At 35.9% G+C, this 69,398-nt stretch overlaps 6 protein-coding genes, 1 long non-coding RNA gene and 1 pseudogene across 15 annotated transcripts; 4 read left to right on the forward strand and 4 right to left on the reverse strand.

Moving 5' to 3' along the window:
* Positions 1–912: 912 nt before the first annotated feature.
* Positions 913–6,993, reverse strand: LOC145219096 (uncharacterized). Its single transcript, XM_080086473.1, has 14 exons — positions 6,852–6,993; positions 6,655–6,732; positions 6,336–6,473; positions 5,422–5,538; positions 5,258–5,358; positions 5,008–5,100; positions 4,644–4,798; positions 4,366–4,409; positions 3,312–3,455; positions 2,527–2,640; positions 2,368–2,471; positions 2,122–2,316; positions 1,838–2,058; positions 913–1,769 (listed from the first exon to the last, which is right to left on the reverse strand). The coding sequence occupies exons 1-14, from the start codon at positions 6,912–6,914 to the stop codon at positions 1,642–1,644; spliced, it is 1,695 nt and encodes a 564-aa protein (XP_079942599.1). The 5' UTR covers positions 6,915–6,993; the 3' UTR covers positions 913–1,641.
* A 2,837-nt stretch (positions 6,994–9,830) lies between these two features.
* Positions 9,831–18,700, forward strand: LOC145219442 (receptor-interacting serine/threonine-protein kinase 3-like; annotated as a pseudogene). The gene is made up of 7 exons (XR_013857914.1): positions 9,831–9,848; positions 14,819–14,866; positions 15,185–15,357; positions 15,432–15,579; positions 15,994–16,702; positions 17,365–17,463; positions 18,543–18,700. The product of XR_013857914.1 is annotated as a receptor-interacting serine/threonine-protein kinase 3-like (transcript).
* A 727-nt stretch (positions 18,701–19,427) lies between these two features.
* LOC145220023 (galactosylceramide sulfotransferase-like) lies at positions 19,428–22,621 on the forward strand. Of its 2 annotated transcripts, none has more exons than XM_080087310.1 (7): positions 19,428–19,663; positions 19,731–19,916; positions 20,608–20,753; positions 20,877–21,071; positions 21,176–21,323; positions 21,550–21,672; positions 21,924–22,621. In XM_080087310.1, exons 1-7 carry the CDS (start codon positions 19,469–19,471, stop codon positions 22,170–22,172), a joined length of 1,242 nt encoding a protein of 413 aa, XP_079943436.1. In that variant the 5' UTR covers positions 19,428–19,468; the 3' UTR covers positions 22,173–22,621. The 2 variants fall into 2 exon arrangements, with proteins under 2 accessions (XP_079943436.1, XP_079943435.1); XM_080087309.1 differs by having other exon boundaries at positions 19,429–19,663; positions 20,602–20,753; positions 21,924–22,620.
* A 24-nt stretch (positions 22,622–22,645) lies between these two features.
* LOC145220025 (uncharacterized) lies at positions 22,646–24,808 on the reverse strand. 4 transcript variants are annotated; one of them, XR_013857955.1, is made up of 5 exons: positions 24,662–24,808; positions 24,509–24,586; positions 24,211–24,326; positions 23,285–23,394; positions 22,646–23,021 (listed from the first exon to the last, which is right to left on the reverse strand). It is a non-coding gene; the product is annotated as an uncharacterized LOC145220025 (long non-coding RNA). The 4 variants fall into 4 exon arrangements; XR_013857954.1 differs by lacking the exon at positions 23,285–23,394; XR_013857956.1 differs by lacking the exons at positions 22,646–23,021; positions 23,285–23,394 and adding an exon at positions 23,444–23,760.
* Positions 24,809–25,662: 854 nt separating this feature from the next.
* LOC145218881 (uncharacterized) lies at positions 25,663–34,708 on the forward strand. 3 transcript variants are annotated; one of them, XM_080086277.1, is made up of 12 exons: positions 25,663–25,720; positions 26,301–26,691; positions 27,016–27,188; positions 27,263–28,107; positions 28,768–28,866; positions 29,844–29,893; positions 30,039–30,185; positions 30,627–30,740; positions 30,799–30,902; positions 31,619–31,813; positions 33,708–33,928; positions 33,995–34,708. In XM_080086277.1, exons 2-12 carry the CDS (start codon positions 26,626–26,628, stop codon positions 34,102–34,104), a joined length of 2,124 nt encoding a protein of 707 aa, XP_079942403.1. In that variant the 5' UTR covers positions 25,663–25,720; positions 26,301–26,625; the 3' UTR covers positions 34,105–34,708. The 3 variants fall into 3 exon arrangements, with proteins under 3 accessions (XP_079942403.1, XP_079942406.1, XP_079942405.1); XM_080086280.1 differs by having other exon boundaries at positions 30,039–30,176; XM_080086279.1 differs by lacking the exon at positions 25,663–25,720 and having other exon boundaries at positions 26,286–26,691.
* A 1,084-nt stretch (positions 34,709–35,792) lies between these two features.
* LOC145218328 (uncharacterized) lies at positions 35,793–49,952 on the forward strand. 2 transcript variants are annotated; one of them, XM_080085735.1, is made up of 21 exons: positions 35,793–36,111; positions 36,256–36,351; positions 38,159–38,296; positions 39,253–39,369; positions 39,431–39,540; positions 40,331–40,423; positions 40,576–40,681; positions 40,832–40,918; positions 41,851–41,988; positions 42,297–42,413; positions 42,478–42,587; positions 43,388–43,480; positions 44,320–44,516; positions 44,690–44,775; positions 44,956–45,123; positions 45,709–45,819; positions 45,882–45,979; positions 47,708–47,896; positions 48,208–48,434; positions 48,761–48,850; positions 49,523–49,952. In XM_080085735.1, exons 1-21 carry the CDS (start codon positions 36,031–36,033, stop codon positions 49,558–49,560), a joined length of 2,490 nt encoding a protein of 829 aa, XP_079941861.1. In that variant the 5' UTR covers positions 35,793–36,030; the 3' UTR covers positions 49,561–49,952. The 2 variants fall into 2 exon arrangements, with proteins under 2 accessions (XP_079941861.1, XP_079941862.1); XM_080085736.1 differs by lacking the exon at positions 42,297–42,413.
* A 3,107-nt stretch (positions 49,953–53,059) lies between these two features.
* Positions 53,060–57,211, reverse strand: LOC145218329 (microfibril-associated glycoprotein 4-like). Its single transcript, XM_080085737.1, has 7 exons — positions 56,963–57,211; positions 56,632–56,757; positions 55,925–56,070; positions 55,498–55,594; positions 54,704–54,800; positions 54,242–54,306; positions 53,060–53,483 (listed from the first exon to the last, which is right to left on the reverse strand). Exons 1-7 carry the CDS (start codon positions 57,144–57,146, stop codon positions 53,239–53,241), a joined length of 960 nt encoding a protein of 319 aa, XP_079941863.1. The 5' UTR covers positions 57,147–57,211; the 3' UTR covers positions 53,060–53,238.
* A 2,208-nt stretch (positions 57,212–59,419) lies between these two features.
* LOC145219443 (CUB and zona pellucida-like domain-containing protein 1) lies at positions 59,420–65,709 on the reverse strand. Its single transcript, XM_080086807.1, has 12 exons — positions 65,649–65,709; positions 64,775–64,938; positions 63,832–63,946; positions 63,166–63,347; positions 62,547–62,749; positions 62,144–62,315; positions 61,444–61,604; positions 61,136–61,375; positions 60,520–60,700; positions 60,320–60,451; positions 60,148–60,253; positions 59,420–59,466 (listed from the first exon to the last, which is right to left on the reverse strand). Exons 1-12 carry the CDS (start codon positions 65,707–65,709, stop codon positions 59,420–59,422), a joined length of 1,764 nt encoding a protein of 587 aa, XP_079942933.1.
* Between the last annotated feature and the right edge of the window lie 3,689 nt (positions 65,710–69,398).

The raw sequence follows: 69,398 nt of genomic DNA on the forward strand, positions 1-69,398 counted from the left end.
TAATAAGAGATGTCATGATTTTAGCATAAAACTGACAACAATATTTTTAACTAACGAAAATAAAAAGAAAATTTTCTTCACATGTTTGTCAAATTAGCAAGTTTTGTAAGATGCTAAAATATCGTCGCTATGAGCGTCTAAAAGTTTGACACAAGAAATTTGCAGTCCTTCTTTGTTACATACGGAGACAAACAACAGCACCAGGTTAGATCTTTTACACTAACAAACAACCTACAGAACTATTTTTACTCACCACAAACAAACATATATTTGGCACACCGATGGGCTCACCTTTTTCAGCAAAACCTAAAAATATCACAATGGAACACATCAAATTCCGGTTTGCTGATTGTTTAGTGTCGCTATGTTTTTCTTCACAAAGCGAAATAAACTTAACTGCCTGCACTACACGTCACACAACCCACACCGAACACACTGTTACCGAAACATTTTCAAATGCAGCCAAAACACATATGAGAGATGATGCCACAAATAAACGCAAAATTTGGAACGTATCACTATATAACTGCTTTTTCGCGTGAAAGTAACTGCTAGTAACTTGCACTGCAAAATTCATAATGTATCGATATTGCATTTACATTACCCAGATAGTTAAATTTGTCTATTACTTAGGTGTTATACAACTGGACAGATTTTTCTATCCCACCAAGGTTTTACTCATCCCTGAAGATGGAAATATTAGTGATGGTAACTTATTTCCATCGTAAACGTTTCCACGTTCAGTGATGGATAAGGCTATTCATAACGTTACATGCATAGGCGCCCACTTTCTGAAACCGGTGGGGAGTCAAAACTTTACAATTAGTAAGTGGCTATAACTTTGTTCATGAGAAACTTCTTGCTCAATTTCTTTAAAAAAGAACAGGAAAAATAACCGAATACCTCCAATAATTTAGGTTTTTAAAAAATTAAATATTTTTATTTGTGGTGCAATCAAGTACAATGTAACAACTTACTTTACAATTACACAGCTAAAAATATATTTTTGAAACGTATAAAAAACACAATAAAGAGCCGAAAAGGAAGGCAAAATTTCCTTTTGTTAAAGTATTATTTTTCCAGTAAATAACTGCTGCATAAACAACGAACTACATACATCTGACAAGAGCAAGATACAAATGACTTTTGCTAAAACGTAACTTGCATAAAAGAAGTGTAAATGCAGAAAGTTTAAACTAGCTAAACGTCAGTGCAAATTTTAACAAAAATGATAAAAGGCAAGGTAAAACAACACTACAACAGGTTTTTTTTTTCTTAACATATATATTTGGAAATTATGTGTACTCGTAAGACATCCTTTCTCTTCTTTTCAACCAAATTGTTTCCAAAAGTACACATTGGTCCCAAACATGTAAAATTGAAAATTGTTAAGATATTTCAGATTAAGACCGACACATTTCTAAAGAGCAGGGTTGAATTTGTCAAATTTGACTTAAACTTTCTTAGCATGATGCAGAAAAGAATATCAACAAACAAGTTTAAAAATAGACCCGATAAAAAAAGTAAAATCGCGAACAGAGATGGAATTTCCTAGAAGAGTAAGGCATGCCAATGGCAGCCTGACGGATAGTGATAAATGGAATTACTAAAAATTGAATAACAGAAATCGACTTCAAAGTTTTATGTGTTTCGTCCATCCTGATGAGTATGACTAGCATTAATTGTTGAACTTTGAAATTCACAGTTGTGAATATCAATTGCAACATCAGACTGTTGACGAGGTATTTGTAGTACAGATGTAAGAGGCTCTGCATATATAAGAAGCATTAAGATCAAATAAACACATTTTTATCATTAATAAAGCCTTTTTAAATACCTAGACATGTTTTGGTAATTATAACATCCTTGTCAACTAATGTTTTTCCGGATTTTGAACAAAGATGTATGTGCACCTTGTCACCAAGCCAGCCTTCTTCATTTTTTTTTCTTAAGTTAAAACTTGATGCATCTCTCTCACACTGGGCATTTTGAATTATGGATTGGTAATCATCAATATTGCTACCAGTTATTTCTAAATTCAACTCTTGGTCGTCACATCTGCAACAAAACATGTAGATTTATTTTAGCACACAAGCTTTTTTAACCTGAAAATAAACTTACTTCAAGAAAAAATTGGTTTCAAAAGCTTTGTTCATTTTATCCAGAACCTTTGCTGATTTCTTGTTGTGGCAAATCACAACAGTACAGGCCATTTCCAATGGTACATCTGTCGAATTTAGACTCACACCAAACAATAATACCTTTTCCCTCACTACTTTAAACTTTTTTTTGATTTCCCGCAGTATGCCATCGAACCTTTAGGTAAAACAAGTAAATAGAAAAAAAACATCTTTTTAATATACATACCATGAAAACTGATTGGTAGAAAATTTGAAACTCTGAGTTTCCTGATGTAGCCAATCCATTTGTATAATTTTAAAATCAGAGAATTTATCTTCTGCCCTCCGTATCTAGTATATTATGACGTTTATATTTCATCACATTACGAAAAACTGCACAACTTACTACAACTGAGATTTCATCCTTCTCAGCACGAAATAAAGATGGAAGAATAATTTCAATTTCTTTGTCAAATTTCAGACCATGTGGCTTGCATTGTAACAAAGGTGTCACCCGGAACTAGCAAAGAGCATTATTGAACATAACAGTATTTACCGTATTTTACGGACCATAAAGCGCACCCGATTATAAGGCGCACTGTCAATAAATTGCTTTGATTAGTTTTTTGTTCACACATAAGGCGCACCGGGCTATAAAACGCAACAATTTTAAGGAGTATGGGTTATAAAAGTTTACTTGTTACGTAATAAATGTAAGCAAGTCACAATAGTACAATAAGCAAAAGAAAAAATGAGTCTAGTAAATATCACAGTTGCTAGTCGCTTTTACCGTACTTTATTGTGTAAGATGGTGGTTCATTTATAGAATAATAGTATCGGTATTGGAGTGTAGGCAATAAAGCACTACTTGATCCATACATTAGGCGCACCGGCTTATAAGGCGCACGATCAATTTATGAGGGATAAAAGGATTTAAATTGCGCTTTAAGGTCCGTAAAATACGGTATATTAAAGTCAAGTGGTGTTTGTATGTTGTTGTGTAGTTGTTGGTATGTTTTTCTATCAACAATAAATTTTACTTTTTTTCACCTAAGTAATGATTCAAATGAGTAGACAATTATAATTGGTATGTCGTATGTTGCAACAAATGACTCAATACTAAATTAATTAAATATTCTTATAGCACAAGGACATATCTTAAGGGTAGAAAACAGCTTATTCTGCACTTACAACATCATCAACTTCTTTACAATCTGAAGTAATTTCAATTTCAACATCTTTTTTCAAAGCGTTAGGTGGAATAATAATTATGCAACCTCCAACCTCAAATGTCCCACCAGCTTCACCAACTGTTGTAATTGCATGCAGATCATCCTGTAATAATTGCATGCTTTTAAAAACTCTAGACTGGATCTGTTAAACAAAACTGTTTTTAGTGGTAAGTTTTGCCGTTTATTTTTTTAACCTAATCTTGTATTACTAGAAAGAGGGCTTTGTTATTTGTTGCCAATTCATATATACCACATCTGTCATTTTAGTCCCTATCTTTACACAGCATTTTATAACACACTTTAAAACAATCAAAATCAGAAACATACAGTGATAAATCTGGAAAATACATTTGATTCAACCTAAGAAGCAAAAACTTGTTGTCCATACTTTTTTCAAAAAAAAGTCATGCTTTGCAATACACAATAAAAAGTAAAAAGGTTTGAATAACACAATTTAAATTCCATAGTGTTTTTTTTAAATATAAAGCTATACGCATTATCAATCTCCTACATTCCCCCAAAAAAGTTTTTTTGTGGTCAAATATTTATGCCCAAAATGGGTTTTAAAGCCATTACTGCAATGGGGTAAAAATTAAGGCATTTACGCGATTCTTAATTAATAAGTGTTTGAAATTGTTAAATTTAACTATAAATAATAAAATGCTTAAAAATACCAGTCAAAGTACCAACCAACAATGTTCTGAACAACATTATCTTTAAGGAAAATAAGCAATAAAAAGTAAAATTTTTTTTAGGAACAGTTATATTTACTTTGTGTAGGCACACAAAAAATATATGGCTGGAAACTTTTTAAAAATTTAAATAGGGGTGAAATTCATATGTAGTGTTGAAATGCATGTCTGCATGTTGTCATTAAGCCCTTAAACACAAGGTAAAAATTTCAATGTGAAAAATAAATAGTTTTGATGCAAATTTCAAACTCTTTTCGTGTTAAAAACACTAGCTAACTGTTGAAAATCATTTGCTTGAATCAAACTTTTTGTATTACTTACAAAAAATTTAGTTGATTCTTTGCCAGCGAGAGATTGGGATTCACCTGTTATGACACAAATAATAAACAACAAACAGTACAAAATTGCACTGATTTTGCCTTAAACTTTGTACTAAAATGGAAAAAAATCCTACAAATCAGTCAATTTAAAGTTAAGCAAATGTAAAAGTAATAACATGCCAAGCTGTTGAATTAAAATGTATAAGGTAGTGTTTATCACAAATAATACACATGAAACAAAGAGTACCAAACATTTTGTATGTTTGCACAGACATTTACCCTTAGTCTTTGGTGGTAGTAAATATTTTGCGACCACAGTTTCGACAGATCCTGAAGTGATGTTTGGTAAAGAAACTTGATTTATACTTATTTGTTGTTCATTCATATCCATGAAATACCGAACTGGATTTTTTTGCGCAGGTAAGACTAGAAGTCTAAATGTTAACATATTGTGAATTATTTGAAATGAATGTTTTGTCAAACCTTTACAAAATAAATAAACAAATTTTGGATTAAAAAAGAATTGATCTATTAGAAACAAAAATGTATAAGTTTAGTAGATATAGCTGCCTAAAAGGCTTTGAGCCTTTACCACAGTTGGCATCAAAAACTGGTGGTTTTACTCAATGACATTTTCACTTACATGTCTAGTAACTCTTCAAGTGTTTTGTTTTTGTCTCTTTTCCCCACCTTCTTGAGTGGATTTTTTGTATTTCCAGTCAGTACAGCATTGTAACTACACACACAAATACAATAGGCAAATTATAACAACTAATATGAATGTTGATTTGTTTTTTGTTTTAATCAAGTTAAAGTTTCAGGTGGTTTACCTAAAGATGCTAGTAAACTTGTATTGCATTAAAGAACCTATATTAAACTTTTATCATCCTGACCCTGAAAATTGTGTGATTGAAAATTTTATTGAGTCTGTTTCTTTTTTCATCCACTTTTTTGCAATGATACTGCAGTTTTTTTTCACATCAGTTTCTTTGATCTGCAATAGACACAACAACAAAATTTTGCAAGATTATTTTTGTTATTTGCCATAATTACTTACCGCAACTTCCCAAAAATATGTGGTTTTGTTTTTTGTAAGCACTGGCAAAGTGATTTCAACTTCTTTGTTTAACTGCAATCCCAGAGGGTAACAAACTAGAAAAGGTGTAACATAACCCTGCAAAAAACATCATTATTACACCCAAACTGGGTATGCAAGAGAAAAATCTGACATGAAAGAAACTATATTTTTTTAGCTTGAATAGTCATAAAAACATAAACAAGATAGGTAACATAATAAACAAGGATGAGTAAAACACTTCGATTATGTATTTTAAACTTAATAGCTCATTGCTCCCTATGTAACTTGTTTTGACATTGTCTGCTCAATGTGAATAAAAATGATCAACAAATAAGGTTAGCCTAGCACACAAACTGTTGAATTGCTAATCAGAGTTGGCCATTCATTTTGGAGCAATAAGAATTAGTCCAAAACAATATCCTGGTGTCTTGTTTTAGGTTGTAATGTTGTTAGGAATATAGCTCCATTAATTGAGATATAAAGGTTAAATGGAGTTAAATGAAAACAATATGCTTATTTAATTCTCAATTATAATAACTTTATGAATAGAACATTTTGCCAGAACACATTTCTTTCTGCTCACTATAGTTACATGCATACTCATTTAATGTTAACTTCTACACATTGGCAAGTGGGCAAGTTTAAAACGGTAATAAAAACTATACATCAGAGGTGTAAGGCTGGTCAATTTTATCACTGTTTTGTGCCAGTTTTCCTCCTGTTTTTGTTTTTTCTAGACAATTGTGTTGGGTGGTGTGCTATTGCTCTAATGAAGACACACAAGCGATAGGTATCACCAGATGAGTTGTTTACAATAGCCAGTTTGGAAAGAAGAAAGTTTATGAAACATGCCTGGCACTACTTAAAAAAAAACTTTAAAAAAAAATACTTACTGTTGTGCTAGTTGTTTTTACGTAAAAGCACTGAAGTTTAATTTCCACATCTTCATTTAAAGCAGTAGGAGGCACAGCAACTTTACAATCTCCAACTTCAATTGTTCCTCCTTCTTTGCCAAGTATTTTCCGAGCACCCTTCAAAAACTCCGATTAATTGGCAAGTTCACCATTACAACTATACATGGAAGTCAAATTCAGAAGCAAGTCTTATCAAAGTTTTGTTAAATGAAATAAAAATTAATTTTACTTTGTCACTTCAAGAGGTTGCATTCATGCATTATTGTACAAATGTATGTTCCACAAATCTTAAACTCACCAAAGCCTCATCAAAGGAAAAATCTGGCTTCTTTACTTTTGGGGCTTCGGGTTCAGTTACAGAAACATCACTGTTCTCCTAAGCAACAAATAATCTTAGCAATCATCTTAGGTTTGTTTTAAATAATTTAACATTCTGTCAATGGTTGGAGATTTAAAACAAATAAAAACATGTTTGATAACTTTATTGTATTCAACCTTCTCCGATTTGGTTTCATCCTCTGATTCTTTGGTAATGTCTTCTGGATCTTTACCAACCATCCTTTTTTCTAATTATCTTCTAAATTTGGTTTAATATTTATGTTAAGACAGTCCCTGTAGCAGTTTGGTTAAAGACAATACATCTGTGTGTTAAAAAACACAAAAACACACACATTTGTTTGAAAGATTAATTTAGGGTGTTAGTTTATTGTCCTAAACTCTATTTCAACACCTATTTATAGTATCTCTAAATTCAAGTAGTTTTGCAACATGTCAGTGAAGCTAGCACAGATTAAACCGTGTCAACAGGATAAACCAAGGCTTCGCAATTTAAACAACCTACATTAGTAGCTAACTAGTTTCCAGGGAATTAGGGTGCACTGCAAGTGCAAAAAGCGCATTGATTGTATTAAGATTGTATTAACATGGTTTATGAAATATTGTGTCACATGATGTGTTGCCTCTAGTCCACTAAACTCTACATTGTACTAGATTCTTAAGCAAGGGTGGTGCGCTGAGACAATGCATAGCCTTCAAGTGGTACGCAACCACAGAAAGGTTGGAAATCATAACCCTGACTCAAATAGTCAAAATCATTATATAATTTGTTGGACACCATACCAAAACCTTATAGTACACCATACCCAAAGCATAAACTAGAAACTGTTTTTGTTTATTTTAGACAATAAATATTATTCAAAGTGGCTCAATCAAGACATGTATATAACTACAAGTAGCTACAAAATGTGCATTTAAGGTGTGTCAATTTACATTAATTGAAAGTGTATACAACACTCTGTATAGTAACACTCCTACACTAACAAAGAAAACTGCTATCATAGTGTGTGTTCATACTAAAGCTTGTAAATGATAACAAAATTATGTCTGATTGTCTTAGTTGGATTTGACTGCAGGAAAAAATCACATCACATCTGAAACATGGCTTGTTTTGCACAGAACTGACAGGTAATAGTGAAATAATAACCAATCGACTGAGCAATACTTTAATTTAGTTCCTCTTTCTTTTTGTAGTTCAAAGACGGCAGATAAATCATTGGTATTTAATAAACAAATTTGTGTGGGTTATGAACACGAACAGTATAACACAATTGGATACTCGCTTATTTCTTTTCACTTCAACGCAAGTAAACCGGTCTGATTTAACTTTTGCCATTACTTTTGTTTTTGCATTTTTACGTTTTTCGGACAGGGAATTTTAAAAGGGAGATCCCCATTTTCCATTGTAGTATTCGGAAATAAAATTTTGCAAAAAAAATACTTGTTTTATTCTTAATTCTACAATAAAATAGCGTTAGAAATAACTGCTGCTGGAACAATTTTTTCTGTGTCAAAGCCAACATTTGTTTTTTGACAAGAGCGTAGACAAAATTATATGTGCGCTAGCGGACATGTAAACTAGGGTTGCCATATTTTATGATACACAATCCCTGACAAAATTTATTTCGGTTGCGTTACAATTGTACGCGAAGAATTGCATTTTTGTTAGTTGTCATGCAATAAAGCCTATTGTTTAACAATGGAGACGGTCGATTTTTACTTTCACTTTGATTTAAACTTATTCAGTTGCACAAACTGACGCCAAATAAGAATATAGAATTACTTCCACCTTTTCACAGTTCCCGCAAAATGCCCCAAAGGATCGCGGATCCCACTAAAAAATGTTAGATACGCGATACTCTGATCCTTGTCAATTAACTTTCTGTGTAGGCTTCCGTTTAGTTAAGTTTATTAGGGTAAGCTCACTACTCCAACTATCCTTGAAACAATAAGCACATATATCAGGGGTCGCCAACCTTTACCACTCTAAAAACCATTCGGACCAATTTCATACAAACGAAACAATAACCTTGTTTGTTAACCTGCGCACCGCAAGTTTACATCTTTACATTTCATGGTATAGAAGCGGTTGTAACTGACTACTAGAAACTTTCTCCGTCGGTAAATTAATTTCATAGTACATATTTTTTTCCTTAAATTCCTGACTTTTAAGTACATTTTAACATTTCCCCCTGACGCAGATTTACACACTAAATTCCCTGACATGTCAGGGAAAATCCTGACGTATGGCAACCCTAATGGAAACTCTTTTTTAAACAAAAAAATGTACAGTGCAAATATGATATTAGAAGCAAGAAAGATGCTGGTAGCGGTTAGCAGCTAATTATACTTTTACATAATTATTATAATTACTTCCCAAAAATGATAAATTATTTTCACAGGGTATCAGGATTTTTCCCCTTAAATGCCGGAAGTAAAAAAAGGGGAATACCAGAAGGGGGAGAAAAAACCCTAATTGTTGTTCAAAATGGTAGATACTTTTAACACCAAAAACTAGCGGCACTGGAGTCCGGTTCACTTTAGGTCAAGAAGGTAACGTCAGGTCAAATGTTTGAAAATGCTTGTTTTTAACGTTATTTATGATTTTAAACCTTCACCTGACCCGAATAGCCCTAACTGCCGGCAATTCTACAAGTCTGCAAAAAAAAAAAAATTAAACGGGATTTGAACCCAAAAATTATGCGCATAGGTCATTGTATTTTCCACTACACTACAGCAACAGCTGCATTCTACTGGTTTAAACAACACTTATAAACTATCATAAACTATCTGTCATTTGACCTAAAGTGAACCGGACTCCAGTGCTGCTAGTTTTTGGTGTTAAAGTATCTACCATTCAAAATGGCGTGTCCGAAACTCCTTTAAAGTTTCAAATACTGTATGAAACTGTCATAACTTGTTTGTCATTTTTTTAGACTAACTCACGATGAATGTTTACAAATTACTCTGATTTTATAATCCAACTCAACATAACCAATAACCATGCCTTTTTTGAATTTTCGTTTAAAGCAACAAGATCAACTATTTTTGTTTAGTTTGTCTGGTGTGAAATACTGTTATGTCTGAGACTGAAAGCAAGAACATACAAATGGATCATTACAGCATCATGCTTTGGAAATGCTTTTGTGGTTTTGGGTATTGTTACATCGCCATCGTACATATTATTATGTTTTCTATGTTTCCCGCCAGTAGGCTTAACTCACTTGTATGGCGCAATGTTGTGCAACCTGGTGACATTGTCTGTCACACATTTGGTGCTTATGATGTCACAACCTTGGCATTGTTTTACTGAAGTCCCAACTTGTAAGCGTGACTGCCTCGTGTTTATTAGCGACTGGATGTTATAGAGGCAGCATGCTTTATCTAATTGACCGGTTATGTTTGTTTCTTTGCTAACGAATAGGAAATTTGTGCTAACTGAACTGTTGCCGGTCGTCCAATGTGTAATTGTGCATTTCTGGCCCACGGATCCCACCGTCGTCAGCCAACTTGCTGTTTGCTGTAAATAACTGTATTTTTCCGGTAAGCCTTGTTGCTTAAAGCCTCGCAGTTCATTACTAATGTGTTTTGGTGATGTTTATTGAATTTGATGCTGTATTTGCAGAACCTAAAATCTACTGATCGCTTTGAATGTTACTGTGACTCTGGTCCTATAATAGTTCGGTAAGAGTCAAATTTGCTGATAATAATTTGTATATTGCCTTGACTAAAGTAGCACGTATTTGCAGAAACCGCATTTGCCTTTGTGCTCGTCTTGCTGCTGAACCCTCGAGCGCCATCTCTGTCCTGAATTGCCTTAATAAAAGAGTTCGTTATTTTGGCTCTTGGTGCCTTGGAGTTGTTGAGCGCGAGGAAAGGCGCGTTGAGAACCGTTCTAGGAATTTAAGCGATCACCCCTGCTGTGCTGTCTGGGCGCATAGAGTCACGCCCTCTACCAATTAAAAGACAGTGCAACATAGTTTCGAACTGAAGGACGTTTCAGAACCTTTGGACACTTGTAAGATCATATCTTATTCAATAGAATCAAGCTTGAAAATCTCTGCAATGGAAACTGGTAAATCCGTCACTCCTTCGCTTGATTTCTTTTCCATTGCTGATGCCCATGGAGGGGACAAGGTTTCCAGCTGCGCGTACGCCTGGAAACAAGCTTGTTGGCAATGTAAGGAATTAATGCTGAAGGCCAGAAATGTTGATCTCGTGAAAGGGTATATTCCGTTGGTTGAAACCATCTTCAACAATCTTATTGCCGCGTACGCCACCTTTGCTAATGATAACGAAACCATATCTCAAGCGCGAAAAGAATGCCAACAGGCTAAACGTGAACTCGATTTCCGTGTACAAGAATGGATAGTAAACGTCGAGAAATCTAAGGGTGACCACGAAACTCGTACAAGCTACTCGTCCAGCTCCAATCACGGTTCCGCAAGTATTCGAACGTCTGGTTCGACGGAAAGTTGCCGAAGGGCTGCTCGGGTGCGGCTGCGCGTGGCTCGCTTGTTGCGAAAGCAAGTTTACGAAGATGTAGCACTGAAGAAGCAACAAGTCGAGCATCAAGCTGCTATTGAGCAGCAGCAGGTCGCCCTCGAAGCCAAACCTGTCGTTTCTCTTGGAAACTGTTCTAGAGAGCCAGCATACGTAACAACTAGATCACCCGCTGTGATCAAGACTCCGACGAAACATGTAAAGATGTCACTGCCGCATGTTCCGAAGATGGATGCAAAGCCAGTTCTTGCTCCTTCTGTCGGTCCACCTATCGATAGGTCACGCACCTGTTGCGACTCCTATCCTCCATACATGAACAAACCGCGTGCTTCTACCCCGCTTAAATGTGTACCTGACACTGATTTCGTACAACAGCAAATAGTCCTGCCTCAGCCGGCCATCAAGAAGTTCGACGGCGATCCGTTGAACTACTGGTCGTTTGTTCGTGCCATTGAGTCGCATGTTCATCGCAGAACAAAATCTGAAGAATCGCGACTTGTTTGCTTGCTTCAATACTGTGAAGATTCTGTTGCTGACAAACTCGAAATGTACAGCAAGGATACAGTCTCTGGGTATTCAAAGGCGCGTTCCCGACTGTATTATGATTATGGTCAGCCACACATTGTTGCCAATGCCTGTGAACGTCGCTTAAGGCTTTTCCCGCCCGTTAGACCCGATCGACCAAAGGAACTGATGGAGTTTTCTGATCTGCTTGAAAGATGCCGTAGCTCTCTGGAAGACATCCAAGAGTACGCGAGTTTGAATTCACTGGATATGTTGAAGCAATTGATCTGGAAACTTCCATTTGATCTTCAAAGGGAATGGGTGGAACGATCTTTCCAAGTGCTTGACGAGACCGGGAGACAAGCTGGATACCTTGCGTTTACAAGTTTCGTTGTGCGGTGCGCTCGTGTGGCCAATTCGCTGTTTGGAACAGAAGTGGTCTACGAGGCCGTGCGCGATAAACCGCGAATTGAAACAAGGAAAGGTTCAAGGGCCGCGGCATACAGCATCTCATTATCGAAGTTCGACAGGGCACGTTCTAAGAATTCGCCAATTCTTGTTTCGTGTGTCTGTTGCAAGCAGTCACATGAATTGTCCGTGTGCCCGGAATTCGACAAAATGACACTGCTCAGGCGTCGTGAGTTTGTGCGCTCAAATAGCCTTTGTTTCAAATGTCTTTGTTCGGGTCATCGTTGTCGAAAATGTCCGATTCGGAAATCGTGCTCCGTTGAGGGTTGCGCTGGTAACTTTCATCACACGAAGCTGCATGGAACCTTCAAGAGAAGGCCAGCTTTCAAAAATTGGAGAAATTCTGCCATGGTAACGACGAATGCGTCCGACAATAACTGCGGGGTCTACCTCAATATCGTTCCGGTAAAGGTCAGACATAACGGGATTGAGGTACACACATATGCCTTTCTTGACCAAGGCTCTACTTCTACATTTTGTGAACAACGACTGATTGACAAACTCGGCTTGCAGCGTAAAGGTCGAAAAATCTGCTTGAGTACACTCACCGACAAATCCCGAGTGTATCAAGGTTCCACGGTGTCCTTAACTGTCACGCCGTTTGAAGGTGGAGAACCTCTAAAGTTGAAAGAGGTTTTGTCCATTGACGAAATTCCTGTTTCGCCGAATTGTAATCCAGCACCGAGTGTTCTTCACGAGTTTTTACATCTTCAAGGTTGCAGCCTGCCCCGTTTGAAAGGAGGAACGGTCACCATCCTCATTGGCGCTGACGTTCCATCTGCCTTTAACGTCCTGAGTACGTGCTCGGGTCCACAAGGTCCGTGTGCTGTAAAGACACCCCTTGGGTGGTCACTTTTTGGTCCCGAAGTTAGTTCGTCCGCTACGAACAAGACCGACGTCCGATGCATGAGAGTGGCCAAGGTTATGTACCAACAGGAAAGGAAAGGCAAATATAGCGACAGGGAACCAGTTCACGGTGCGCCTACATTTGGCAAGGAGCGAATCACTCTGGATTCAACAAAAAGGTCTGTCAAGCACCGCGATAAACGTTCAAAACTTCCGTTGTCACGGAAGGTTCGTGCAGAAACGCTGCAGGCTGGCCGCTCGATGGCTGGCAAGCGTCTCGTCAGTTTACACAGCGAAGGTTTCTGTGAAAAGGATGTTGATACGATGCAGACTTACAATTCCAAGGGTCGTGCTGAAGAGGTTTCTACTCCCGGGCAATTTTTGTGTTTGCCGTTCAATTTGAATTCGAGTGAGAACAAGCTAGACAGGCGGCTTAACTGTTGTGCTAGGAGCCCAAAGGTCTGTCCTGATAATGCTGAAGTGCTGGGTCCTCACTTGGGTTGTGCTATGGAGCCTCCGAATGTTGACAGAATTTGTTTTCATTTATGGCCTGATGGAAATTCATGCTGCTCTCCGACGCCTCATGGGATGAAAGTGCCCATGTTTGGGTCCTGGTTGTGTGATCTGCGATCGTCTTGTGATGACGACATTGTTCCACTGATCGATGATTCCCGTTGCCACTTCAGTGAGCAGCTAATCTTTCGTGCCAATCCTGGTGGATTTCGAGGAGTTAATATCGAGCTCGCACTGGCGAGCGGCGGTACGCTCCGGTGTCCGGTTAAAGGACTTGACCACATTATTGATTCTGATGAGAGTTCGGCATCAGCCCCTCCGAGTGATTGCAGCCCAGACTTCTGGGATGAACGCCGAGTTGACTGTGCGGTGCGCTGGTGTTGAGGACTGTCCGACGTTGTTTTTGCCGCATTGCGATGCGCGCGCGATTGGCGATGTTGTGTTTGAAAATGTGTCCCACATTTTGTGGGGGAGTGTTACATCGCCATCGTACATATTATTATGTTTTCTATGTTTCCCGTCAGTAGGCTTAACTCACTTGTATGGCGCAATGTTGTGCAACCTGGTGACATTGTCTGTCACACATTTGGTGCTTATGATGTCACAACCTTGGCATTGTTTTACTGAAGTCCCAACTTGTAAGCGTGACTGCCTCGTGTTTATTAGCGACTGGATGTTATAGAGGCAGCATGCTTTATCTAATTGACCGGTTATGTTTGTTTCTTTGCTAACGAATAGGAAATTTGTGCTAACTGAACTGTTGCCGGTCGTCCAATGTGTAATTGTGCATTTCTGGCCCACGGATCCCACCGTCGTCAGCCAACTTGCTGTTTGCTGTAAATAACTGTATTTTTCCGGTAAGCCTTGTTGCTTAAAGCCTCGCAGTTCATTACTAATGTGTTTTGGTGATGTTTATTGAATTTGATGCTGTATTTGCAGAACCTAAAATCTACTGATCGCTTTGAATGTTACTGTGACTCTGGTCCTATAATAGTTCGGTAAGAGTCAAATTTGCTGATAATAATTTGTATATTGCCTTGACTAAAGTAGCACGTATTTGCAGAAACCGCATTTGCCTTTGTGCTCGTCTTGCTGCTGAACCCTCGAGCGCCATCTCTGTCCTGAATTGCCTTAATAAAAGAGTTCGTTATTTTGGCTCTTGGTGCCTTGGAGTTGTTGAGCGCGAGGAAAGGCGCGTTGAGAACCGTTCTAGGAATTTAAGCGATCACCCCTGCTGTGCTGTCTGGGCGCATAGAGTCACGCCCTCTACTAATTAAAAGACAGCGCAACAGGTATACTTGGTCATTTTGATTGTTCCTACAATGGCTTCATTTGAAGATGTAAGTATTTTGTAATTTTTAGATTTTCTGCATGTAATTAATCCATCAAATCAGAACCCAACAATGCTGTGTTATTTATCTGCTTATGGTTGCTCTAACTTTATGTCAGTTTGCAAAGTGTGTCAGTTGCTTGCAGTATTTATTGTAAAAAAGTTTTTCTTGTGCGTATATTTTTGGGGTTTTATGCCACAAAGGAATTTAATTGTCTTGATCTCTATCACTTACTTTGTACCTGCTGAAATTGGTCTTGCATGCAATTCAGCTTTCTTAAAAAAAGGTCCTGGCTATTTTAACTGTTAGCTTGTTTATTTAAAACAGATTCAGGAAATTGCAGCTGAAGACATTTTATGTGATCCTAAGTCACATAGGGCTGGTCGCTGAGGCAATTCCAATTTTATTGTGGGTTATTACAGGGTTTTGCAGCAAATCGTTGCTATTAAAATCTATGGTGTCACTGATGTAATACAAGATGAGTCACTAATTCTTAAAAGGTTTGTCCTAACTTTATATTGCCCATGTTTTGCCCAGAAAACGTGACAATCATTACTTTGTAACTTATTTTTAGTGTCAAGATGGAAATTAAACACATGCAGTATGCCAGACATGACAATGTTGTGCGGGTTTTTGGCTTTGTCAAATGGCTTTTTCATTTTGGAATTGTCATGGAATATTGCAAAGCTGGGGACTTACGAAGTTTCGTTTTCAGTCCAAATGTTGGGGTGACACTAAAACGCTGAATGGGCGGAATGGAGGGCGGGACGTCGCGGGAGATGGCGGGACGTCGTGAAAACCGCTAAATATCGGGTTAAATTGCTGACGGTTGGAGCTATTAAGGTTGGGATAAGGTTTTATAATAGAAAATCATTGAAAAAAATTCCGCCGAACACTACATTCCGCGCCCGAAACGTCCCGCCATCTCCCGCGACATCCCGCGACATCCCGCCATAGCATTTTGGCCTAATGTCAGGAAATAGTTAAATAAGTTTTAGGCAGGGACATTTTTTGATTCATATAGCCTACTATTATAAAACCTCAACCCAACCCTAATAGCACTAACCGTCAGCAATTTACCCGATATTGAGCGGTTTCCGCGACGTCCCGCCCGTCCCGCCCATTCAGCGTTTTAGTGTCACCCAAATGTTGATCTGAAAACAGGTTTACTTATTCGGATTTTAACTGAAATTGCCAAGGGAATGGCATTCTTACACAACCTAACTGAGAAACATTTGGTACATGGAAACGTAAAACCAGAAAACATTTTGCTGACGAAAATCTTAAATATAAAAATAAGTGATTTTGGGAATTCTAAACTGGTTTCACTTTCAAAAGTTTCAGTAAGTAGCAAGCAGCTGAACTCAAATTTCACACCCATTTACACTGCACCTGAAAAACTACTGGTCCCAGAAATGGAGCCAACAAAAGAATTAGATGTGTATGCATTTGCAATCACCACTTATGTGGTACTTTCTCGCCAACTACCCTTTCTGAGAGAGCATTGGTCGAAAACGACTAATTCAATAATTGCAGGCAGAAGGCCTGACTGTAAAAAATCACGGATTGGATGTTAACTTTAAACAGTGAAGACAAAAAAAAACATAGAAATAGTCAAAGATTTAATGATAGAATGTTGTGAAAACGATCCAAAGAAGCGGCCGTGTATGAGTAAAGTTGCAGATAAATTGCAATATCTTCTTGACCAGCAAGACCAGTCTGCACTTGATCAACAAGTGAAAAATGTGGCAACAGCCTTTGATTTTGAAAAGTATGATTTTTTTATTGAGGGTCAAGCATTTTCACTCAACTTGTTTTCATTTTCAAGACAAGGATATTCAATAGGTAAGTGTTTCAGTATTAGTCTTCTTACTAAATAAATGATCATTGTCAGCTTGGGTACTGGCTGTTTCTCTCTCACATTTTAGCTGTTTCAAAACAGGCAAAGCTAAGCGAATGACTAGAATAACTTTTTAATAGAGATGTAACTAATATTTGGTTTGCCGAATTAATACGACCGAATCGGCCGTATTCACATAGATTGGGTTTCGGCTGAATTATAATTTGTTGCGATTTGGCTGAAACCGAATCTTTTTTGACAAACCGAAACCGAATCTTAAACAAATTTAAAGCATGAAACATGTATTTTCTGCCTTATAAAGTACCACACAATTATTTAAACTATGCCAAAACTAAAATCACGTGTTATATATCTATATTAATGTAATACTGTTTTTCGCACTCCAAACAACAAATCAATAATTAATTAGCCGGATGGCATTCATGTCTAAGGCAATGTTAAACCCCACAATTCTAAAAATATGATGTAACACAAGTAATTTGAAATGTTTGGTTACTGTGGCATATGACTTTGCGTGACATCATAAATGATTCGTTTGATTCGGTCGAATCTATTTGGCAAAACTGCTGAATAATCGGTTTGGGCCAAACCGAAAACTAGCCGATTCGATACATCTCTACTTTTTAATAATGTTTTATTTTAACAGAGCGAAACCCACATGTTTTAACGCACACATGGAGAAATGTGCGCTTGTTGCAAAAGACGTTTGTGGCATCTGATCCCACAGAGTCACTCAAGAAACCAGGTAAATTATAATAAACTGACTAAAGTTTCGTGCTAATTTTTTACGGCCTTGTAGATTTTATGGCATTTTGTTTCACTGCAGTTGTGCAAAGTCTTTTTCCAGAGTTTTTTCTTTGTTTTGGTTGGTTCTTCTTTTACGTTTTAAATGAAAAAATGTTTGTTTATGTATTAATCTGGTTTGCATTTATTGCTGTCAAGATTAATGATCGCCCAGTCGAAAATATTATAAGAACTGGATTCGATAGATTCAGAACAATTATTCTAGAACACCCAGTTTTTCTACTTTAAAACATCCCTATCTGTGTCCAAGGCCACATGCAGCCTTTTGCGGCAACAAGTGTGGCCCTCAATGGTGTAATACATTTGAAGAACTTTGTCATTTTTTCTCACCTTTATTTCCTATCTTGTACAGCTTTAAATTTGTTCTTAAATTCGGTTCAATGGTCCATAAATGATTCACAGAGCGATATCTGTGGGGCTGCCATTAGCTTTTCCCGACCCCTGCCATATACCAACTGACCCTGCACCCTATCTAAAATACTTGTTAAATGGTTACTAAACAGTGATTCTCGACTGGGGCGCTTAGGGCCACATGCCGCTCCCAACTACTTATTTTGTGGCCCTCACCAGACCTCAGAAAATCACTAAAGATTTTTATTACCATAAAAGCTATGTTTTAAAAGTTACTATTTTTAAGTTTACAATGCAGCATATTTCAACGTTATTTGACCCAATCAATCTATTGCCACGGAAAACTAAGTAAAACGGTAACTGTTTATTGTATTGTGTTTCATAAGTCAGAATCAGTAAGCTTTCTGCACCTACTCAGATTCTTGTTGTTTGCTGATTCTTGTTGTCCTGCATTTTTTAAAAAATTATTTATATTTATACATAAAAATTTATTTAATTTATAAAAAATTTATAGCTCCTTGCACACTAAAAAATTACCTTTTGGCCCAAAAAATGAAAAAGGTTGAGAAGCACTGTTATAAAATATAAGGCTATTGTTTATGCTTTTATACACATAAAAAATCTGTAAAAATGTTGCAATCTGCTTAAACTTATTTGCATGTTTTATAGATGCATCCAAGTCTTCTGCTGTTACAGATTCAATTGATTTTTCTGTAAGTTATAAAGATTTTAAACTTAAAGTCATGTCTAAACCTTGCAGGCCAACAACCCGTATTCGATGGATAGAAAGCAGACGTAAGACTCATCTGGCGTTTGAGAAAAACTGATTTGTGGATAATGTGATCAACCCTTTTCACATTTTACTACACTTGAACCGAAATAATTGACAGAAATCATTATTAAAGTTACCATATTTGATAATACACAATCCCTGGCAAAATTATCTGAGTTGCGTTAACCTTGTTTGAGGTCCAAACACTTCTATAACGGAATAAATAAGGAATATTAGAAAGTCGTTTAAATCTCGGATATAAAAAATCTTTAGCACACAGCGATAAAACGCACCGCAAGCTGCTATCGCGTGCTTATGTTGATCATAATACAATAAGGTTGTAGCAGGTCAAAATATGTCGAATGGGTAATTCAGCACCGTTATTGACAGGTTAGTTCCTGTGCTTATCATGTTGCGCGCTTACTGTATTGTTATCAAATCCAGGCAATCAAATAGTGTAACTGGTGCTGTAATAATTTTATTGCTAGTTACTCTGTACACAGTATGAAGCTTAACCCACGTAGCTGCGGACGAAATGCATTTTAAAGAAGAGTTAGTGCATTTTGCGAATGCCTCAGGATCAAACCAAAATCGTAATAAAGATTTCTTCAAGTAGACCCAAATTAAACTAGTATACGAAGTAACTGTGTCTCAGTAGTGACAAAACTTTGCTGTTCGTTGAAGGTTGCTAGTTGTGCCCAAGTGAGAGCAGATTTACTAGGATGCGGGGCGACCTGAGAAACAAATAAATTTGGTAGTATTTTAAGATAAATAAGACATGTTACTAGCAAACAGTAGTTCAGCATGCAGAAGGTATACTAGTATGCCAATTTTTACCAATGGGTGTCTAACCGTTTTTGTAGGGACCACCATGAACAGGCCAGGGTTGTGCCGTATCAGTTTTAGTATTTCGGCTTTTCTTACATTGGCCGCAATGTTTTGGTTGAATTCTCTGCTTATCACAACAACAAAACAAGAATTTGACGCAGACCCTAACAAAAAGATGATTCATGAAAAGGTGCGTATCGCATTATGCATTTATGCTTGGGCATTGCCTCTTAGAAGCTTCTTTTCGTTTTTGGCAGCCATTGTTTCAACTTATTGAGTTCCCCGTTTCGCAACACGAAAATATAACTTCAGTCATCCAACTGGAGGATAAACAATGTTTCAAGCCTATCCTTAAGTTCGTGTATGTCAAGACTCATAAAACTGGTTCAACCACTATGAAAAGAATTCTCAACAAATTCATGAATCAACATAACGTGTCACAGGTGAGGTTTAAAACATTATCTAACGTGATGTTTTAATTAGAGATGTACTGAATATTCGGTTTGCCGAATTTATTTGGTCGAATAAATCGGTGCAATCTTTTAAAAGCCCAAACATAACGAAAATCGAGTCAATTTCTATCTTTTTCAACATATAATCGTTTTTCCCACTGTAGTCAAAAAAATTAGTAATTCAATGGCAGATTGCAAATCATGCTTGAGGCAATTTTAAACCCCACAGAACTGAAATGGGGACAACTATTTTGCACTAGTTGCCAGGTAGATAAACATTTTTGCATGTTAAATGCGTGGCGTACGACTTCGCGTGACGTTATAAATGACTCGGTTGAATCGAAAACCGCCGAATATTCGATTTAACCGAATTGAAGTTTAGCCGATTCGGTACATCACTAGTTTTAATGAATGGTACCATTGTAGATTTCGATTTCATTAGCTTAAAATACTATCATAATTACCTCCACATTCACAAACTCCCAAAGATTGTTTAATTTTTTTCAAACAACGGGGTTTCGTAAAGTAGTTCCACGCGAACTACAAGGCTCCTCACTAGTAACAATTAAAATACACAGCAGCAAAGGGCACCTACAAACCTAGAACACATTCAAAACACACTTCCGTTTTCAATAAATAATAACGGTTCTGCATTTCATGTAATTACATTTTGCAGTTGCAGACTGCGGGGTTTCCAAGATTCATGGTAGGGGGATATCCCGGCCGCTTTAAGTGCAAGTTCAGCTTTCCAAAAGGATCTGCAATTAGTGTTTTTCACACGAGGTTTGATGCAGATGAAATGAAAAGATGTTTTCATCCCGATACTAGGTAATATACTCAGAAAGTTGCTTGTTTTATGTAGGATAGTATGCATTGCACCTTTAGTAAACCAATTTTGTGTACAAGTTAAAAGGTAGAAGTTAAAAATGCTAGCAAATATTTTCGATTTAGGTATTTTACAATAATTCGAAAGCCGTGGGACAATTTTCTTTCGTCTTACAACTATTTCCCAAAACGGACAAAGCGTACGTTCCACTGCGACCAAATGCCATCAATTTACGTCAATCAGGGTGCAGAGGCCGACACTGCTCAATTCCTTTCAAAGGCTGTATTTTTGCTCAATTCTTCGGTTCCTTTTTATTTCAGGTGAGTTTTTCGCCAATGCGGTGAACCAATAGTTCGAGTATGATGAAATTACTTCTGGATCTGTCATAAACACTCGATTAAAACGAAAGCTCTTTTTCGGGCAGATACCGAAATTCTCAGTCATACGATTTAGGATTTGACTCAATGTTGGACGATGAAAAAGAAATTAAAAGACAGATTCGAGAATTGGACAAAAACATGAATCTAGTAATGCTACTTGAATATCTTGAGGAGTCTCTAATACTCCTAAAGGTTTGTTTGACATGGAAACTTCTGAAATTCTTTGTCGTAATGAAACGTTCCAACTTCACAAGTTTTCAACCATAATGGCTTTGTTTTTATCTGACGCATTTTTATGAGGTATATCAAACGATGCGCTGCTGGTCATCAAAGATAATTGGGATTATTGGATGAAAATAATATTTTAATGTTCAACTGTGGTGTATGTTTCAAACTGCAACAAAGTTTTTTTTGTTAGGATCTACTCTGTTGCGATTGGGATGTTTTAAGCAATTTTGCTCATGGGCACAAAAAAAGTTACAATCGGAAATCCCTAAGTGATGAACAGGAGAAGAAAAACTTTCAACAACTCTATAACATTGTACGTAAGAACAAGAGAAGTTTTGAAATGCTGTCATCCGATATTTGTACTCGAATGTTACACGACTCACAAAAAAAGCTTCTACTCTTTAAATTACATGCAACGGCAGAAGTAGTAAAATGTTACCGTTGTTCAAGAAGGGTCAGGCGAAATAGTTTTAGAATTAAATGCCATACTTTTACCTAAATTCGTTGGCTTGTTATTGAGTTCCAAGTAACGTCTTGTTCGGTAACGGTTTCGTTTTGTTTCAGGACATTGCACTTTACGATTACTTTAACAAAACCTTCTGGAAACGCGTTGACGCGTACGGACGGGATAAAATGGCAAAGGATTTGGAAATACTACGCCATAAACAAAATAAGCCGTCAGCTGTGAAAATTCGTTTGCCTCCAGATGTAATTATAAACTCCTCACTTAAAGCGGAGTTGCAAAATTATATGTACGAAAATCATGGAAAATGCATGCTTCCCGATTGGAAAGAGCCTATGTACATTCCTTAGATTAGACAAGCCGCGGCGCTTTTTTGACACCACAGAGCCCTAAAGAGAAACGTTTACTTAAGAAAGGTTCATAAGTAAAGAAAGATTGAAGTAAAAGAAAGTACACACGGAATTTTAATTTTGCAAACTTTTTTTCGCATCATGCAAGCGTTTCTGTTTGTCGATTGTGTTCCAGTTTGGTGCAGCGTCATTTTCGTACTGTAATTACTAACCCAAATACGTTCTCTAATTAAGCTTAATTCTCTTTCGTAACTGAACGTTTTGCTATATTTGTGTACATACTGCTAGGATGCTGGTCACTAACATTAAAGTGACCACCCGTTTGTAAACGCTTAGTGACGTCATGAGTTAAGCGATTGCCGATAAGCAACGGATCGAACTAAAACTTTTGCAGATTGTTGTTTGTGCTGTACACAGCTTGATGTAGCATAAGTATTACGATGTAATAAACATCTCCAACAAAAAACAGACTATTTGTGCATGATATAACGTAACGACGACTCCTTTGTCTTTTATAACTCTGCTTTGAAAGTGAGCAGGTAAAACCAATAAAAGCAGTAAAAAATAAGCAAAACGCCATGAACAATAAAAGGATAAATTGCACAGATAGCAAATTATATTTTAAGTCTGTTGTGGAAGCTCACAGCACTGTCTTGTTTTCTTCGGTACTATGAAGAGGAAGCTGGCTTATTGCATTGTCTATGTGCAGAAGCTTTATATAACATCAGATATTGTCGCAGCTTCACCATACATTCTCGTTTAATCAAACAAGAGTAAGGGGTCTAGTGCATTCAGCGACCTCGTTGTGCGAAAGAAATAGTGTAACTCAGGGGTGAGCAACCTTTGTCACTGTGGAGCCAAATACAATTGCGATAATTAGATCGCTGGCCGCACCTTTATACAACACAAGATTTTACTTCGTTGCATACTAAAAATGTCTTACAACCAGACATGGGGCAATTCGTATTCCAATGCATTCGAATACAGGTTTTGCCACCTTCGTGCTGTATTCGAATGATTTTGGCTTTCGTTCGATAGTGCATGAATACAATTCGACGTAAAATCGAATACATGACTACATTTTTACGAATACAATTCTAATTGTCGATTACCTCCAGACTAGGAGTAGTCGAGAATATTTTGCTATATATTTTTGCCAAATAGATTCTTTGTTTAACTGCAATCCCAGAGGGTAACAAACGAGAAAGGGTGTAACATAACCCTGCAAAAAACATCATTATTACACCCACATTGGGGATGCAAATGAAAAATCTGACATGGAAGAAACTATATTTTTAGCTCGAATAGCCATAAAAACATAAACAAGATAGGTAACATAAAAAAATAAAGATAAGTAAAATACTTCGATTATGTATTTTAAACTTAACAGCCCATTGCTTCCTCTGTAACTTGTTTTGACATTGTCTGCTCAATGTGGATAAAAATGATCAACAAATAAGGTTAATCTAGTACACAAACTGTTGAATTCCTAATCAGAGTTGGCCTTTCATTTTGGAGCAATAAAAATGAGTCCAAAACAATATCCTGGTGTCTTGTTTTAGGTTGTGATGTTGTTAGGAATATAGCTCTATTAATTGAGATATAAAGGTTAAATGGAGTTAAATGAAAACAATAAGCTTATTTAATTCTCAATTACAATGACTCTATGATTGGACCATTTTGCCAGAACACATTTCTTTCTGCTCCCCATAGTTGCATGCATACTCATTTAATGTTAACTTCTACACATTGGCAAGTGGGCAAGTTTAAAATGGTGATAAAACTGTACATCAGAGGTGTAAAGTTGGTCAATTTTATCACTGTTTTGTGCCAGTTTCCCTTCTGTTTTTGGTTTTTCTAGACAATTGTGTTGGGTAGTGTGGTATTGCCCCAATGAAGACACACATGTGATAGGTATCATCAGATGAGTTGTTTATAATAGCCAGTTTGGCAAGAAGAAAGTTTATGAAACATGCCTGGCACCATTTTAAAAAAAACTTTTCAAAAAAATACTTATTGTTGTGCTAGTTGTTTTTACGTAAAAGCACTGAAGTTTAATTTCCACATCTTCATTTAAAGAAGTAGGAGGCACAGCAACTTTACAATCTCCAACTTCAATTGTTCCTCCTTCTTTGCCAAGTATTTTCCGAGCACCTTTTAAAAACTCCAATTAATTGGCAAGTTCACCATTACAACTACACTTGGAAGTCAAATTCAGAAGCAAGTCTTATCAAAGTTTTGTTAAATGAAACTAAAATTAATTTTACTTTGACACTTCAAAAGATTGCATTCATGCATAAATGTACAGATGTATGTTCCACAAGTCTTAAACTCACTAAAGCCTCATCAAAGGAAAAATCTGGCTTCTTTACTTTTGGGGCTTCGGGTTCAGTTACAGAAACATCACTGTTCTCCTAAGCAACAAATAATCTTAGCAATCATCATTTAAAAAAAATAAAAACATGTTTAATAATTTTATTGTATTCAACCTTCTCCGATTTGGTTTCATCCTTCGATTCTTTGGTGTTGTCTTCTGGATCTTTAGTAACCATCTTTGTTATTTTCTAAATTTGGTTTAATATTTATGTTAAGACAGTCCCTGTAGCAGTTTGGTCTTAGACAATACATTTGTGTGTTGAAAAAACAAAACAAACAAACATTTGTTTGAAAGAATAATCTAGGGTGTTAGTTTATTGTCCACAACTCTTACTTCAACACCTATTTATAGTATCTCTAAATTCAAGTAGTCTTGCAACATGCCAGGGAAGCTAGCACAGATTAAACCGTGTCAACAGGATAAACCAAGGCTTTGCAATTTAAACAACCTACATTAGTAGCTAACTAGTTTCCAAGGAATTAGGGTGTACTGCAAGTGCAAAAAGCACATTGATTGTATTAAGATTGTATTAACAAGATTTACGAAATATTGTGCCACATGATGTGTTGCCTCACATTAATTGGCTGATGGAAAGCAAACCAGTGTAGATTGCACATTAGTGCACTAAACTCTACATTGATTCTTAAGCAAGGGTGGTGCGCAGAGACAATGCATAACCTTAAAGTGGTAAGCAACCACAGAAAGGTTGGAAAAATGGAAATCATAGCCCTGACTACACTAGTCATAATCATTATTTCGTTTGTCAGACACCATACCAAAACCTTATAATACACCATATCGGAGGGTGCTGAAATAATATTTACCATGTTTAAAAGTGTCTAAAGTAGGCTACCTACCAAAAACATAAACTGGAAACTGCTTTTGTTTATCTCAGACAATAAATATTATCCAAGAGGGCTCATTTGAGACATGTACATAACTACAAGTGGAAAATGTGCATTTAAGGTGTGTCAATTCACATTAAAAGTGTAGGCAACACTCTGTATAGTAACACTCCTACACTAACAAAGAAAACTGCTATCATAGTATGTGTTTATACTAAAGCTTGTAAATGATAACAAAATTATGTCTCATTGTCTTAGTTGGATTTGAATGCAAGAAATAGTCACATCACATCTAAAACATGGCTTGTTTTGCACAGAACAGACAGGTAATAATGAAATAATAACCAATGGACTGAGTAATACTTTAGTTTAGTTCCTTTTTCTTTTTGTAGTTCAAAGACGGCAGATAAATCATTGGTATTTAAAAACAAATTTGTGTGGGTTATGAACACGAACAGTATAACACGATTGGATACTCGCTTATTTGTTTTAACTTCAACGCAAGTAAACCGTTCTGATTTACTTTGCCATTGTTTTTGTTTTTGCATTTTTACGTTTTAGACAGGGGATTTTGAAAGGGAGATCCCCATTTTCCATTGTAGTATACGGAAATAAATTTTGTCAAAAAATACTTGTTTCATTCTTAATTCTACAATAAAATAGCGTTAGAAATAACTGCTGCTGGAACATTTTTTTCTGTGTCAAAGCCAACGTTTGTTGTTTGACAAGAGCGTAGAAAACAAAATTATATTTGCGCTAGCGGACATGTAAACTCTTTTTTAAACAAAAAGTATAGTGCAAATATGATATTAGAAGCAAGAAAGATGCTGGTAGCGGTTAGCAGCTAATTATACTTTTACATAATTACTATAATTATTTCCCAAAAATGTTAAATTATTTTCACAGGGTATCAGGATTTTTCCCCTTAAATTCCGGAAGTGAAAAAAGGGAAATACCAGATGAGCAGAAAAACCCTAATTGTCATTGGAAATGGTGTGTCCGTAACTCTTTTGAAGTTTTAAATACTGTATGAAACCGTCATAAATTGTTTTTTTAGACTAATTACTCTGATTTTATAATCCAACTCAACATAACCATGCCTTTTTTGAATTTTCGTTCAAAGCAACAAGATCAACTATTTTTGTTTAATTTGTCCGGTGTGAAATACTGTTATGTCTGAGAGTGAAAGTAAGAACATACAAATGGACCATTACAGCATCATGCTTTGGAAATGCTTTTGTGGTTTTGTGTATACTTGGTCATTTTGATTGTTCCTACAATGGCTTCATTTGAAGATGTAAGTATTTTGTAATTTTTAGATTTTCTGTATGTAATTAATCCATCAAATCAGAACCCAACAATGCTGTGTTATTTATATGCTTATGGTTGCTCTAACTTTATGCCAGATTGCAAAGTATGTCAGTTGCTTGCAGTATTTATTGTAAGAAAGTTTTTCTTGTGCGTCTATTTTTGGGGTTTTATGCAGCAAAGGAATTGAATTGTCTTGTCTTGATCTCTATCACTTACTTTGTACCTGCTGAAATTGGTCTTGCATGCAATTCAGCTTTTTTTTAAAAAAGGTCCTGGCTAATTTAACTGTTAGCTTGTTTCTTTGAAACAGATTCAGGAAATTGCAGCTGAAGACATTTTATGTGATCCTAAGTCACATAGGGCTGGACGTGGAGGCAATTCCAATTTTATTGTGGGTTATTACAGGGTTTTGCAGCAAATCGTTGCTATTAAAATCTATGGTGTCACTGATGTAATACAAGATGAGTCACTAATTCTTAAAAGGTTTGTCCTAACTTTATATTTCCCATGTTTTGCCCCGAAAACGTGACAATTATTACATTGTATTTTATTTGTAGTGTCAAGAAGGAAATTAAACACATGCAGTTAGCCAGACATGACAATGTTGTGCAGGTTTTTGGCTTTGTCAAATGGCTTTTTCATTTTGGAATTGTCATGGAATATTGCAAAGCTGGGGACTTACGAAGTTTCGTTTTCAGTCCAAATGTTGATCTGAAAACAGGTTTACTTATTCGGATTTTAACTGAAATTGCCAAGGGAATGGCATTCTTACACAACCTAACTGAGAAACATTTGGTGCATGGAAACGTAAAACCAGAAAACATTTTGCTTACGAAAAAGTTGAATATAAAAATAAGTGATTTTGGAAATTCTAAACTTGTATCACTTTCAAAATCTTTGTTAAAGAGCAAGCAGCTAAACACTAATTTCACACCCATTTACACTGCCCCTGAAAAACTACTGGCTCCAGATATGGAGCCAACAAAGGAATTAGATGTGTATGCATTTGCGATTACCACCTATGTGGTACTTTCTCGCCAACTACCCTTTCTGAGAGAGCATTGGTCGAAAACTACTAGTGCAATAATTGCAGGCAGAAGGCCTGATTGCAAAAAAATCACTGATTGGATGTTAACTTTAAACAGTGAAGACAAAAAATACATAGAAATAGTCAAAAATTTAATGACGGAATGTTGGGAAAGCGATTCAAACAAGCGGCCATGTATGAGTAAAGTTGCAGATAAATTGCAATATCTTCTTGACCAGCAAGACCAGTCTGCACTTGATCAACAAGTGAAAAATGTGGCAACAGCCTTTGATTTTGAAAAGTATGATTTTTTTATTGAGGGTCAAGCATTTTCACTCAACTTGTTTTCATTTTCAAGACAAGGATATTCAATAGGTAAGTGTTTCAGTATTTGTCTTTTTACTAAATAAATGATCATTGTCAGCTTGGGTACTGGCTGTTTCTTTCGCACATTTTAGCTGTTTCAAAACAGGCAAAGCTAAGCGAATGACTAAAATAACTTTTTAATAGAGATGTAACTAATATTTGGTTTGCCGAACTAATACGACCGAATCGACCATTTTCACTATAAATCGGCCATTTTCACCTATAAAACTTATAATCGAATTATAATTTGTTGCGATTTGGCTGAAACAGAATCTTTTTTGACAAACCGAAATCGAATCTTAAACAAATTTAAAGGGTGAAACATGTATTTTCTGCCTTATAAAGTACCACACAATTATTTAAACAATACCAAAACTAAACTCATGTGTTATATATATATATTAATGTAATACTGTTTTCGCACTCCAGACAACAAATCAGTAATTAATTAGCTGGCTGGCCTTCATGCCTGGGGCAATGGTAAACCCCACTGAACTAACAATCTTAAAAGTTTGGTTACTGTGGCATATGACTTCGCATGACATCATAAATGATTCGGTTGATCCGACCGAATCTTTTTGGCAAAACTGCTAATTTTTGGTTTGGGCCAAACCGAAAATTAGCCGATTCGGTACATCTCTACTTTTTAATAATGTTTTATTTTAACAGAGCGAAACCCACATGTTTTAACGCACACATGGAGAAATGTGCGCTTGTTGCAAAAGACGTTTGTGGCATCTGTTCCCACAGAGTCACTCAAGAAACCAGGTAAATTATGATAAACTGACTAAAGTTTCATGCTAATTTTTCTACGGCCCTGTAGATTTTACGGCATTTTGTTTTACTGCAGTTGTGCAAAGTCTTTTTCCAGACTTTTTTCTTTGTTTTGGTTGGTTCTTCGTTTTAAATGAAAAAATGTTTCTTTATGTATTAATCTGGTTGCATTTATTGCTGTCAATATTAATGATCGCCCAGTCGAAAATATTATAAGAACTGGATTCGATAGATTCAGAACAATTATTCTAGAACAACCAGTTTTTCTACTTTGAACATCTCTATCTGTGGCCAAGGCCACATGCAGCCTTTTGGGGCAACAAGTGTGGCCCGCAATGGTAAAATACATTTAAAGACCTTTGTCATTTTTCTCACCTTTGTTTCCAATCTTACATAGTTTAAATTTGTTCCTAAATTAGGTTCAATGGTCCATAAATAATTCACAGAGCGCTATTTGTAGGGCCGCCAATAGCCAACCCCTGCCATATACCAACCGACCCTGCACCCTATCTAAAATTTGCTTAGGGCTGCATGTGACTCCCAACTACTTATTTTGTGGCCCTCACCAGACCTCAGAAAATCACTAAAGATTTTTATTACCATAAAAGCTATGTTTTAAAATTTACTATTTTTAAGTTTATAATGCAGCATATTTCAACATTATTTGACCCAATCAATCTATTGGCAAGGATAACTACGTAAAACGGTAACTGTTTATTGTATTGTGTTTCATAAGTCAGAATCGGTAAGCTTTCTGCACCTACTCAGATTCTTGTTGTTTGCTGTTAGCCTGCATTTAAAAAAAAATATTTTGGGGCTCCTTGCACACTAAAAATTACCTTTTGGCCCAAAATATAAAGAATGTTGAGAAGCACTGTTCTAAAATATACGGCTATTGTTCATGTTTTTTTACACATAGAAAATCTGTAAAAATGCTGCAATCTGCTTAAACTTATTTGCATGTTTTATAGATGCATCCAAGTCTTCTGCTGTTGCTGTTACAGATTTAATTGATTTTTCTGTGAGTTATAAAGATTTTACAATATAAAGTGCTTTTATTATACTTTTAATATTATTACCTAACAAGCACTTTTTATTGGACTTTACTTTTTATATACTTTTAATACTGTATAAACACAGTTTTATTGTGTAACCATTTATTGCAGAACGGTCAGCATGCATCAGCAACAGTTGGAAAAGGTGGTGGAAGCCTTGAATGTGATGGGTGCAAAGTTATAATTCCCCCCAATGCCTTATTGAATGATGTTGAAATTGAAATTTCCTGTTTAAATAAGGAGAAAAACGTAAATCTTGTAAGTGTGGTATAGACCACAGTTTTAACAAATAATCAGTTTAGGGTGGCAACCCCTGGCACTTGCGGCATGCAAGGTGGTTATTCATGGTATATCAAGTTACTAACTTTATGGTATATCAAGTGACACTGCTCAGCTATATGACTAAAACTTGCTTGTATTGACATGAACCTTTCTGGCTACTCTTCTATTTCACTGTCGTAAACCTCCACAACACATTAACATATTAAGCTCATCATTACCAATTTGACACTACACATAATTTAGCAAGGCCTGTACTGCATGTTATTGTTAATAAACATTTTGCTGTTAATTGACACCCCTCGGAAAAAAAGTGTTTTTAAAAATTTTATCTTGCCTTTTACAGCATATGCAGCTTAATAGCTAAATTGGCCTACTGCAATATAATGGCTTTAATGAAATATTTTTTTTAAACTTTAGTTTCGGTTGACACCTCTGCTACGATGCAAACCCCATGGATTGACATTTGAAACTAAGATTGAAATTTTTCTTCCAACCATTTATCGCGCAAGAAAAGATGCATTAACTGTTGCAGTAAGATGTGCATTGCCTAATTGTAGTTTAACTAAGCATTACTCAAACACTGTTCTAGGTAAGGAAAGCAAAAGATGAATCATCTACTTTTGATATTATTCGGAAAGACTTGCTCCGATGCGAAACCCATTGTTTTAAATTTTTTACAGACCAATTTTCACTGTACGTATATTTGTTTCTAATATTTAGTGATAATTTTTAATTGTTTAAACGGATTTCAATCCCACCACAGGCTAGATGTATGTAGCCTATGCCTTGCTATATAGGAGTGATTGGTGACGGGAGACATGGGATCAAATACGAATACCTGCATGACTGTATTTGAATTCATGAAACTTTGGTAATTTAAGTGAGATGTTTGCTTCCAAAACACGCTTCACCTGTCATTTGCTGAGAACCCAATTTATGTTACTGTCAAATTTCAATGTGTCATTGTTTCATAATATAAACTTGTCAAATCAGGTCACATTCACTGTCCAATTGAATTGTATTTGAACCCATTTTGCAAAAATATGTGGCAACATATTCTTGAATACTTCTAGTCGACTACTACTGACATTTCGAATTGTATTCGTAAAAATGTAGACATGTATTTGATTTTACGAATTGTTACAAACCCAAATCCGGCAAGAATTCAAATTGTATTTGAATGAATATGCTCAAGCTTTTGTATTCGTGAATTGTTGATTTAAAAGTTAAAAATAACTATTTAAATACCATTCATGCACTTTTAAATAAAAACTAAAACCAACGGAATACCACATGATGGTGGCAAAGCCTGTATTCGAACACAAATGACAAATTGCCCCAAGTCTGGTTACCAGCTGACGTATAACATCTTCAATGGGCCTGGCATATTTTGATTTTTGTATTTACAGGTTTGATGTCATACTTTTTCGTTTCAAACAAAAAGTAAAGTTGTTGAGGGAAAAGGTTTTGATATTTGGAGTGACCCCTGACCCTACAGATGCACCATTGGAGATAGTTTCAACTGTACTGGTTTGCCACAACAAGAAATCAGCTACATTTCTCAACAACATGAACAAACTGATAGAAACTAATTTTTTACTAAAGTAAGTTTTGTTTCACTCAAAAATTACATTTTTTTGTTTTGTCTGTTTTTTTTGTCATCTTTTTCCATTGAAGTCAATTATTATGTATGTGGTTGAAATTTTAAATGTTGGCTGATTGGACTGAAATTTTGCAGTACTATTGATTGAGTCATTGTGGTTTCCTACTTTTAAGTTTGTGTGTGTTGAACCTCCATTATTTATCCTACTAGCCCCCTAAAATGAGTGTTTTAATTTGAATAGCTTTTACTCCATATAGCATATTTAAATATGCACAGTACCAATCACTGTGTTTGTCTTCACAATACCAAACTTACTCTTCTATTGAAATGCATTATCTACAACTTTGCATGTGTGAGGACCCATGAGTTTTTACTTACAGAAACAACCAAGGTTATACAAAACGATGGCTAATATGGGACCCAATACAAAATAAGCATAGAAAATATATTTATGTTTTAAAATAGATCATAGTGTATGTGCAAGGGCAATATGTGCTAAGCCACCCAACTAGTTTTATATAGTGTCTAATACAACAGGTTTTTGAGGAAAATTTGTGTTTAAAAACTGAACTTGAACGACAATATCAAGGTCAAAGCAAGAGATTAAATTGAAAGTATTTTCCCCACTCTTTTTTCACCGATTTTTTTAAATTATATGACAATAATGATGCCAAAAGAATACAGAAAAGAACTTTCAAAGTTAAGTTAATGCTTTGTGAAAAGTTTGTCCTTAAGAATCTAAAAATAACCGCAACATAGGTTTACCGTAAATGTGCATAAACACGTGTGTGGGGACCCATTCGTTTTTGCTTGCAAAAACAATCATGTATGTAGATAAAATTGTGTATTGTATAGTAAATTGGTAAATATCATATAGAATATATAAAATGGAAGTATATCAGAAAGCCACTTTTCTAGTTAAACCTTGTAATTCAATGAATCTGTTGCCTTTACAGGAAGCGGGATAAGCACAATGTAAATCTGTTATAATTTACTTCACGACAACAACTCTGTGAAAACTGCAACTTGTAATTCACTTTCTAGGTACTGACAAAAAGGACCGTTACCAACTATTTTTAAGAGAAAGATTAAATTATAACATCACAAATGGAATATAGTAACTTATGAGCTACATATACTTAAAATACATGTTGTACAATGTATTTTACACTCTAGTCAGTCTGGTCGAAAATGTAAACATGCCTATTGTGATACCTGGTCATCTGCATGTTATATCTGGTACACCCCATCAAAGTGGAACACAGTTAAAAAAATGGTACATCCATGGCTTACAATGTACCTGGTTAAAAAGCACTGGTTTAATGACCAGTTTTCAAGGACTCCCCAGTCGTGTTTACCATCACTGCGCCAACCTCACTTTTTTGTGAGCCCCGGTCACATAACGCTTTATAATACGGTGTAGCTGCAGCGCATTTTGGTATCATCCACCACTTGTGCTCTTTACTGTTTTGCCTAATAACGTTTTAATGTTGCGCAGCTATTTTCGGCTTGGTGATTGTTTAGTGCTATTGTGTCACTGTGTTTTCTTTCACCAAGCGAAATAAACTCAACTCAACTTTGCTTAGGCCATGGCTATGTTCAATAGTTACTTAGCTTTTAAAATAAGTGTTAGTTATAAGTGAATTCAAATATTCCAATGGAGTGTTTTTTCGTGTTTGTTTTCATGTGATTAACTGTTTCAAAGTTATTTGTCTTGAAACAGCTTCTAAATGTGGTATAAGTTCTTATATCTGAAAATTGTAGTCTCCACCATGAGTAACAAAGTATTCAAACTTATACTGAAATATAAACAGTGACAAAGGAGTAGATATTACTGTAAACTGTATTGATGTTGGCAATTTTACCAAACAATCTTTATAATTTTGTTGTTGCAGATATGAGGACAGAGAATTGGATGTGCAATTATCAGGCGAACATTTATATGTTGTGACAGCAGAGATAATGAATACACAGTGTGAAAGAGATGAAAATCCTTTTACTTTGAAAAAGAAAAATGGGCAAGGTTGGACAAGAGACAATGTTGAAATTTGCCTGAAATCAAAGTCTCAAGAAACGTTAGTGAAGAAAAACATCCCAATTACAAAAGAGAATCGAGGTATTATAACATGTTTTATTTGTACACCTATTTGAGTGGTAATTTTGAATTTTTTTTCTGTTTTAGCACCCCATCCATTGCCTGGAGTTCAAAGTAACTTTACCAATTGTACACTGGAAAATCCTTCGATTGCCGCTAGTCTTAGCCATCATGACAGTCGCAATACAGATGTTTAACATCGGACATGTTGTGATTTAAACCTATTTAAGCTACAATTTTATCAGCTGGAGCTTTTTACCTCATTTACAATTCCTAACATTTCTGTTGCCCAATCCATTTTTAACCTACTGATCACTTAACAAGAGAGTGAGAGATGTTAAATAGAGCAAACTTTTTAATGCACAATGCTCATTCACTGTACGGTAGTGCTGTAATTAATCTTGACCTTTTCATGCATTCTTCAACAAAATAAATTTGAAAGGTTACACAAGTTGGCTCACTTTGGGACATCTTAAAAACACATTAATAAATTAACTAATGATTTATAAAGTTATAAATGTAACAAAACAAAACTGTTTAAACATCCATGCTGATGGGTCAAATTGTTTTGTTCCTTAGTGCCATGTGATCTTTAAGGCGGTATTGTTTTTGCTCTTTGTCCAGCAGAACTCTTTAAATCTATGCAATGTGTGTTTTTCATGCTGTCATTTTGTAATAATAGTTTTTTACTACTTTTTTCTGCACTCATTTTATGTATTTTTTACTCAGTATCACTGTGATTTTGCGAGTATGTTGTTGTGTTTGAAATATATGACAGATATAAACTCCCACTTCTAGTCACATGGTGTTTACAAACATGGCCCCAATGAATTAAGCCTCACATAATACTGTCAATAGTAAACATTGTGGAAGTTTTGTTTAACTGTAAGTTTTGTACAGTGGTACGGTAGGCCTACGTTTCAGATTTTGAAGCCTATTTTTTGTGTAAGGTTGAACCTGAGCGGAAACCGTGCCAGTAAAACAGCAGCCTGTTGATCGCCACCACAAAAATTACAAATAACGTACTAAAGTTTATATAACAGCTATAAGGCGTATTTTTCACAAGGCCGTGTAGGTAGATAGAATTTAAATTAAACAAAGTAGGATTAAAAGTGGTAAAAAATCGCAAATCGGATCGTATCGGTTAATTTGACCGAACCGGAATAAAATCTGACGTTTAGAACGTGAAACTGTATGTTTATTAAAACCTGAATCAAACCTTAACGCCTAAAAACAATATTTAGTATACCTGAACCGAACCTAAACCCTTATACAAAGCGGTTCTATACATACGGTAGCTCGCAACAACCAATTAGGTGATTTCCCCTCAGAAATCCCCCTGTTTTGCAAACTGGTTTTAAAAGAATTACAACAATCAAAACCCAAAAATGGGGTAATATACTTGTCATTTATCATAAGTTTTTAATGCGTGTTTTCTATATTGTAGCTTGAGAACAGAGAAGCTCAGTTTTTGTATAAAAACAAAATCTTGAAACGGTAACTGATTCTATTGTTTATACATTCTCGGAATTTTTTCTGAAATCTGTAGCTCTGCAAAACAGCTTTCTGTCTGTCTGTCACCTCTACCTCTAAAAGGTGATTGCTATTTCTCTCTTTATGATGAAGAAGTGTTATTAAATTCCTTGGTGTGTAGCTGAAATTTAACAAACATTAGATTGGTTATGATTGTAACCATATTAAGTTTGGTTTATTAAAAATGTGCAAGTGAAGTTGGTTCTAAATCTGCAAGATTGAATTCTAACATTCTTCTCTTGCAGTACTTAAAGTACCAAACCTTATCTTCTTTGACACTTTTCGACTCTGGTTTAGTTATTGTCACTGTATTTGTCAAAGATGAGATATGATAGGTGAAATCTTGTTGCAAAGTGAAGTTTATGGCCTTGGACAATGAGTCGCTAAGTGTACTTTTACTAAGCGAATTAAACTTCTCAATTTGTTATCTGACACAATTATCTAGCATTCTTGTTTAGCTCTTCACACAAATTGAATTGTTTTAGCATATGTTAGGTTTAAAAATGTGATGATTTGGTATTGTTTAACTTGTAAAAGTGCCAATAACTGATTTGATATTTAAAGCTAATCAACAAACTTCTCGAGGGATTATGGACTTCGACAGTGACAAAAAAGATGCGGATGAATCAAAAAATGGAAGAAAAGAGTTGGAAAAACCTGAAGTGAAAAAGGTTGTCAAATTGTTGGACATTTTTAAGTGTTTTGTTGTTTTAGTAATTATCTTTTTGCCTATGTTATTTAATTATTTAAGGTAAACTTCACATTTAAATAGGTAAAAGTATAAAAACAGAAATGTAATATTCCTGTTTTTTTAGGCAACTGATAATGGTTTGCATATGGAACCTGAAGCTCCAATTATATTTAACTCATCATCACAATTTGGGGTATTACATCCAGATGAACAGATTTTGGTGAGTTACTATGCTATCAGTTTGTGGATTATACATTGTGTAAGTGTGTCAAACTTCCTACCACCCAACTTCAGGGAAGAACAACCTATGGCTGCATATTGCTGTTCTGGCACGTTGGCACAAATTATGTTAGACCTGACATCAATAATTTTTACTATATGAAGAACAGGCTGATAGTAATCTATTTTTAAAGGCAAAAACTCAAACATTGTTTAAATTGTTAACATGGGGGGATTGTGAGACAAAGTAACAAAAAGTTTCTAGCCCAAAGTTTCGCTTTACCAATAAACAAACAGACCAAGCAAAATAACAATAAATGATTCTATAATGCTTAAGGCACGACATAGTTATGCCTAGCAAAAAAAACTGGTATCAAGCCATTTACAAAAAGGCTGCTACTGATAGCTAATCAGTGTATCCCTAAAATGTTTACACATGTGCTGCAAGTAATAACTTTATGTTTTTTATGTCAGGTTTCTGATTGCATATACTACAATATGTACGTGCAGTTGTACATCTAGAAACGTTTTCCCAGTTTTTATTGAAGAATGAAATATTCTAAATTGTGTATTCATGTTCCTCCTAATGGTAGACTTTTTATTTAGACTCAATGTGTTGAATAGAAATGTGAACATAGGTCTTCATGTAACAATGTTAATGTTGATGTCATATGGTCAAAAGCAAATCATATACTTTGGAGTACAAATGATGAGCTATGTGTTGTTAATTCTTGTTGAGGTAAACCTTGTCACTGCAAATTATAAACGAAAATTGATACCACCACCCTGAACCTTACATGCTTCTGAGCTTGTCAGGACAGAAATACCTACGCAATTGTCTTGCACTGCAATATGGAGGAAAAGGCACTAGTCCAGCCTGATGTCTTAGGTTTATTTGTTTATTACTTAGTGAATTGTAATGTAACATGTGTGGTTTTATGTGCAATCCAGATACACTATATACATGTATTCCTGGGATTGGCTCTTGCACAACTTCTGCATAAATACAGCGCCCAATCACAGCACCAAACAAAACAAGCGGTTGACAATGTATACAAAAATTTACATATTTACATCCACATTCTAAATAAACAGGACAGAAAATATTGCAAACTTCATGCCATAATTTAGGACTTATATTAATTTACTTTTATACATAATTTAAACTTTTCCAGAGAAACAAGCTAAATCGGTAAACAACCATTGCAAAATTTACAAAAAATATTGCAAGCAGTTCAATTTATGCATAATGTTTGATTGCAATATGAACTATAGAGCTCTAGTAAATGTGGAATATTGCAGGCAAAATACGCTAAAACTGAGTATACTGTAAAGGCATTCATTGGTTGTGAAAATGTTGTGTACCCATGTTACAGACTAGTTGTTTTTAGCCTGAACAGCCTCTGTTTGGGAATTTGATATTTTTCAAGAGCCAACTGGAATGTTAAACTGTAATTTGATATTTTTAAATTATGGGGAAATGAAATCCATTATGTTCCTTAAGAGGAATTGGTACCACAAAAGGCCCCTTTTTATCATCAATTAAATGGACATTATTACAATAAACATTTCTTTTTCAATCAGTACACTTTATCTTGCTTATAGGTAAAGTGCAATTTTGTCGCAACAAATGCCCCAAACTGTTACCTTTATTTTATAATTTTATGTAGATTTTTACACTGATACATATACATGTTGTTAAATTTTACAAAACTGTTGTAAAAACTTATTACATTTAATGAACTCTACAAATTCGTTTATTTTTACATTACTTTTGTTTGTGTAAAAAGCTGATTTTTTTTGTTCAGCATGTATCACAGTTAGTGGGCAAAGATGGTGGAACAATTGAAGTTGGAGGATGCAAAGTTGTTATTCCACCTGGTGCTATTGATAAAGATGTAGAAATTAAACTTTTTTGTTCCTACAATGAACAGTTCGATACCGCAGTAAGTTATAAGGATGACTTTAGCCATTTGTTTAGTGTTTCTGTTGGGTTGCTTTATTAGTATATTTTACTTTCCATTTCTGCAATAAGTTGGGTACCTTAAAACCTGTTGCTCAAACTGATATTGTATACATCTGAAATGTCATAGGATGCCAGGCCTATTGAACTATTATACTGAATCAGTCGGTCACCAAGCGTACCCATATGGCAAGGAATGGGCTACAAATTTCGAGCCTGGGGCCCATGACATTAATTCTTCCGGGACTGTATGAAATGTGTTACAAAATTTGCACAGGCTTTACAATCTTATTTGTTTTATTGTCATCTGTGGATGGCAGCATGCCATTAACTGTTTTCCCAACTTTTTAATGCAACTAGGCATAGGGGCCTGCCTTGGGATTAAACCTTCAGTGGTAACTCATCCCAATGTAAACTTGACTGCATTTTATCTAAAAGAAAAATAATCTACACCATTGCCTGCTGTGATGTTGTTTGTTTCAGCGTAAAGCATTGGGCAGATTGAATGTAAATTCATTGCCGAGAACCGTGCTGGTGAAATCTTAATTGTAAAAGTTTTGTTGTAATTGTAAAATAGTAGATTATTTGTTTATTTGCTTCATTTTATTCTTGGTGAGCAACACCCAATTGTATTACACTCACAAAGAGTTCACCATTACCCTGCACATTTCATTGCCAGTCTGTTGATTTTTTCAACTTTTGGAGTTGGTGACTTTACTTTAGTTCAACCCATCGGGCTCCACTGAGTTTAAAATGCCACATAAATTTGTTGCTAAAAAAAACGTAAGTAGCCAAGACAGAAAAAGTACCCATGTCCTTGTAAATACCTGAGGGTTGCTCTACCCACTTCCACCATTTTGGCCATAATTTATCTTAAAGCCATTTTTAGGCCCTTATATACATGGCATTTCTCATGTTCAAATAACATTATCTTTACAGCCATTGCCTACGCCTCTGTTGATTTGTTGTCCTTTGAAACTTAATTTCAGGAAGGAAGTCAAAATAACGCTTCCAGTTTATTTTAAAAATGACTCTGAAGACTTTTTGGAAGTTGAAGTAAGCCGTTTCGTTGTGATAAAGCAATCAAAATCTGTCATACTCATAACATGTACTGCAGATTTATGAACCTGCAATGGAAAAAGTAAATGAAACTCGCAAGGTTATTGCAAAAGAATGGCTAAAACCCACAACTGTACAGTTTGTATTCTTTATTCAACAATTTTCAGCGTAAGAAGTTTATTATAGCAATTAAAGGCTATTTCGTTAAAAACACATTAAATTTGGATGTGTGATCAATAGTGTGATTAAAATATGTGATCAATTGGAATATTTATGGGTCCCTTTACCTGAAGGGAACACATATTGTTTTTGACAACCTCTGTTTTTCTTTTTTCTGTCCAACACTGGTTTGTTCCAACTGTTTGCTAAATATTAATTTTGACCTCATGAACCAGTCACCCACAGGCCCCCAAAGTTTGAAATTAAAAAATGGCTATAGTTGCTAAAGTTTAAAACTCAAAAGCTTTATACTGTGTTGGTTGATGCTTTATAAGACTTACTTATTTTCACCCTTTCACGGACCCCACTCCTTTTTATGTCATAACCAATTTGCATAAACACTAGTGTGTTGACCCTTGCAAAACAGTCATGTTTGTAGGTCAAATGGTCTGTACAGTAAATTGGTAAAGAGGATAGAAAATATACATAATAGATTTTGACACTTACATGTAAGTGGCAAAAAGATGGTGTTTAGAAAGGTTTTAACAGTTCTTAGATCCAGATATAATGCCAGTCTCATGCTAAACAATTCAAAACTTTTCCAGTCTTCTTTTTTCTTTTGTGTAAGTTTGAGATTAAAAAAACATAGTTTTATTTCTTTGTCTTGTTTCCACTCAAATTACTTGAGCCAGTGTAAAGTTGTATACATTTAGGACAATGTTCATTAAATAGCAGAGTAGGAAATCTGATCAGTTGCAACAAAATAGCTAGAACGTTCACCTAACACTTCTGTTTTTAGATACAATGCTGTGCTAACTGGCATATACAAAAAGTCATCAAAAGTTGCGAAAAAAAGGCAAGACAAAGAAAAATCAAATGATTTATTAAAATTGTAAGTATGTTCAGGCGTTTATACAGATTCAAACATGTTTATTATTTTAGAATTTTTTGAACTCTTTGCTATGTTAAGCATGGTATGAAAAATATAATGCATTGGTAATGCTCAGTTTGTAATAGTAACATAAACTTGTTTTGATTTTGAAGTCAAACACATCAACAAACTTCTCTTACTGACCCTGAAAGTGACCGAAATGATGCAATTAAATTAAAAAGTGATCCTGGAGAGGTGGGCAACCCAGAAATGAAAGAGGTGGCCAAATTGTTCTACATGTTTCTTATAGCAAAACAAAATTTATTGTAATTTTTGTAAATTATCTTTTTGGATGTATTTAAGTCATATTTTCCTTAAATACTAATTGATTTAATGATAATTTTATGATCTGGGAAATTTATTGTTTAGGGTGATGAAGAACCTAAAGCCCCAGATATGTTTAGCTCATTGCAAATTGGTACATTAAATCCAGATGTTTCCAAGCAACAGGTTTTGGTGAGTTGATGTGGTTAAGTGTGTGGAATATTTATGTAGTCTTTTAGTTTGTAATGTGTAACAAACTTCCAATAATGCAACATTAGGGAAACACAACATGTGGCCTCATGTTGCTGTACTGACATGTTGTGATAAATACTATTATATGAAGAAATCGTATACACAGATGTTTTTATTTTAGCTAGTTGGTTACTGGATTTAAATTAGTCTGCTACACCTTCATCTACCTAAAGCACATATTTCTTTTTAATTGTCAACACATGCCCTGCAAGTATGAAACTTATGTATTTTTAACAAATATCTGGATAGTTCAAACCTAGTCATGAAAGCATACCAAACCCCAGAGCTAGGCAGCTCAGTAGATATACATACAATAATATGTACATGCAGTTGTACACCCAGGAACATTATTGCCAGATGTTTGCTTTGTTTTTATTCAAGAATGAAATATTGTAAATCATATAATAATGTACCTCAAACCGCTAGACTTTTTATTTAGGCTTAATATGTTGAATAGAAATGCGTACCCATGTCCTAGAATAGTGATTCTTAACCTGAACAGCCTCTGTTCGGTAATTTGATATTTTTCAAAAGACCAAATGGAATGTCAAACTGTAAGTTGATATTTTTGAACTATGGGTAAATAAAATCTGATATGTTTGTTTATGTGGGAAATGGGGAAAAACACAGGGCCACTTTTTATGATCATTGCTGTTGACATTTTTGATGAATGTTTTTTTGCACTCAATGCTGTGCTCCTAGTTCAAAGGTTAAGTGCAAAAAGTACCCAAAATTATGAAATATGCGGAATAATTTTGGGTAATTTTTGCAAACATGCAGTGTTATCTTCATAAAATTGTGGCTAAAACAAACTATGCATAACAAACTTTTTTGCATTAGTTTTCACGGTAAAAGTAACTTGTGTTGTTTAGCATGTATCACAAGAAGTTGGCAAAGATGGTGGAACGATTGAAGTTGGAGGGTGCAAAATTGTTATCCCACCTGATGCTATTGATAAGGATGTAAAAATCAAACTTTTTTGCTTTTACAAGGAACAGTCTCGCAATGCAGTAAGTTATGTCAGTGAAATTACTCAACCGTAGGTTAAACATGTTATGCTAATGGCTAGTTTATTGAAGTAGCTCTGGCATATGATTTATTACATAAACTTATATTGAAAGCCAAAATATTTGCGAAGTGTCCAAGAATAAAAAGTGTACCATTCTTGATGGATGGAAATGTGTTATACTTATTATCAATCTATTATCAGTCAAATCGCATACACCACTGTCTGCTGCCCTTGAATGTTATGCATTGCTCAAACAGTAGACTAAACAACATCAAAGTAGGTTGTGGCACCAGTCACATCTTTTTGCAGATTACTCTTACACCTGTGCTGATTTGTTGCCCACTGAAAATAAAATTTAAGAAAGAAGTTGAAATTATGCTCCCAGTTCTTGTAAACATTGAATCTGAAGATTTTTGCGAAGTGAATGTAAGTATTTTAGTTATGTTATAAAACAAAAACAAACAGTACTTATACATTTTATATACTCCAGATTCTAGAAGCTGCAGTGGATAAAGAAAATGTAGATCACAAGATTTTTTCAAAACAATGGCTATCAACAACTGATGTACATATTGTATTCTCCATTCTGGAATTTTCGGGGTAAGTAGTTTATGATAATAATTATGGGTCCCTGAATACAATAATTTTTTACAATAAATAGAATAAATTTATACCCCAAAACAATATATATGTTTTTAATTCAGCTATCTTACTAAAGTACAGAATCTAGCAGTTTCATACATTGTTGGTGCATTGGTACGTAAAGGGATTTTGTAAGTTTTAGTTGCCCGAAATATTGGTTTTTAGGTATACCAGTCCTTTGGGTTAGAAATACAAGCCCCAATATCCATTTAAACTAGCTTAAAAAACATGGAAGTTTTTTTTTTTTTTTTTAAAAGTCATTTGTGTTGAAACAAAAGCTCTTTTTTCATATCCAACACATTTTTGTACATTGGTCCAGTGCTAAACAATTTGAGAGTTTTTTTCACATTCATTTTTTTTCTAAATAATTGTGTCCAGGTTTTTTTTTGAAACATAGTTTTTTCGTCGTTATATTTCAACTCAGTTAAATTGTGCCCATTCACTACAAAAAAATGAGCTACAAAGTTCCTAAAATACAGTGTAGCTGCAGTGCATTCAATTATGATCTACCAATTGTGCCCTCCACTATATTACGCTCAATAACGTTTTAATGCTGTACATCTATTTCTGGCTTGGTGATTGTTTTAGTGCAAATGTGCTACTGTGCAGCTATTTCTGACTTTGTGATTGTTTGAGTGCAAACTCAACTCCAAAAAATGGCAGGCTAGGAAATATACTATTGTAATGTATTCAACTTGTAGTTATTACCAACACAGTTGCCACTACATGCAACTTTTTTCTTATTGGTGTGTTTATAGGTACAGTGCTGTACTAACCGGTAGATATAAAAAACCGTCAAAATTTGTGAGAAAAAATCATGATGAAGAAAAACTTGATGATTTGTTAAAATTGTAAGTATGCAAACCAATTGTTTTCAATCATAAACATTACTGCCAAGGTAGTGGTGTATATAGAATACATCGTGTAGACGTTTCGACAATCTCTGTTGTCATCATCAGTACATGTTTTCAATCAAGCTGTAGAACACGGTATATAAAGCACTAAGGAAAAAAAAGGAAAAGCCAGATGTGTGAAGTGACGTCACAGACGATAACAGGGAACGACGTTTAGAATGGTGGCGTAGACGAAAAGATAAGAACCGGAGATATGGGTCAGGTGTTGAACAGACGCAAGGGCATGGAAACTGTGTCGATGTTGAGCTCGGGTTCATGCCTTTGAATAAAACCGTGTTCTACAGCTTGATTGAAAACATGTACTGATGATGACAACACAGATTGTCGAAACGTCTACACGATGTATTCTATATACACCACTACCTTGGCAGTAATGTTTATGATTAAACTACTTTTCAAGTCCATGCATAGTGTTCCCAATTGTTTTCAATTTAGATAATGCTGCATCAAAAATAATTGCTACTCCCTACAAAATTATGAAAATGTTCTGGATAAGTAAATGTTTAACAAGATTCTGAGATGAATTATATTCCAAAGTAAATTAGGTATCTTTTTTTATATCTTTCGACTGGCTGGAAGATTGGTAACTTTTTGTAAACATTATCTTTTTTTAATAAATAGCCTGTAAAAGTTTGCATTGCTTTTATATTTTATCCACACTTTGCCGTCAGAAGCAATGTTTACAAACCTACTTGGCTGTCTGCTCTATTGCATATAGGTCTTTCTATTTTATTTTAATCTTAAGTTTAAACATTTTTTCTCATGTTGCATTTTAGACACAAAGATGTATCAGGGGAGGTCAGCCAGGGCATTGTTGCATTGGAACATCTTGCAGAAAAATTGACCTCAATCAACATGGAAGCAGCCTTATCTTCCACATATAATACAAACAACCTTGAACATATATCAAAAATCAATTCAAACCCAGTGTCACAGCAGTTCAACTGGAGCAACAAGGACCAAATTGACACCAGTAACTTCAATTTGTTTGTTTTTTTGTTATCAGATAACCTATGATTTCTTCCTTAATTTGTCACTTAAAGAACATTTGAATTTTCTAGGTTTCGCTTCCTGATGTTTGTGTGTGTTTGCCTAATTCTATTCGAAATGTAGTGTGAACCGAATCATTTTCTGTTTGTATTGTAGAAAGTGAAGATCCTGATGGTGAACAAGCACACAAAGAGAAAGGTAGCAGCAACATAGAAGATGATGTACCAGAAATTACAGAGCAGGTCAGATTTCTTTGAAGTTTGTACAGACCAATACAGTTTATTGTATAATCTGTTCAATCGCAAATTTTTGCATGTGATTGTGTTATTAATCAAAAGTGTTTTTGCACTGTATATTTGTTTGCACACTATGTATTAAATGAAGAGTGTTCTGGCATGCAGATAAAATAATTATTCTTTTAGGAATTACGACAAGAGTTTCAACTTTTTTGGTCAACAAGAAAAACAATTGGAAAAGATGGTGGAACTATCCAAGTAGCAGGTTGTGAAGTTCTAATTCCCATAGATGCATTGGAAAAAGATGTTGAAATCGAAATTGCTGCCTTTGATGAGCGAAAAAATAAGAATTCAGTAAATATTTTGTTGGTTTATTGATTTCAAACCTGTTGACATTTTTTTATAATTGTCCTTTCCCATCTTGAAACAGTCCTTGTCCAAAATGAACACATTGTTCTTTCAGTATATATCTTAGTGAAGCTCCCAGTGAAGACTTAAACTTTAAGAAATTGCCCACAAACAATTGTTTTCTTTTGTAACTTGTGTTTCAAAAAAAAAGGTGCATTAAAAACTCACTTGGACCCTAGATTAAAAAATTGCTTTAGTGTGGATACCTGTACATAATGTTTTGTACCTATGATCCACCTTTCACTATTCTGTGCTTTGCAATTTTTCAGCAGTTTGTCAGCTGTTACTGGCTTGGTAAAGATGGTAGCACTATTTTTGCTTCTACAATTTGTTTAACTAAACAAAATCGAGACTTTAACAACACTACAGCAAATTAGGTGAATCATGAATTTCTTACATTTCTAATTCAAGGTTTTGTGTGCTAAAATTCAAAGAAAACTAGCTCAGAAAGCGAAAATAGTGTTTCTGGATTATGTTTTTTCATGAATAATAGTGAAACTGATAGTTTTAATCAAAAGTTTATGTTAACAGATGCATTTGACTCCATTACTTCAATGCAAACCTCATGGGCTGAAGTTCAAAAAGGATGTAAAAATTTCCCTTCCCACTTGCTACAGTGCTGAAGGAAAATCCAGCTTTATAGTAAGTTTATTTTTTCCTTCCACCTCTGGTAATTGTTGCAACATTGTTGTTCGTTTTCCTAGGTCAGAAAAATAAAGACATGGAACGAATATGATGTCATTGGCAGTGGATTAGTCACATCAGAAAAATCTTACAGATTTACTGTGGACCGTTTTTCTATGTGAGCAATTGACACCTTTGTCTTAGAACAGTGGGTCTCAACTTTTTTATTGAATTCCTCCCTTAAGAATTCAAAGCATTTTCAATCCTCCCTATTATACTACACCAGGGGTGTCCAACTCGAACACACCGCCGTGCCAATTTTGGTTTTAAAATATACTCTCGTGCCAGCCTTTGGTACTTTTTCCAAACCATGTCTTAAACGTCTTAACTGCACGGGATCTATCCGAATATTTGGCCAATATGTATAACCCTACTAAACGGTTAGAAAAAAATAGGGCACTGGAGTACTTTGTGCGTCAAAAACTTATCTTTGTTCAAGTTACGTCGGTTTAAAATGTTTTTCCAACTAAACACAAATGCGTTTGTAGTCACGGAATTAATTGAACAGACATCGGTTGAAACGCAACAATTACAATTGTTTCGAAATAAACGGGCATTTTATTGCGACATAAACATGGCACGGTCACTAACGTTTTAGTATTATGTGGCGCAATAACTTTCTGAAATAAAAATAATTATAATTTTTTTGTTAATAAATTCCATGGGCCAACATTAAACAATGCAAGGGGTTTATAGCCGCTTTTAGATGTTGTTATGTACGTTTGCATTACCGATTCCTAAGCCGTGTTCATTGTCCGTTTGCAAAGCACTGCAACGGCCCAAACTTGATTCAAGATAACCTAAATTTCAGTCAGCTATATTTGAAACGTGAATTGGTTTTACTTTTATTTCCTGCGTAACAAGTTCTTTAAAAACTAAATCGTTGTTAAAATGATTCGGCAAATCGTCTTTTCGGTATGTGTATAGGTTATTGGACGCACAGCAAACACCCCAACCACACAAATAAATGTATCAAATGACTATTTGCAATATAATGTGACAGAAACTACAGACTAAAACACAGAAGGTATCGGCGCCATTGATCAAAAGTCGCACCCCTGGCATTTTTTTGAAGCTCTACGTCTATGGCTTTAAATTTTGTCAAAAACGAACAATTTAATTAGTGGGTTGTGTAACTTTACCACTGGTAATCTTTACAGAGGTTAGAATAAAGGCCATGAAGAATCAATAGAAACAAATTTAATTGCGTGACAAATGTTTACTATCTGAATGTGCAAAAGCTCGCGTGCCATTTTTAAATGCTCTCCGTGCCACTTTTGGCACGCGTGCCACGTGTTGGACACCCCTGTACTACACAGTATATGCTAAACCATACCAGAATCATTTAACAGTGGGTTTTTTATCAACTTTACAAGTCATATTCCCATAGCTTACATATCTATTTACAAACCACATGTAAAAATTGCAAATAAATTATATTTTTGAAAATTCCTTCCTGGTTACCAGTGTATTAGACTATCAAGTTATGTTATGAAGTCCTTTAAAAACCCACAGGAATCTAATCGAATGTCTGTAATTACTTACTGCCCTTACTGTACACAATATCACATTTGCATGCCAAGCATACACCTAAACTTTTAACCATAGGTACTGGTATTTTTCAATACATTTTTGTTACGCAGTATTGTTTGTTGGTCATATATTCGTCACTGGGACCAATCTGTCAGGAAATGCTAGTGGATTCAAATAACAGGACGGACTAGATAATTCTCATCTATTAAGACATGGATATACTTGCGGGACTGGTTTTATTCTAATACACAGCCTTCAACCTGACTGGTATATAATGACTAACTGTATGTGATGTGTTTGTGATTATTTGCAGTTATGACATTGTACCGCTGGGAGTTCAAGATTTCCTGGATTGGAGAAAGGAGATTACATTAGTGCTTGCTGTTACTCCTGATACAAATGAAGACCCAAACCAGATTGATGCACATGTTCTGTTTTCAAACAACTTTGCTGTACACCTGGATGGTCTCAATCAAGTCATAAAAACCACTTTTGATGTACTGTAAGTGATATTTTTAAATTTAATTACTAACATGACATTTGTGCAAGATTATCTATTTGACAGCATTAGTGCTTTCTTTAAATTCCTGGGGAATTCGATCCAATTTGGGTCATAAAATTAATCTTCCAGGTATTCCACTTGAACGTACTACAAGTCATATTGCAAAATTTTGTTTCAGGGCATGGTGGTTTTTGACTTTCAACCCAAGCTATTTGTTAGAGTAAACACAATAGTTAATCCCATTGCACAGCTTTGCAAATTGATAATGCATTTGACTAGAAATAGTATTTTACTTTTACACCTGTTTTTAGGTATAGTGATGTTCTGAGTGTGCAAATAACAGGAGAAGGTGTCATGGTTGATCGCAATGCTGCAGAAAATGCAGAGAAAGTTTGGGGAAGATCACGAGTCGAAAAAACATTTTTAGTAACTCGTCAAAACCAAGAGAGTGTCATTAACACAAAAATTAAGCTCACAGTGAAATCAGCTCACCACACTTTACATGATGACCACCATACAATCACAGCCTATCATCTTGGTAGGAACCGGCAGAAACAGTTTGTTAATTTGACTTATTTTAGCAACCACAGAAGGTTCTCAACCATTTCTTGGGGTAAATTCAACCTCAGTTGTGGACCTTGACACTGCTCTGTTATGTTTCTCGAACTTATTCATAGTCAAACAGCTTTATGCGCTGATAAAAATGGACATAGGTAATCTTATGATGTTACTTAAATCACAATTCGATTGGACTGGCTGACCAACTTAATTGCATACCACGTTTATATATAAATTTGTCTTTCAAAAAGTAGACTACTGCTTCAACCTACCAAGTTCCATCAGGTAAAATGCTCTTGTTTTTAGCCCCACCTCGTTCTTCTTTTTCTTCTCCTGTCTACAACATTGATGCACCGAGAGCACATCATTTAAATATGGTTGGAGTCGTTCACAATGGTAAAGTTGACGTTGTTTTTTATGAGTGGATATAAACATGAATTTGAAAACTTGGTTCAAATTTGGGCTCACATGGGAAGTTTTTTTAGGTGGGACCGCACTGAACACTAACTGCCATTCACCACACATAAAGTGTTTGTGCCATAACTGTGTTAGTTGTAGTTTTACCGTACTGTGTTTGCATTAATGGAATGGTGGTTTTGCAGATACTGTTTGTGAAGTTTTACATCTTGGAGATGTCAAAACCGTATCTAGTTGTTGCTCTAAATCCTACTGGTGGTTAAGATGCGAAGCAGTGGTCATTGGGCATGTAGCATTAGTGGAGTCTTGTAGTTGCATATTTACTTAGTTTTTCATCAAACTGTAAATCTTTTAAAGCAATGTCCGAATTGGACACAATTTAAATATTGTGGGGTGTTGACTGCATTTTCTTTTGGAATTAGCAATTAGTTACAATCAACAAGGATTTGTTGTTTGTTTTTATTTAACAGTATCAGTTTTGGCTACACTAGCCAATGCGGCCGATCTCTCGTCACCAGCTGCACTGATGAGACCTTATAGGTCGAAACAGTGTGCACTGTCTGCAGCTTATCATTTATTGGCTCATATGCTTTTACAGTATCAGTTTTATCTGGTGAAAAAAAAATATATGACATCAATTATCTTTTCTAGAACTTACCACTGCACCTGATGTTGCAGAAAACAACTGATGCTCAAACTTTTAGTGCTTGTCATTTTGGATTATTCAAATGGATGACATAATGTGCTTAACATTTTATACATTTATCATTTTGCACTTGTGCTTTTGGTATGCACTTGAAGCTGTGTTTCATTGCCATACAAGGCTTAGGTAACATATTTTGTCAACAAGCATATTGGACCTAAAACAAGCATTTCGGGGCTAACTGATAGGTCAAGTTTCCAATGACAGTCTGACAAGTATTTTATTATAGTCACTTGCAATCTGTTGTTGTTTATAATATTTTAAAGCGGTTACATCTATTCAACTGTTTATGTTTTTTATTTGCTGTACATGATTATTTGTTAGCATTTTTTGTTGGTCGCAGTAGCCTAATCTTCAAATATATGGTTTTGTTATTTACAGACATAGTTACATCTAAGCTTGTTTTGCAAGAAAACTTAAATTTATGTCATCTATAAAGGAATTAAAACACCTAAAATAACAAAACTCTCGCCATGCTAGAAGTAATTTAATCAATTAAATCACTTTTACAGTATGTTCTAGTTAAGCACACATACAAGCACTTTGTTTTGGAACAACAACTGCTTTAGAATGTCTCAAACAAACAATAATATTGTTTACAACAATACACACTTCCAGCAAAACAACACCAACTGGTACTCAGCGGTGCAACACCAAAATACTGTGCAGGGTGTGATAGGTATGTATTAAAAATCGCAATGTTAAATTTACTAATCAGTAGGGGGTGGAAATCATAAAATTATCACCTAAAAAATACTACATTTACTTATTAAGACAACAACCAACCTAACGACAACAAATATATGTGAATGAAGTGACATATTTCGTTTTTACACAATCTACTCAAAACGCACTGGATAAAGGCGCAGGGTGAAAAGAACACATCCACTTATTTCAACTTTTGGTAAGGTTGTAGCGACAACATGCCAATACCCGCCATTTGTATAGCTTTTTCCACAACAAAAGCACAGCCGCGTACAGCAGACTCGAAAACTAACTTCCGGTACGTCATAGAAATACATCGCGCTCTAAAACGGCTCCGAGCTCCTCTTGACCGCTCACAGCGTTCGGGAATCCCCTGACTCCTGCCTATATAAACCGCGATTTTTGGGAAAATCGCCATTTTTATGTTAACGTTTAGACAGGTAGGGGCCAAGGAAAAGGCGGACCTGCGTTAGCTTAGATAAGGCTGGAAAATGACAAAGTGTTTGAATTTAACTTGAAGCGATGGGACTAATAAATTTTAACGACTGCCAGAAAAATGACTAAGTGTGTGAATTTAACTTGAAGCGTTTGGACTTTTTTTGGATAAATTTAATCAGTGGCTGGAAAAATGACTAAGTGTTTAAGTTTAACAGAGGCTTAGTCAATTTCAACTGAAACCTGCGCGCGGGCCAGCGGCCCCTAATTGCCGGCCAAAACAAAATGGCTCCCAGAGTTTTCCCGCAGCTATTAGACATATACTAGGCAAAGTAGAAATAATTATTTAGCCAGCAAATATAAGTCTAACTAATTTGAACTGAGACATAGAGTTGCAAGTTAATACTTAACCGCCTTTGAGAAACATTACCTGTACTATGAAATATTTAAATCAAGTTTTGGAGTCTTTAATGCTTTAATTGCTGATTACTGTTTTCTCTTTAATTACGATTCTACTTGAATAAGACTTCTTGAAACATTTCTGTCGCTGATATAATCAAATAAACCAACAATGTAGTCAACGGATTATACAAGTGGTGCTTTCTGGAGTTTATCTCCGATGAATCTTGAGGCAGCGATTTGAACTATAAACTTAGTGAGGCTCATAGCGCAAACCTATTGCGTTGTTAAATTGTGAGAGTAGCATTACCAGTACTTGAAGACCGCGCATGAACCTCCGCAAGGTCAACTACGATATAACGCCATGCTGTTTATTTAGTATGTGGGTTCATTAAATTACGCAACCAGTTAAGAAAATCCCATGCCAAAGCAAGATTGACCAATGCAAGCACTGAGCCAGCAATTTTCATTTTTTTAGCTTGCGGGACACAATAAAAACACTCAAACAATTCATATGCAACTTTTTGTTAGTAGTTGGTGAGCTGACTGCTAGGATCAAAACACTCAAAGAAAACGAATACTTAAAAAATTAACACGATTCAAATGACCTATGCCAGGGGTGTCCAAAGTGCGGCCCGCGGGCCAAATGCGGCCCTCGACGGCATTTCACGTGGCCCGCGGGTGTTTTTACAAATTGTGTTGCGGATGTACCGCCATAGTTTAGATTGCGTTTTGGGGTTTTGGCGACTTGCCACTTCACGTAAAGCTTTCCATGGAACTTTATTACCGGTAAAAAAGGAAGTGTACATGGTGCTGACGCAACAAAATCACACAATTTCCTTAAATCCCGTATATTTGTGTTCTAATTCTAAAAAATCGTTGGCCCGCAGGCGTCTTCACCTGCTAAAAATTGGCCCTCATCAAAAAAAAGTTTGGACACCCCTGACCTATGCGATCCAAATGTTCCATATTTTGTTTTATTTCGCTAGGTAAGAAACAATCACCAAGTCGGTAATAGCTGCGAAACGTTAAAACGATATGAAGCGCATTAAAATACAAATAGCGTTTTGTTATGCATGACGTACTGACGAAGTGGATTTTATTGGCACCGAATATTCGCAATTCGCGCTCTGCCTTAAAAACAAAGCATTAACGTTTAAAATTTTGCGTTTAAAATAGAGACTTAATTTTGATTTCCTCGACTCGTCCCACCAATTTTCGAAACAGTGTATGCAAAGACTAGGGTTCCACCAACACCGAGTGGTAACGCATTCAGGCGTTGCCCCAGCGAGGATAAAAATGAATGAATCAACTAAACAAAAGTTTTTGCAAATCGCTAAGCCCGTTCTGCTCAGGTTTGCTTGCGGACTACCGGCACGTCATTTTGGTATTTACAGTGGCAGTCGTAACATTAACAGCAAAGTGAAGTATCTAGGCTGTTCCGATTAGAAAATTTGTCTGCCGAGCATTTGTTGTCAAAAACTATTTGACTTTCTATGTAATGATAACTTACAAATATGTTTCTTAAATTGGACGCTTGACAGAGCAATTACAATCCAAGACGCCCTTATGTTTAGTCCCTTATTAATAACAACCATGCTGACACAGCAACTTTTTTAAAATTTTTAAAGCCCTTTTGGTTCAGAGAAGAATATCTATTTAACGTGCTGCAAGAGTCGGATGTATGACGTACTATTGAACAGATTTAAAAATTAAATCACGTCGGGCAGCGCTCCCGTGCACGCGGGCTGGCCTACAAGCACTAGTAAAACGCAGTTTGCGCTTTTTGCGCGTCTCAATGTTGCCCAACTGACCATTGGCAGCACCGTACGGTGAAAACCCGCTCGTGAGATTGCAGTTAAAAACCAAAAAGGGAAATCGTAAAAAATGGAAAAAACGCGTTTCCGCCCGAAAAGACGAGAGAAATCAACGTAGTCAGTCATAAATACATTTTCATTCGTTTATTGATTGTCACCTGTTATACGATCAGATATACACAACATTATCCACAGTTATGCCTTGGAATGGTATATTTATTAAACCTGGTGTTTTTTCCACCAAAACTGTTTCTTCTTATTTTTAAGAACCAAATTATTTTTCTACAAGTTAAATTATACGCACCCAGCTATTTTATTCTTATTTTTAACTCCATTATTTTAAGTGAGTAGTGAAAACCTCGAAAATTGTACCAGTTTACGCCATCGGCATACGAATCATGCGGACCACCATAGTAATAACCGTTAGGATTTCCGTTGTGACATCTGTCAAACCACCAGCCTCCCTTGTAATTCTGAGCACAATTCCCTACATCTGTATCTTGGTCTTTGTCTTTGGTGGAAAACTTGGTTCCAGCGGGTTTAAGACCTGCCCCTTTAAAAACAGAATAGTAATAATGGCAGTTCTTTAGTATACGATTAGCATATAGTATAAGACGGCCCTTTCGTAACATCTTGCATAGAAGATTTTATGTAAGTGATCATTAACAAAATTGCGGAAAATCATCAAAATTAATATATATCAAGATATTTTTTACAGCTGTTTACATATATTAGTACAGTGGTTCCCAACCAGGAGGGAATTTGTGTCCAAAATTAATCTGTTACTGGTTGTCTGTGCTATATGTTATTGCTACATTTGCCATAAATGAGCTGAGAAAAAGAAACTTCTAGATTTGTATTGGTGAATTAAGTTTGAATATCGACTAAAAGGGTGTACAGGACAAAAAAGATTAGAAACTACTGTATTAGTACATCAACATATATTAGTACATCATGATAAGTCATCAAGGATCGGCGCGGATTTTAACAATTGTTTTTGCCACTTGGAAGGACGGTCAAAGAAGGGAAGTTGTTATTAACAACACTTCATTAGATATTAATCAATTAGCTAAAACGAAACTTTTCGAGGGCTGCGGTTTTACAAAACTACTCGTAAAAGAAGTGCTGGATGTGTATTGTATTCATCATTTACCGCATTAAAGATAGGATCAAAAGACAACATAACAGAAAAATTAAATCCTATTTCAATTAAATCAAGAGACGATATATTGTTCTGGTATTTCTTTCGTGTAACGTAAATTAGTTGGTTGCTTTTGAAATGTAAACATTCAAAACGGCCACAAGATTTACCTGCTGGTCCAGAAAAGCTATCGTGTGTTATCGCATAATCAGTTCCTTGGCCGACAGAAAAAGTTCTGAAAAATATAAATGGAAAATAACTGGTGCGTTTCTCGAAAGTTAAGCAGACCCATTAAATTTTGTTTATAAAAATCCAAAATTAGGTGTTGAGTTCAGTTAAGTTTATTTCGTTGGCACTGAATCAAGCCGGACATAGCTCCGCAACGCTGAAACGTTATGGAACGCATAATGGTGTAGGGCACATTTGGTGACTACACGCGTTGCAGCTACACCGGTTTAGTTTCGAAGGTTAGATTTGCCAAGGCAAAATTATGCTATTACCGAGTTCGAGTGTGAAGTCAGGTCCGAATCAAGCCTGCTTTATTCAAAGTAAGCCTAAATTGGGACCAGACCCGACTTACAACCCAAAATTAAATTAGAATTTACAGTGTAAAAACGTATTCGCAAACGAACCCGTAATGTGCGTAAGTTCTGTTCCCCTCAAAGTCCTCCATGTCGATTCTCAATTCATAATCTCCACTGTTTGTTATCAAGTGTAAATTTTCTAGACCTGCAAAACGTATAAAATTGATCGCAATAGATTATAGTTTGAAGACCATTAGGTGAATATAAAAAGAGCAATACCACAAAAACTAAAATTGACCAATTTAGCCGTTGTCTTTACGGCAAAATTTGTAGACAAAATCCTGGTAGTTGACGAAATAAAACTATCTTATTACATTTGCAAAAGAAACAGTTTGTATGCTTCAAATGTAATCGTCAAAGAAAAGCATTTTCTTCAATGAAATGTATGGAGCCTAATTGAGTCTTGGAAACGTTCGGATGTAAGTACTTGGATCTAGATATGCGATTATGTCGTGATCGGTAACTCTTAGTTGTAGACTGATGATTGACAACCAACTAAGAAGATGGCATGTGCAGCATAAAAGGCATGTAACGGTGCTTGTGATTCCACTTTCATCGGGTTACCACCTAGCCAGTGTAGCTCAGTTCGTAGAGCGCCAGCCCCTCAAAGGTTCCTGTCATTGGTTCGAATCCCAGCACCTACTATTTTATTCCAGCTCAAGCCTATGGGCATATTTAGTTGCCTGTCTTGTAGGACAATTATTAGACTACGTTGCGATAAGGCGTTGTGTGCCTCCCATATGCATTATCTGTTTTGTTTTAGTGTCAAAATACCGGTGTTTATAGTTAAGCCTAAATCTAAAACATATTTGATTATTTTTCAAAATAACTTCTACACTTACCCATCCAAAATTCGCCATCTAGTTTTCCAAATCCGTTCACGTAATCAGCCCATCCACGGTTAAAGTTTTCTGAGCCGTCTTTCCTTTTCTGAAACACCTGTAAATAGATAAAGTATGTAATATAAAAGCATAACAGCAGTCACAGAACAAAGTAAGCTGAAAACAGTGCACAACCAGTTTCTGTGTGGTTTATATACAGTTATGGTGGTTCATAACTCATCCAGCCAATGTCTTGTCACCAGATGAATTGATGAGACCTTGTCCCTGAAAACGTACACTGATTGGTTCTTATACTTTTAAGTTATTTTTTTCATAAGACAGTTTTGCATTTGTTTAAATGCTCAGCGACCACCACTAAAAATGTACACATTTTGATGTGGCGGCTAAAAAAAAACATTTAAATTTTCTTTTTAGCAGTAAGTCTTACCAGCCACCCGCCGCCGTCCGTTACCAAATCGCAATACACTCTGACCCCTCGGCGCCCTCCAGTGATCGGGTAAATCATGTAAACACCACCTGTGTCGTTTGGATAACGAGGAACGACATCCCGGCACGAAGTTGGGTTAATAGCAGCTGAAAACGAAATGTTATAAAATCGATGCCTAAAGAGGCCAGTTCTGTAAGCGGTCCCGAAATTTAAGCCAAAATCCGCAATTTTTTTTTAGAAGCCCGTTTAGGCACGAAATTGATTAACAGGCCTATAATAAATAAGACATAAACCAGTAGTTCCCAACCAGGGTTGTTTAAAATTTAAGGGGAGAAATTTACTTGAATTTGTACATGTGGATAGTAAATAAACGCTTATAAACTCTTGAAATGTGACCTGTAAAATTGATAAAAATCCAATTTTAAATGATCGTTGTATAGTTTTGGTCTATTATGTAGTTTATTAGGGAGAAATAAAAATGTTTTGAACTGTTAAGGGAGGAATTGTTCGAAAAAGGTTGGAACCACTGACATAAACAAGGGACAAAAATAAACTATAGTTTAACGATTTGGTGCTGTTAGGCACTAGGTTAAGTCTAGCCCAAATTAAGCCTATTTTTTTAAAAGTAAACCCGAACCCGGCTAGAAAAGCACGGCCTGACTTACAAGTCTTTTAACAAAAATACAACAAACAAACTTTTCTACTACCTTCAGCCTTGGCAAGTCTGTTTTGTAGTTGCTTAAACGCGTTTCGAAGTTCGGTTTGATCATCACATTCGCATTGCTTGGCCGCGTCACCTTTGTCTCCCTTGGGGCCGGGTACTCCCCGTGGACCTACAGATAAACAGCAGTACTTCTTGGCTTCCAAGAACATCAAGTAAAATTTAACTTTGTCAAGGTGGTTTTTGATATTCTATTGGCACGACCTGCAGCTATGCAATGGTGGTCCAACAAAACCAAAAGAAAATCACACAAAAACAAAAATATAATTTAAATATTTACAAACTGCTGCTTCAATTTATGTACATCAGCCTTTTACCTCTTTTTCCCGGTGGTCCTTGATCATTGCTTGATGACATGGCAGCATGTGATTGGCCGAAAAGGCCGGATGTACTTCCGCATTGTAAACTCACTGAACACGATTCTAAACTTATTTGACCGGTTGCAGCGACAACAAAAAACAAAAGGAACGAAATCTGCATTGTAGCCATATTACCGTTCATCAGGAAAGTTAAACTTCAATGCCGCAGCTACCAAAGCAGCATAGGAATTTGAAACTACAAATGCCGGAGGCAAAACCATGAAGTACAAAGACCTTTTGTGTTTATTGTGACAACATTTTAATACGAATCTCATTTCAGTGCTTGGTTAGCACAACCGCCTTGGAATCACAAGGTCATGGGCAGAGGCGTAGGCGGACGTAAATTTTGAGAGGGGCCAAATAGTTTGCTGACTAATACAACTTTTTGCTAATGCTCGGCGTAAGGCGTGCTTTTACCAAACACGTGACTTGCCAAACTTTGGTTCGACGGGACAGCCAAACGCTTTATTGATTTATTTCATGACTACATAAAAAGCACGGATTTCAGCTTACAACTTGGTGACAAAGTCATTTTTGTTAATTTATATATTTCTTTGATAGTTGAAAGACTAAACCACAATGATGAGAGACAAAACTACACTAAATTAAAGTTTCTCAGTATACAACTTTGAAAATTTGCAAGCAAGTCTGTTCTGCAGATGTTGCAACGTGTTTCGAAGTTCGGTTTATTCATCACATTTGCATTGCTTGTCTCCCTTGGGCCCGGGAAATCACCGAAAACCTGCAGATAAACAAATGTGCTTCTTGGCCCCCAAAAACATCAAGTATAATTGAAACTTTGACAAGGTGGTTTTTCAATAGTCTTTTCTTCTATTGTGAGCTAAACGAACCAAAAGAGAATCGCACAAAAATGGATTATATTTACAATATATTGCTTCCAGTTTTGTTACATCAGTATTTTTCCGTTTTTCCCGGTGGTCCTTGATCGTTGCTTGATGACGTGGCAGCATGTGATTGGCGTACTTTCGCAAAAGTAAAGTACGATTTGTAAGAAAAACACAGAAATATTCACTCTCGCGTATTAAACCAGGCCTTCAGATTGTCACTAACCTTTTTTTTTATTGTTTTCCTTTCAATATGAAGTTAACTTAAAGATGTGAGGCATAGAAAAGATTCTTTTCCGTTGAATTTTGAAATCAGTTTTTTTTGCCACATTGTCATATCATAATCCGTTCATAGTTCAACCGTTCAAATGCGGATTTGATTAGTCCAATGTTAGTAGTCAAACGTTTTATTCAAATTGGCCACTAAAATTTGCGTTAAAGCTCTCCAGTTTGTAAAATTCAGACAGTTTGTGTTTTTTCCTTACAACCGCTATTATTGTGGACGCAAAATGTCGCCCATGAGGCCGTTTCGTAAAACTTTGGTTGAAAAATTTTTAACAGCGCAGGAACTTGGCCGAATGATCCAGCGCGCGTGACCCATATACTGACGTAAAATATCCTCTTAGGGATTCGTGCCCGAGAGTGTCCTGGGTTCGAACCCCGTCAAAAAAACTTTTAATTGGAAAAAGTGTTTTATAATGATGTGCAACGACAAAAACTTTGCAATGAACACAGGGCAAGAAGTGGATTTGCTGACTCGTGTCAATTTGGAATTTTATTGACTTATAAAGGCGTACATATATCCAGGCATCATAATATCAACCTAAAGATTTTCCAAATCAGCGTTTTTCAACCTGAGTACATTTTTTTTTCTGAAACGCTTAAGGGAAAAAAAGTCATGTCATTTTCAGTGCAGTAACATCCGATTATCACAAATAAAGATAGAAATGAGTGTTGCACATATCATGTACACAATATCATCACTGTAAAACGATCCTTTTTTTTCTTAAATCATCTTGAATGTTTTTCAAACTTAAATTTTGCGAACTATAACCTTTTAAGCAACACACAAAAAGTGCTGATAGAAACAAGATGTAAAAATAACCCAAAAAAGTCTTCAACTGAAAGTTAAGAGTCAAGCATGGCTTTCGGGGTCGAATTTGGGCTTAGATTTTTTAAAACTAGTTGTTTGAACTTTAACATATTAGCGCCTATTTTGTGCACGATATGTGTCTGCCAAATTGGTGCTTACTGTAAACTCCAATTTTTGATTTTTTTAAATCCATTCCAGTTCAGCCCTGACTTCGAGTTGGCTGTTTGTGAAATTGGGCTTTAAAGTTGCGCCACTTTTAACTCTTTTTCGAGCAATTGACCGATGCAAAAACGGCATGGCTGTTAAAACAAGGTGTCTTTGCGCCATGCTATTAGTTGCTACCTTGGAACAACAACGATTTATTCAAATGACACCATGGGATTTACTATGAACTAATTGATACTTTCATTTCACACTTTACGTTTTTGATGTCCGGTAAAGGTCTGTTTATATTTCACGAGTTAAAGGTTAACTTTGTCAGTCTAAATGCCGTTGCCGCGCGTCCAGTTTAGCCATTTTCTCATCTGTCAACATGGGATAATTAATTTTGGCAATGTGAATATTATTGTCGCCATATTGTCTTTTGCCGAGCGAAATGTTTTTGCCATTTTTTAGTATTGTATTTTGCATTCACTTACTTTCTCTTTTCAACTTTAATAGTAAACTTTCAAGAGAAAACTATTATTATTTTTTGGAGAGGCTGTTTTTCTGGGTTAATTTTGACTTCGACATAGTTTGTCAATATCGACACTATACCTAAATATTACCTGGATAAACCGTTAATTTTATTTGCCTGACACTGTCTAGTCGAAAACAACTTCACTTTCGAATCCAGTTATAAGTTTAATGTCAGCAAAAACAGCAGAGTGTATACGTGTTTGTCACAGCTGAAATTTGACGTCGGGTCCTAATGAATCAAGGCTCTACTTCGGGTTAGTTGTAACCCTGCTGAGCGTGAAATTCTGGTAAAACACATTTACATTGGTACAGTCGGACAATCGCATAAGCGGACAATCGCACAGTCGGACAGTCGCACAGATGCACAGGTGGACAGTCGGACAGTCGGACAGTCGGACAATGGTACAGTGGTACAGTCGCACAATCGTACAGTCGCGTAGTTCCAATGTCGTACAGGCGCACAGACGCACAGGCGCACAGTCGTACAGTCGTACAGTCGTACAGTCGGACAGTCGGACAATACTTACCCAGACAAGTCTTTCCATCTTCTTTAAGCAAGTATCCTCGAGGACAAACACAATAAACTTCTCCATCCGGGTCCATTGCACACTTGTACGAACAACCCAATTTCTTCTGTAAATACACATAACCGATTTATCCATTGCTCGTCCTATATAATTTATCACAAAGAAGTATTACTTTATCACACAAAGGAGGCGTATGTTTATCTTTTTCATTACTCAAAACAAAAGGACCCAGTGAGATCTTCTTTCCTATTTTATTTTCATCCAAATCTGACTCAACACTTCTTCGAAATGGACCTTTGCAGTTCTAAAAAACAAAAATATGTAAACTATTAAATTTGTTGTCGGTGCGCGACTATACAAATTATTGCCTACAGTTTCACACGTGTCCTCCGTTTTTAAGCAAATTGTCATGTAGCAAGTTATCCATAGTTCTTGTACCACATCAAACTGATTAGCCCATGTAAAACCTTCAAAAGAGAATCCAAAGAGTCGCGAATCAGTCAAATTGTAGATGACGTTACCAGAAGGGGAAATATGGTTTATCACAGGACAACTGCAATGTGATAATAATGTTACAATAAAGATGTACATCAATTAATAACTGGGTTCAGCCCTGAAGCGTCCATGCAGACCAGCGATCACGACACACTCATATATAAATCATAGTACACCAGCCTTTTGAAGGGACAAAGTTTAACAAACTATTGCCAAGACTTGTACAACACTTGAAATAGTGTTTGCATTTTTTTCATACAGTGGGGCATGGCTCAGCAGTTACAAACAAAATTGCTTTCAGAGGGCTACGGTGTTATTTGAAATTGTAAACTTATCATTGCAGAGAGTCACAATCAGATTTTTATACTTTGTTTGTGCAGTGAAATAACAAGGTTTCAGTGTATAAAAAGTATTATGATATAATTTATCCAACAATAAATATCACCAGTCATATACCAACTTTTTATGTGTAACAGTTAAAAAATCTTATCACCCTTTTCCAATGATGTTAAACAGTGTCCGTTGAAAGTGGTCTGTAGGTGTAACGTAGCATCCATCTCCAAGCAAAACCAAATCAGTGTTAGGTTCTACATCCATTTTCACACCGATGTAAACAGGTGATCCAGTTGTAATTGTGTGATCTGTTTCAATAGTTGTGAAGCTGTCCGATGTATAACGAGCCATTTCCATTGCAAATGAAGCGAACGATGTTTCAAGTTCTATCTGTGTGTAACTGAACAAAATAAAAAACACTATGTATTAATACCCATTTGTTGATAAATGTTAACAATGTGAAATCACCTGATAAGGGCTTCCAAAGGTGAAAAAGATGATATCATTTTAGTGTTTTCAAAACTACACTGAAATTCGAGAATGGAGCGTTGAAAATAACGGGTGATTTTTCTCCACGATTTGTTGAAGAGCAGAATCTTGTACGTGACAATAATGTTTGATACACTTTCCTGCATTCAAAGTTCAGTCGGTAAACCAGATCTGAATATGAGTAGTTTCCAAAATTTTTTTGAAACGATTACATTTTTTCAAATGTGAAATAAATTATTGTTAAATTGTAAAATATTATTAGTTTACTTTCAAAATCATAATACGCCACGCAATACCAAATCGCCCCGTTTTCAAGCATTCTCTAATGGCAAAGCATGGACCAGAAAATCTAGCTTGCGGTGAGATCCGAACCCATAACACGAGCTATACCGGGACTCGCGCTCCACCAACTAAGCTGCACAGGCTCAGGGCAGGACCTGCTGCAAGTAGAATCACAAGGACCGTTGCCTGAATCGTATGCTGCACATGTCAGCTTAGTAGAAGGGGATTGGCAGATTTACCAGCAATCAGTTGAGATGAACATGAATTCATAACTTCATAACTTCATAACTTCATGTCATCAAAGTTCACAATTTGTTATAATTTACCATTAGTTAATCGTGGACGCGACCCATACTTTGGCCAACACGGTTATGTACAAAACATAAATTGATCTTACTTCTATATTTGATGAGCATTTCTCAATTCCACCAACTATATTTGCCTCGTAAGTGTCTGTGTTGTTGTTTCTTGTGACCGAACAATCAGCTAAAGGTTGTAGGCTCATATCGACCATTTCTAGTCGAGCACTGGCCTCCGGGGCTTTAGATCTTACGTAACTCCCGGGTAAACTGAAATAACAGTAACAGCAATTTTAATTTTAATTTTAAACTTTAAATAATTTATCGCATCGGAGTCGCAAGTGGAGAGACATTTGAGTTAGGTTAAAAATAAGTAAGTACAAGAAATTCAAGGCTTTGAAAACCCTATCAAATTAAAATGATAACTGTGCGTGTGGTAATTGACCAATGAATAAAAAATCAGAACGTTAAGCATGAAGGTTTACACAAAACAATTTTCACCTGATGTTAACTCCATCGGAAGAACACGAAGTTGTTACTTCGTATTGCGAAGTTGCTGTTACATCCACAGAGAACCCAGTTGATGAAGTATTCCATCCTGATATCATGATCAATTCAAAACCTGTCCCGTTTGTTTCAAAGTGAAAGGGTTCTTTGGTACCGCTTTTAACTAGACGTCTTTGTGTGACGTCATCTGGTGTTATCTACGTCACAAGATCATATGGTATGGAAAACAATATGCTATGTTTATACATAGACATTAAACGTTTTTCAAGAAGATTTGTGATAAAAAGGGTAAATAGCATAAAAATACCGCTAAAGAAACAATTTTAAATATATAACATTTGGTATTTCCACAAAAAGCGTGCTACAAATATTCAAGTTAAAGATATTTTGTATATACCCAGCCAGCTAGTTTTTGATTTCCGGTTTTGTTTAGAAATTGTGTAATTGGGTGAAGAGGATATCAAGAAAAATTTTAGGCTTGTGAAGTATACCAATAGCTTTATAGAAATATAAAAAGGGAAACTAAACCAAACTAAAAACTCTACTTTTGCTGTGTTGTTTTAGATCTTTTTGTTTGTTCACTGTTTTGAAAGTTCCAGAATAAACAACTTACGATGATTAAATCGGAGCGTAGTATGATATCAAAGGCTGTAAAGTTAAAATGGAAATTGTACTGTTTGTCGCCTGAGAATTTCCAAACACATAAAGTGCGGTCATTGTAGTTGTCCGGATAATTTGGTGAAGTAATTGTAACAGGGAGTTGTTCAAGGATAGTTGTTCTACAAGTTTTAGTAACTAAAAAATATCAAATCGTGATTATTAAATGCCTAAGTGTACTCCAGACTTACAGGTTGTTAAGAAATATATTAACTCAATACTGAATTCCAGAAGACTAAGTTTCGTGTTAAAAATGACTTAAGTCTTTGCAAAAAATAACTGTCTTAAAGTGGATTGACTTAGGGTGAGAGCTTGTTACAGATACAGATTTAGTACAATTAATTTCTATTTTTTTAAGGAAGCAAGTGTACTTGACTTCAGACCTATTTTACTAGCTACAATACTCTACTTGATTTTGACTTAAGCGTTGTGAGAAAGGTATGCTTAACTTTTTCCACAAATACTCGGCATAGTTCGTGCCTTGTCTCAAGAAGTTTTATTTAAGTGGATATTTAAGTAGTATTTAGACTCAGTTTGTTGTCGAAATAAAATAAATAAAAACAGAAAATCGTACCTACGAATGCTTCGATTTGTACTTTAGTTTTTGTATATGCTAGCTCACAGTAAATCAAAAACGATTTGATATCGTAAGATATAACCGGGTCAAATGGAAAGGCTTCATTTGAGGGCAAGCGACCAATTACATTGTCCGGATTTTGCCACGTGCCATTGCACACCTTAAAACATAAATGGAAAAGGGGATAAATCTACAGGTTTACTTCAGGGTAGACCTAAACTTAGCTATTTTCGATAGATGGCGTAAAGAGCTGAATTATTTATTTAACGGCGAAAGAGGGGTTGTGTTTGGAAATAAGTATTTGAAAATTTTACATTAGTAACTAAATTCTTTTGCTATTCTTGTTGAATTTTTAATGCTTATACTTTACCCAGACCCTAATAGCCATAACCGTGAGCACTTCAGAAATCTAACGTTTTAAATGTGAAATATGCTTTTTTTCTCCACCTATCGAAAATTAACTAAATGTGGTACTACCGTGAGGTAAGGTGTTAGTAGATTTTCCACTCTCTTAAATAATGTGATATGAAACTTCTATTGTTATGTAATGCTATGTCTTGTTAAGTCTTAAAACGCCAATATTTTGTTTAAATTAGGCTTTAAAGGACAAGACATATGGTAAAAAAATCACCACGTATTTTGTTAGTTACTGATCAGAACTTTGTTAGATACCCAAAAATGAGCACCGTTTCATAAAGAGAGGAGGGATTTACTTTCATGTTTACTTGAGGTTTTTGAATAGACACTTAAGCTCTAGGAAAATGACCAGTGACGTTGATAAAAGACCCATTTTTAAACGATCTTCTGTGTGCTTTAGCATCGAGTGAACGGTATATTAGGAAGAATCTTAATGATTTGCTTTGTTATGGGAGGAATTCGTTTAAAAAGGTTGGGAACCACTGTTCTAAGGTATAGTCAGTGTGTGATCTAAAAAGGTAGGACATGTTTTCTAAAGTTTAATTTGTTTTCTTAGCCTTGTTTAAGTTACCAAGCAATAATCGTTTGGGTGTATTGCGAATAGCAACTTAACAACAACAGTTCCAGAGTGAGTAAGGCCATAACTGGATTCAATGGAATCACAGTCTTCAGACGGTTCCCATTTTATTCCATATCCGTTGTAGTTAGTTGTTGAAATAGTGCAAGCTGGGTCACCTGAAAAACAGAAAGCCATTGAACAAAACTAACTGTTACAAATTTTTCGTTCAACTGTAGGGGTGCTTGAAAAAAACAACTTTTTTTGCCAAAAAGTAATTTAACTGACGTTTCGCCCACCAGAACGATAGGGATTCTTCAGATAAATAAAATACTCAGATCAAGTGCCTACTATCATTGCAATAAGGCAACTTTCAAAAACCTACCGCTTTCAACAATGCGCAGTCCAGAACGCTTTCGTATAAGGCGGACTTTTCATCATAAACATTTTACAATTAATAAACGGTGTAGTGGTATCATGGTATGTTTTGGTTTTGGTAACGTAAGCCCAGTCTTTTTCAAATGTTTCATTGCCAATTATACATCAGCCTTGTTCAAGATTTGCATTAGGCGTGTAGTTACTTCCAGGACGTACGGTATGCAAGCGAATGCTTTGACTAACTTAGTGAACAATCCCTTTCTACATTACTTAATATTACGATGCTATTGGGTAGGTTAAATTTGAAAGTGTGTTAAACAAGTGTTAATATGTGAATAAAGCGTTTCTTTTCTATTGCTGCACAAGAAATCATTTTCGTTTAAAGCGAGTATGATTTTTATTAAAACAAGCACTGTTTTTTTTACATAACATTACGCTCAAAAACTTAAATAAATGATAACATAGCCTACAACCAGGTATAACTTTTGCACTTTTGTTACAACTTGCTTACCTTTTTCAATTAAAACCATGATCATGAACACAAACAAGACTTTCCATCTAATCAACACCATGCTTTCCAATTGCCTTGCACGATTTTACTCTCAAAAAAGTACTCCAAGGTATGTGTGTATATCTTTTGTTAAGTTTTTGCTGTATATAACGTATATTCTTAACTTTTTCGTATCTACAAGTAAGCTTACCGAAATAAATTAAAATAAAACAATCGTTAAACGCTACCGCAGGTGCTAGTAACCTTATCAGCACAGATATGTTAAACACTACACATATATTAAACAGTAACCAGTAAACGGCAAGCCAGCATCCTAACCCTCAGGATATACGCATTTCCGAAATATTGCATACAAGTCTATTGTTTAAAATCAACATTTCAAATAACTGATTTGATTCAATAGGTTCTCTTCTATTGCTTACCATCGTTTGCTGTTACGATGCTACATACAACCATAGAGGGAACACACAGGGCTCTATGTCAGATCTAGTTTTCAAGCTCGGTTGTGGCCAATACTTATCTGAGTTCCGACTCTGTTTTGTTATGATACAGCTATCTATGGACATGGCGGTAATTGCACAGTTCCAACCCGAACCAGATGTTCTTCAAAAACGATGCCAAAATAACAAAAATTCGGTAAAATTGCGGCACAAAAGATGTCCAGAGTTAAGTTAGGCCCAAACACTGCTCAAATCGGGCTCGTTTTGTTCAAAAGTAAGCCCAAACCCGTGCCGAAATGCTCGATTCGACTTGCAACACTGGTTAGTCCGGCCTGTCTGCAAAAGTGGCCATTCAGTACACTAAATTTTTGGATCAGCTTCAAGAGTTTAAGCGGGTTCGGGCCAGAAATTTACCCTGGGTTACAGTTTTCGTATATAAAACTGCTTGATCATCGGTCAAAATTTTGCAAATTTTTTTTAGTAAAACAAAAGATTATTTTCACAAAAATATGCTGTCCATTGTATGGCCGTTTTGTTTAAAAAGTTTACATTTGGAAGTTGGTAATTACGTATCATTGGCAACAGTGCACTCTACCTTTATGTAACCAACACTGCTAGATGCATGTTAAACAGTATACAACAAGCAAGCATCCTTGCACAACGGACGCACGTATTTCCGAATCCTATCCCACAAGTCTATTGTTCGTAATCCACATTTCCAGTGAATGAAGAGATTTAGTAGCTTCATGCTAGCTGCTGATATGACCACAGTTCGTAAAAGATTTCAAACCAGAGTTGAAAGTAGGGACTGGTTCGGGCTAAGGTTTCTTCGAAAAAATCGGGCCTGATTCGGGACGGACTTTACACTCTGTGTCAGTATTTTATTGAATAAATTTATCTAGCTAAGTAGCCAGTTGATGGACCTGACCTAATATCAAAAAACACCTTGGTCAAGACTAACACAAAGCTACTAAAATCAATTAATTGGCACATAAAGTAACTTAAAAAGCCATCAATGTTTAAACTTATAAGTTTTTCAGATCAGGGTTCTTCAACCTGTGTGTACCGTAAACCAGGGATCGGCAACCTTTTTTGCACTGCGGACCGGTTTTGAAACTAAAATTTTATCGCGGACCGGTCTTTAAAAAACTACAAATATTTAGCAATAAAAACGCTTATGTTAGTTTATCATCCCCGGGATACATGGGCAAAATGTTTTATAACATTTAACCTGAAAAATTATACGGCCCGGTAACGAACTCCTCGCGGACCGGTACCGGGCCGCGGACCGGCGGTTGCCGACCACTGCCGTAAACCATAGTATAGTCATATAGGTGCATGGGTACCAAGTAACCCATACGGATTCATCAAAAAGTAGTATAAGTGTAAATAATTTTCAGTTTGTGTATAATAACTTCACCACGTTGGTTTTATTCTGTTAAAAGTCTAAATTCACATTTGTACAGACTCTTGCTTATATTTTTTTCATGTCAGTGAACCGAAAAAATAATAATAATAAAAAAAAAACATAATTGTTACATCCGTCATAAAGGTATGCAATCGTAAATGCGGCAAAAAGGGCACTGATCTGTTTGAGGCGTACACAAACCAAATGATATAAACCGTTATAGTTTATAAGTGCCTTGTTTGTGAGGAAATATTTCTCTGTTTAGACTTGTAAATCACAGGACGCCAGGCCCACCGAAGGCGCCACACCGAATTAGCCGGTCACCAAGCATTCACCACCATATGGCAAGGCGTAGGCTAGAAAAGTCTAGCCTGCGGTGGGATTCGAACCCGCGACAGGAGTCTTTCAGGGACTGGCGCTCTACGAACTGAGCTACGCAGGCTCAGTGGAGAATCCGCCGAAAGTCGAATCACAAGCACCGTTGCTGCCTTGTATGCTGCACATTTCAGCTTCGTAGTAGGGGATCGCCAGATTGACCAGTATCAGTTGAGATGAACATAAATTCATTACTGGGATCAGCCCTGAAGCGTCTATGCAGACCAGCGATTACAGCACGCCTTGCCATATGGTGGTGAATGCTCGGTAACAGCTAATTCGGTGTGGCGCCTTCGGTGGGCCTGACGTGCTGTGATTTCTATGAGTGTGTCGTGATCGCTGGTCTGCATAGACGCTTCAGGGCTGATCCCAGTAATGAATTTATGTTCATCTTAACTGATACTGGTCAATCTGGCGATCCCCACTACGAAGCTGAAATGTGCAGCATACGAGGCAGGCAACGGTGTTTGTGATTCGACTTTCGGCGGATTCTCCACTGAGCCTGTGTAGCCCAGTTGGTAGAGCGCGAGACCCGGAAAGACTCCTGTCGTGGGGTCGAATCCCACCGCAGGCTAGATTTTTCTAGCCTCAGCCTTGTCATATGGTGGTGAATGCTTGGTTACCGGCTGATTGGGTGTGGCGCCTTCGGTGGGCCTGTCGTGCTGTGATTTATATATGAGTGTGTCGTGATCGCTGGTCTGCATAGACGGTTCAGGGCTGATCCCAGTAATGAATTTATGTTCATCTTAACTGTGTTTAGACTTGCTCACGCTATTGCATACAGAGTTGTGAACGGGTCTGGTATTGGAGCCCGAACCCGGCATGAACCCAGAAGTACAAGCCCAAAACTCGGCATGAATCCGAATTGTTGCCCGTTTAGGTCCGAAAATCCGACTGTCCGACTGTCAAAAATTGTATTGATGTACAGAACAGTAATCACCGGAAAACTGCTACTGTAGGTGGATTTTAGTTCATACAGACTCTATTTATAGGCGGTTCGCTTTATTACATTATAATCGCCAGTATCTTTTGGCGCTAACTAATCATACGTTTTTGATTAGGTATAATTTTGTTAAGGTCAGAAAAAAGGCATTCCAAAATATACACATGCATGTAAATATGATCATGGATAATAATCTTTGTACTTATCTATATGTGACCAAAAGGGTACCATGTCACATTTTAAATAAACTTTACACGTTAATTGAACAGTCCTTGAGGTGTGGTCTTGACACGGAAAGGCTCCAGACAAATAGATAAGTTCATTTGCATTGCGCAGTGATTTTTTCCCTTTCCGTTTCGTCCACCATCGGCTAGTTGACTCTTGTAAGAAAAAAGGGGTGCAAAGTAGATGTAGACACTTGTAAAGCCGTTTAGAAGGTTAGTTTAACAACAACCTGGCGAGAAAAACAACTTGGAATTTGCTAGCTTTATGTCAAGTACCATTGTGTTAATTTGAGTTTAGTGACGGTTTGTGCTGAAAATACTTGCGTAGAAGTTTAGTGAGACAAAGTATAACCAGTCAAT

Source organism: Phallusia mammillata, chromosome 3 (assembly GCF_965637545.1).
Source record: "Phallusia mammillata chromosome 3, kaPhaMamm4.hap1.1, whole genome shotgun sequence".
In the NCBI taxonomy this organism is placed as follows: Eukaryota; Metazoa; Chordata; class Ascidiacea; order Phlebobranchia; family Ascidiidae; genus Phallusia; species Phallusia mammillata.

What these genes read in the sequence shown, in the direction of transcription:
- LOC145218881 (XM_080086277.1), top strand. Translation starts at nt 26,626, where the DNA reads ATGCTTTTGTGGTTTTGTGTATACTTGGTCATTTTGATTGTTCCTACA. An exon ending in AGAGTCACTCAAGAAACCAG is followed by an intron (nt 28,867 to 29,843) that starts GTAAATTATGAT and finishes CATGTTTTATAG; the next exon opens with ATGCATCCAAGTCTTCTGCT. An exon ending in TTTACAGACCAATTTTCACT is followed by an intron (nt 30,903 to 31,618) that starts GTACGTATATTT and finishes TTGTATTTACAG; the next exon opens with GTTTGATGTCATACTTTTTC.
- LOC145218329 (XM_080085737.1), bottom strand. Translation starts at nt 57,146, where the DNA reads ATGAACGGTAATATGGCTACAATGCAGATTTCGTTCCTTTTGTTTTTT. An exon ending in AGATGGCGAATTTTGGATGG is followed by an intron (nt 54,801 to 55,497) that starts GTAAGTGTAGAA and finishes TACGTTTTGCAG; the next exon opens with GTCTAGAAAATTTACACTTG. An exon ending in AGAACTTACGCACATTACGG is followed by an intron (nt 54,307 to 54,703) that starts GTTCGTTTGCGA and finishes TATATTTTTCAG; the next exon opens with AACTTTTTCTGTCGGCCAAG.
- LOC145219443 (XM_080086807.1), bottom strand. Translation starts at nt 65,709, where the DNA reads ATGGTGTTGATTAGATGGAAAGTCTTGTTTGTGTTCATGATCATGGTT. An exon ending in CAAATCGTTTTTGATTTACT is followed by an intron (nt 63,348 to 63,831) that starts GTGAGCTAGCAT and finishes GATATTTTTTAG; the next exon opens with TTACTAAAACTTGTAGAACA. An exon ending in TCCGATGGAGTTAACATCAG is followed by an intron (nt 62,316 to 62,546) that starts GTGAAAATTGTT and finishes CTGTTATTTCAG; the next exon opens with TTTACCCGGGAGTTACGTAA.
- LOC145219096 (XM_080086473.1), bottom strand. Translation starts at nt 6,914, where the DNA reads ATGGTTGGTAAAGATCCAGAAGACATTACCAAAGAATCAGAGGATGAA. An exon ending in TTTCCTTTGATGAGGCTTTG is followed by an intron (nt 6,474 to 6,654) that starts GTGAGTTTAAGA and finishes GAGTTTTTGAAG; the next exon opens with GGTGCTCGGAAAATACTTGG. An exon ending in CATATTTTTGGGAAGTTGCG is followed by an intron (nt 5,359 to 5,421) that starts GTAAGTAATTAT and finishes TGTCTATTGCAG; the next exon opens with ATCAAAGAAACTGATGTGAA.
- LOC145218328 (XM_080085735.1), top strand. Translation starts at nt 36,031, where the DNA reads ATGGACTTCGACAGTGACAAAAAAGATGCGGATGAATCAAAAAATGGA. An exon ending in TTTATTCAACAATTTTCAGC is followed by an intron (nt 39,541 to 40,330) that starts GTAAGAAGTTTA and finishes TTCTGTTTTTAG; the next exon opens with ATACAATGCTGTGCTAACTG. An exon ending in AATCACAGCCTATCATCTTG is followed by an intron (nt 48,435 to 48,760) that starts GTAGGAACCGGC and finishes TCTTGTTTTTAG; the next exon opens with CCCCACCTCGTTCTTCTTTT.
- LOC145220023 (XM_080087309.1), top strand. Translation starts at nt 19,469, where the DNA reads ATGCCAATTTTTACCAATGGGTGTCTAACCGTTTTTGTAGGGACCACC. An exon ending in ATCAACATAACGTGTCACAG is followed by an intron (nt 19,917 to 20,601) that starts GTGAGGTTTAAA and finishes TACATTTTGCAG; the next exon opens with TTGCAGACTGCGGGGTTTCC. An exon ending in TGTTTTCATCCCGATACTAG is followed by an intron (nt 20,754 to 20,876) that starts GTAATATACTCA and finishes TTTTCGATTTAG; the next exon opens with GTATTTTACAATAATTCGAA.